At 46.7% G+C, this 60750-nt stretch overlaps 3 protein-coding genes across 4 annotated transcripts in view; 1 reads left to right on the top strand and 2 right to left on the bottom strand.

Annotated features, from left to right (window-relative positions):
- Nucleotides 1-22530: 22530 nt before the first annotated feature.
- On the bottom strand, nt 22531-29325 carry Trim72 (tripartite motif containing 72). The gene is given in 8 exon segments (XM_051145377.1): nt 22531-23187; nt 23938-24056; nt 24611-24633; nt 25060-25290; nt 25377-25472; nt 28365-28571; nt 28573-28762; nt 29122-29325. Coding segments are annotated over 7 exon segments (1434 nt in total). The 5' UTR covers nt 28756-28762; nt 29122-29325; the 3' UTR covers nt 22531-22612.
- Nucleotides 29326-41231: 11906 nt separating this feature from the next.
- Nucleotides 41232-42483, top strand: LOC127188964 (apoptosis-associated speck-like protein containing a CARD). Of its 2 annotated transcripts, XM_051145375.1 has the most exons (3): nt 41232-41592; nt 41789-41848; nt 42058-42483. In XM_051145375.1, the coding sequence occupies exons 1-3, from the start codon at nt 41319-41321 to the stop codon at nt 42309-42311; spliced, it is 588 nt and encodes a 195-aa protein (XP_051001332.1). In that variant the 5' UTR covers nt 41232-41318; the 3' UTR covers nt 42312-42483. The 2 variants fall into 2 exon arrangements, with proteins under 2 accessions (XP_051001332.1, XP_051001333.1); XM_051145376.1 differs by lacking the exon at nt 41789-41848.
- Nucleotides 42484-53903: 11420 nt separating this feature from the next.
- The window catches only part of Fus (FUS RNA binding protein), a 15623-nt gene continuing 8776 nt past the window's right edge, over nt 53904-60750 (bottom strand). The window contains exons 8-15 of the mRNA XM_051145373.1: nt 60160-60192; nt 59136-59239; nt 57036-57165; nt 56019-56120; nt 55776-55899; nt 54489-54589; nt 54249-54393; nt 53904-54046 (exon numbers count right to left, since the gene is read on the bottom strand). Coding sequence (XP_051001330.1) covers nt 54007-54046; nt 54249-54393; nt 54489-54589; nt 55776-55899; nt 56019-56120; nt 57036-57165; nt 59136-59239; nt 60160-60192 — 779 coding nt within the window. The 3' untranslated portion in view covers nt 53904-54006. The remainder of the gene's footprint in view (nt 54047-54248; nt 54394-54488; nt 54590-55775; nt 55900-56018; nt 56121-57035; nt 57166-59135; nt 59240-60159; nt 60193-60750) is intronic.

The raw sequence follows: 60750 nt of genomic DNA, 5'->3' as shown, positions 1-60750 counted from the left end.
AAATAAATAAAAGAACTTACAAAATGAATGTACACACACATATATCCATAGACATTCATTCTATAGGTTCTATATATTCATTCTTCGTTCTATAGGGTCTGTTCTGTAAATATAAATAATTCTGTATATATCCCACATATGTATATGGAATTTATTAAAATAATGGGCTCTGATCCAGCTAATCCAGCAATGACTAACAGTAAAACTTTTAGGTATTTTATCAAGATCCTTCCTCAGGAGCGCCAGGCCTTCCCTTCCCTTCATTCAAGGGGTTCTGGGTCTGCAAACCGGCTGAAGTCAAGAAACTGGTTCACAGGCCAAGATTGCCCTATGCCATGATCCAATGTAGCCTTTCCTTTATTTGTTTGCAAATGTTTCCACTTATACAAAGTAAACAAAATTTCAGTAGGCTTATCTATTTTTTTCTTTTTTCTTTTTGGTTTTCACAAGATATTATATTGAGTAGTGACATTGCACCTCTTAGTTTGAATTCATGCAAAACATTACGAGGTAACTTTGCAAGGAAGTCTCATGAATCATTAAGTGGGATGTGACTTTCCTATCCCATTTTACACAGGGGCCGTCAGAATCTGCAGGTTTCGGTACCTGCAGCAAAGACGTTTTATAAACAGATCTTCTGGAAGTTCAACGTGGTGCCTTTCTTTAAGTAAGTCAAAATGTTACGCTCTTAGTTTGCATCCTGAAGGACACAAGGAAGGTGAAAATACATTGGGTGGCTTGGTCAAGAGTTGCACTTCATGGCTTTTAACAAGTGAAATGACTGCAACGGCCTCCGTCAATGATCTTTTGAGCTAGGCGATATACAGGATGCCTTACATGCTTTGTATTAGGCTCCTACTACATTGGCATATGTGTTACCTTGATTTATCCTTTTTTTAATTTTATTTTTTACATATACATTTATATTATTCCACATATATACAATAAACGACCTATAGCAAGAATAACCATGACACAATCAGGAACTATATCATGCCTGGAAACACCATAGTTAGCCAGTACTGAAGGGCTGTACGAGTCATGCCACAATGAAATTCACTTTGGCTGTGCTGACCATCACGAGTCAGGCCATTTGAACATCGTCCATGCTGCCCATTACGACAACTAGAACCCACCTTTGCCTTTGGTGACCAGAACTTTGTCAACGCCCCTGCTATCTCAAGGCCCAATTAACAGCACTGCACTCGCCTCGTCTGCTGAGCAGCAGCAGCTCCAGCCCTGAGGCACAAGGAAAAGGGCGACAAAGCTCTTCAGATGGGCTGGTGCCCCCTCACCATTTTTTGTCTTATAAGATTAGGGACAGGCATGTTTTCTGGGCCATCGTGGAGGACTAGGTATTACTAAGTATAAATTTCCCCGGGCCTTAAGATCTCTTTACCAGGGCTGGAGAGATGGCTTAGCCGTTAAAGGCTAGGCTCGCAACCATAAATATAAGAGTTCGGTTCCCAGCACCCCCGGCTGTCTCTCCAGCCACCTTTAAAAAAAAAAAAAAAAAATCTCTTCACCAACACTAAGTCAAGGGATCTCAGGCATCTCTAACTCCTTTTCAGAGGCCATCTTTTGACAAATGAGTCAGCCAACCATTCAAACAAACAAACAAAAAAATGTTTTAATCTCTTTTTTTAACTGTAGAGGCTTCCATATTAAACCTAGACCTCCATTCAGTAGGCCCATATCAATAAACTCAGCCTGATCCGATTCTGTGTTCCTCCCACCACTGTCCCACACCCTTAAAATCCATCACCCCAGACTTCTCCTTGAGTGCATTAGCAAACTCTTTTTTTTTTTTTAAGATGTATTTATTACGTATACAGTATGCATCAGATCACATTATAGATGGTTGTGAGCCACCATGTGGTTGCTTGGAATTGAACTCAGGACCTCTGGAAGAGCAGGCAGTGCTCTTAACCGCTGAGCCATCTCTCCAGGCCCCAGCAAACTCTTTAATAGTACAGCTCAATTCCTCACGGACTATCCATTCTATCTCCCCATCTAGGCGTCTAATTAGACTTAAGTCCTATTAGAGGCCTAGAAGCAACTATTGGTGGGCCTGAGGGACATCAATATTGTCTCGCCTGGCATCTCCTTCAGAGAAAGTCACTGCTGGTTTAGCAAACAATGAAGGAATAATTTCAGGGGATGAAGAGGCAATATTTCAGGGGATGGGGATGTGAGTACATCTTCTGCTGAGGGTGAAGAGGCCACTCCCTCGGGTGAGATAAGCCCTGGAGAATCTGGGGGCTCAAAGTTCTCAGCTTCAATAGGGCTCTCGCACACATCTCCATCCCAAGTCACAGGAGCCATTCTTCAGCATTCAACACCACCCTTGCTTAACTGCCTGTACCTTCTGAAATTGGGAATGGAATTTTCACTGTAATTCAGCCAACCTTACAATGAGGGCTTCAGTTTGATTTTCCACAGCTCGAGCTCCGTGGCTACTGGAGATTCTCCCCCAGGGCACACAAACGTTTAAACCGTTTGTGCACATCTGGAACTGTTCTTCACTGCCTTCTGAGATGCTAGATACTGGTTAATTTTATCACAGATGTAACTCATTCTTCTCCATTGTCAATTTATTCAGAGGTGCTAAGAGCAACTGACCAGCATCACCATTTTTCTTATTTTTCCAAAAACTGTCAAAAGTTTTATATGCATAGTCACCAAATCCATTGCTGCTCACAATTACTGAATCGGTAGCTGTTCAGTCCATGAGGCTGCGTGTCTCAACTGGTCTTTAGAACTCACTGGAATCCCAATGAAGTAGGTGTGGACTCTGCTGGATAAGCTTGAGGTCTGACTTGTCTGAATAGCCATTTCCTGCTCAATCTATGAAGGCGACTCCCTTTTCTTAGTGGGGTTCTCACTCCACCTGATGTGCTAACCACAGATTTTGTAAGGAGCATCACATAGCCCTCAGGGAAGATTACAAGCCTGACCCTTTCCTCATAAGCAATTTGATCAGCAAGCACAGAGAATTCCTGAAAGTACCCCCCACCTTATGCTGAGCAGATCCTAGCCTCCAGCAAAGGACATTTAATTGTACCTAGAAGTCATCCCCTCACACATAGGATAATTAAGTACTGTTTTCTCCTTCTTGCCATAACGCGCGCGCGCGCGCGCGCGCACACACACACACACACACACACACACACACACACACACACACACATTTTACTACATGTAAATGAGCTCTGTACCACTGTATGTAGATGAAGTATCCTAGCACCCTTAGCCCTAGCAAATCAGACACATTCACCCTCAAAACCCCTCCCCACTGCCCAAGGTTTATAAATAAAGGCTGCCTGACTTTGGGGGACTCAAGATAGTGCTCTCTTGCTCACCATTCCTCCATGACCATCTGAGATGCCACTTATTCTGGTGGAGGGGGGTAGGAAAATACCACTGGACACCCCATGGCCAGGCAGCAATGGTGGAACTGCCTTTGCAGCCCTTGGGACTTGCTCTGTCATCACCACTGGCTCGGTGCTGGCCTCCAGTGAAACACTGCCAGGCCTGCACCTCACCAGACCTACCTACCAACAGTTTCAAACATCTGTCTGATTCCTCTGCTGTGAGCCGGGAACTTGGCCTAGTGCCCAAGCTATGAGCCTCACCCTAAAGCGTTCTAGCCACCCCTGAGCAAGAAATGGGACCTTTGATCTCGAAGTCCATCCATTCTTGTCTGGAAGCAAGCAGCGCCTGGACCGACCCACAGGACCCAGGCCCACCTGCCAGACTTGGAACTACAAGTAAGGTCTAATGCCGGTGAAATGGTTAGCAAGGCAACAGCAAGCAGGCAAAGAGCAAGCTTTCTTCTTCCCCACCTTTATATAGGCTGCCAGCAGCAGGTGTGGCCCAGATTAGAGGTGGATTTTCCCAGATCAAAAGATCCGGATTAAAACATCCAAATTAGAAGTGGATCTTCCACTTCAAATCAAGAAAAATAAATCCCTCATGGGTGTGGTGTGGCCCTCTATTTTGGGGTTTTAGTCCATTCCAGATGCAATAAAGTTGACAACCAAGGAGAGTCAGCACAGTTGGAGGCTAGCCTGAGCTACATGAAATCGTATCTCAAAAGCAAAACAAAACAAACAAAAAGAGCAAAGAAGAGACTCTTTTGCGGTATTTGCTTACAGAGTTTTGTGATGGTTTAAAGGAAAAACTAAAGTGTTTATACAATGAGAGTTCTTCCTGTCCATTCACCCAGTGGGAGAGAATGTGCCTGTTATGCACAAGGCCCCTGAGTTCGTCCCCAGAACCAGCACACACACACACACACACACACACACACACACACAAGGCCTATCTGTCCCTGAGGTCTTAGACAAATGAACATGTGGGTGTATACTGACTCACAAGTTCCCTCTTAAGAAACTCACCTCCACCCTAGCCTTGCAAAATTCTATGTTCAAGTCCAGGAATAATAATTACTTGAGAGGAAGAGGCCGTGAGATATCTGTGAGCTCCAGGCCAGCCTGGTCTCTATAGTGAGACCCTGTCTTTAAAAAAAAAAAAAAAAAAAAAAAAATTAAGCCAGGCGTGGTGGCCCATGCCTTTAATCCCAGCACTCGGGAGGCAGAGGCAGGCGGATTGATGTGAGTTCAAGGCCAGCCTGGTCTGCAAAGTGAGTCCAGGACAGCCAAGGATACACAGAGAAACTGTGTCTCGGAAAAAAAAAAATGATAATAGGAAAATTTTTCAGCTAAACGTGATGGCGCATGTTTATAATCCTAGCACTTAGCAGGTAGAGGTCAAAAGAATCCAGAGTTGTCAGGCATCTTCAGCTACATAGCAAGTTTTGTATGGGTTCAGGAATTACCACACATTAACCACTCAAACACCAGACTCAGATTGATGGAAGCTTATTGAACACTGAGCAAAAACTGACTAGTCAGGGCCACAGTCTGGATTCCGGGACCAGACTGACACTGGTCTCTTTCTAAGGCAGGCTTTTTAGATGAAAAACTGTAACCAGGTAACCAGGTGTTGGAAGCAAGGGGGTGGGGGTGGGGGGAAGGATTCTATCATTTTGACTAGCTAAACGTAATCCATTTTGTTCTAAGCACAAAGTATCAAGAATAGACAAAGCATTTTAATCTGATTGGCTAGGATATAGGCTTGGGGACTTTCCAGCTCCCCAATATTCTGGGAGAAGAGAACAGAGCAGGATGTTGCTGTCTTGACTCTATTAGAACACACATGTATCTTTAACTCAAGAAGAACATGCACTTATTATCTACTGTTTTATTCTTTTGTTTGTTCGTTTGTTTTTGTTTTTGTTTTTTGAGACAGGGTTTCATTGTGTAGCCTTAGCTGTCCTGGACTCATTTTGTAGACCAGGACAGATGTTCTACAGCTGAGATCACAGCAATCCACCAGCTTCTGCCTCTTGAGTGCTGGGATTAAAGGCATGCGCTACCATGCCCAGCCCTACTGTTTTATTCTAACCAGCAAGCATTGAACTATGCAGATCTCAAGCACATAAGGCCAGAGAATTTGAACTTAATTTCACCTTATGATCAAAATGGAGATTTGGGGGCGCTGGAGAGATGGCTCAGAGGTTAAGAGCACTGACGGCTCTTCCAGAGGTCCTGAGTCCAATTCCCAGCAACCACATGGTGGCTCACAACCATCTATAATGTGATCTGATGTGCACTGTATACATAATAAATAAACAAATCTTTTTTTTAAATGGAGATTTGAAGGCAAAATGGCTTCTCATATGCTAAAGGTGACAGCAGACATTAACAGAGGAGCCACAGTTGTGCTAAGAACTAAAGTAGGTCTCAGCGGAGGGGCTATAGAGTTTAAGCAGGTTAAACAGGTTAAGACCATTTGAGGCCAGCCTAGGCTACATAAGAACCTGTCTCAAAAGGAAGCAAGGAAAGGTGGGATAGAGAGATGACTCAGTGATTAAGAGTGCTGGCTGCTCTTGCAAAGGACCCAGGTTCAGTTCCCAAAACCTACATGGTAACTCACAATCATCTATAAAGCCAGTCCCATGAGATCACCATGCCTTCTTCTGACCTCTGTGGGCACCAGACACATGATACACAGACATACATGCAGGCAAACCCTTATACACATAAAAGAAAACAAACCAATCTATAAATGGGTAGGGGACTAATTTTTAGAAACAACAAATTTTCCATATGAGTAGAGTGACAGCTGATACAAGTTTCAAATGCTCAGGACTCAGGGGTCCTGTCCCAGTAGCAAGAGTTTACTATGCAAAGAACAGTAATGTGTCATGCTGTTGCTGGAATCCATAGATTTGTTTTTAAATGAAAACCGCAATACTGAGTGTGGGACACCTCCCTCCCAGTAGGCCAGGACAATCTCAGGGGCTCCCCAACAATGATAGAACCTATTGCTGTTGCTCTTGGTGACCAGACAAGACTAGATGGTAAGATCCTATAGCTAAAGATGCCACATACTTCGTATCCAGGACACAGAGGAATCAGGCTAGTAGACCTGAGCTGGAGCTTCCTCCAAGGTGGCTGGATTTCATGGTTCTGTATGAAGGCTGCTGAGAGAGAAAAGTCATCAGTGATCATAGAAGCATGCCTGTTCCTATGGCAACCAATCACACTCTGGTTAGATCTGAGGTCTTCTCCCTGGAAGGGAATACATGCCTGGTACTATAAATCTGCTCAGAAGCTTACGGATGGGGAAGTCACACACCGAAGCAGGGAAGTGACTACTTGTGTTTTGCTTAATAAACACTTAAGTCAAATATCTTGCTAAGTGTTTACTTTTGTGCCCGTAGCTTGTTGGTAAGAGAAGCTTCTTTTTTGCAGAGGAAGATAGCTAATGCAGAGACTGATGCCTGATCAAGGTGTTGAGAATAAGGGAGTTTTGAGTCCACACTCCTAAATGGGGCATCATCGATAACACTAGAAAGCACACGGATGACGGAGGCCCGGGAGGACAGCTGTAAACCTTTGCCATCTGGGCATGCCCTGGATGGTGCGATGGCTGTTCTTGGTTGTCAACTTGACTACATCTGGAATGAGCTACAATCCAGAAGTGGAGGGCACACCTGTGAGAGATTATTTTTGCTTGGGCGAATGCACTTCTAGTCCAGACCTTTGAGGTATGAAGACGCAAGCCTGTGATCTGGAGCACAGCTTTCATCTGGGCCCCGCCTTCTGCAGGAAGTCTATAAAAGGACAAGGAAGAAGGGAGCTTTTGCTCTTTGCCTGTTTCCAGCACCTGGATAGCAAGTCCGTTCCTTCTCTGGCACTGAAAGCCTACTTCTTCAGGACTTCAGCATATACTGAAGACCAGCTGAGACACTCAGCCTGTGGACTGAACAGCTACTAGATTTTTGGACTCTCTATTCACAGTCAGTCATCGTTGGACTAGCTGGACTGCAGCCTGTAAGTAAGTCATCCCAATAAATTATATATATATATATATATATATATATATATATATATATATATATATGCATATATGTATATATAGAGAGATTGATTCTATAGGCTCTGTTACTTTAGAGAACTCTGACTATATCACAGCTATTACTATGTAAAAGAGACATGAAAGTGGCCAGAGAGATGGTTGAGAGGAAGGAACCCAATGGGAATGGGGGAGCGCGGTGAATAGGGAGTGAATTTGATCACAATATGTATACACATGTATAAAACACACCAAAAGAAAGGAAAACCAAGAGTAGGAGCTATGGTGTCCCTCCATGGTCATGTGTTGCCCTAACATATGCAAAGCTCCACCCAGCACTTCAAAGCAGGCATTAAGACAGGCCCCTGCATCACTTTCAACCACCCCACCCAGCTAGACTTCCACGTCTTTCTTTAGGATCTGACCAGGTGAGCCTCCCTGGCCTCCCCGTCCAATCCCTCCAGAACTTATACCACCACATTGCACACCCTAATCATTGCCTGTTACATACATGTCTTATATTTTCTCCTACTTTAACAGCTTGCCTTAGGTTACGAATTCTTGTGGATTAAGAAACTTTGAAACGCGTTAGCCTAAGTGTCATCTTTATGAAGGGGTATTTGTTCTCTCAAAATGCAAGCTTGAGTGATGGCATGCACTTTTCTGATTTTGTTATTGTTGTATGTACGCACAGGATGAGTGTCTATGTGGGTGCATGGGCCACAGCATGTATGCACAGGTCAGAGAACAACTTCGTGGAGCCAGTTGTTTTACTGAGAGGTGACATCATTACTCAGTTGGTGTGTAACTCCAGGTAGCAAAGCAAAGCAGCCTCAGCAGGGAGTAACGAGGCGGGCAGGAAGACATAAAAAAGTGCAGCCTTTCTTTTTCCTAGATCTCTTGGCCACTCTCAGAATGAAAAGACAACTCAGCTAGAGGTTAACTTTATTTAGCACAAGTAGGGCAGCCATAATGATGTCACTTGAGCATGTGGGTTCTGTCTCCTGCCCCCACTATCATAGCCAGGAGAACCATTTTGTTTTTGCTTTGAAGAATTCTTGTTTTTCTTTTCCTTTTTTTCTTTTCTTTTATTTGTTTAGATTACATCTCAATTATTGTCCCCTCACTCGCATCCTCCCATTCCTCCCTCCCTCCCGCTTTCACCCCATTCTCCTCCCCTAGGTCTAAGACTGAGGGAGACCTCTTCCTCTCTGATACGGTCACAGCCTATCAAGTCTCATCCTGATAGCCTGATTATCCTTTCTCTGAGTGCTACCAGGTCTCCCCACCAAGGGGAGGTGGTCAAATATGGAGCACCAGAGTTCATGTCAGAGTCAGTCTCTACTCTCCACGCAACTGTGGAGAATGTCCTGTCCATTGGCTAGATCTGAATATGGGTTCAATGTTTACTGCACGTATTGTCCTTGGTTGGTGCAGTAGGTTAAGTAGACCCCCCTATTTTTTATTTTCATTAGCATAGTTTGGGTCTCTTTTCAACTCTCTGCTACTTTCTGAATTTATCAAGGAGCTCAGCCAAAGGTAGAATACAACTTTGTTGCCATACATGCTTTTGTGCTGTCCCCAAGCCCATTATAAACTATACTCAAACCACTGGAATGCCCTGAATGCATGTCTCTGCTCTTCTCCTCATCCACGGTGTGATGTAACCATGCTGCGGGATCTGGCTGTGTCTCTTCCCCAGCCAGCGCATCTTCCAGGAGGAGGCTCCTGCACTAAGTGAACTTCTCTCCCACTGGACAGATGGTCCAGGGAGCACTTAGCTCTAAAGCTACACTTCCTTGTAATAATTATCTCTCATTGTGTTTTTGGATTGTGAGCCTCTGTTTAAGCTTTGGTATTTTTTTATGTAAACCCACAGTATGTTATATGCTTTACAAAGTTTTGTGATGATTTAAAGAAAAAACTGAACTGTTTATACAATGAGAGCTGTTCCCAGTGGGAGAGAATGTGCCTGTTCACACACACACACACACACACACACACACACACACACACACACACACACACACAAGGCCTATCCATCCCTGAGGTCTTCGGCAACTGAACATGTGGGTGTCTACTGACTCACAAGTTCCCTCTTAAGAAACTCACCTCCACCCTAGCCTTGCAAGCCCAGGAACAATGGTGTGTGCCTTTAATTTCTTGAGAGGAAGAGGCAGTTGGATATTTGTGAGCTCCAGGCCAGCCTGGTCTCCACAGTCATGGCACATGCCTATAGTCCTAGCACTTAGCAGGTAGATGCCAAAAGAATCCAGAGTTCTCAGCCATCTTCAGCCACTATGCTTCCTACCTTGACAACAGTAGACTAAATCTCTGAGCCTCTAAGCGGGCCTCAATTAAATGCTCCATTTATAAGAGTTGCTATGGCCATGGTGTCTCTTCACAGCAATGAAAACCCTAATAAGCCACCCTCAACCAGTGAAAGTCGCCCAGGGTCTGGTTGGTCCATCCTACGCGTCAGGTGTTGCATTAAGCTTTTCCTACACATCATTTAACTAGACTCCTCAAAAGCTTTGCTATAAAAGCAACAAAACTGCAAGTGCTGGCACAAATCTATACCCTCAGCTCTAAGGAGGCCAAGGGAAGAGAGCCAGAAGTTCAAAGTCATCCTTGGCTACCTACTGACTTGAAGACAATCTGAGCTACATGAGACTTTGACTCAAATAAACAAACAAACAAACAAACAACAAAACCAGGCAAACCAAAAACCCAACCCACCACCACCACCTGAAGCAGAGTCTGGTAAAATAAGTTTTAAAAATGATGCTGGGACACATTTGTGCTAACTCATTGTTTGGCAGAACTATAATACAAGAATTAGATCTGCCCCATGGCATCAAGTTGGTTTTATCCTATCTGAGCCTGAGAGTGGCCTGGAGTGGCTGTAGAAAAGCTGAAACGGCCAAGCTTGGTGGCACACGCCTTTGATCCCAGTACTCCGGAGGCAGAGGCAGGGGGATTTTTGTGAGTGTGAGGTCAGTCTGTGGTACGTAGTGAGCCAGAGTTACACAGTAAAGGCCCATCTCCATAAACAAACAGACAAACAAATCGCTGAGATAGTTTGCTGATGTTCCATGTGTTGTTTCTCTTATTTCTTTATGGATGTCATAGTACTGCACAGACAGTCGAGAGGATACTATGATCCAGCAGCCCCTTAGACCTGGCTTGACCTCTTAGGAACAGAAGGGTCAGGTTCGGCAGACATCCTGCTCCATTCTCCTCAAGTGACTTGTTTGGTGGAGTTGGGTGACACTTGACCCTTGACATGTGCATCCATTTCTCTTATGAACACACAGAAAGTCTGTGGTTTCTCCATCCTCAGCGAGGGAACTTCCTTCCAGTCATTGAAAGTCGTCAGTTTCTCCCTGTCTTTCAGGTCAGAGCCTGGGCTGCTTCTGCTTTCAAGGGTGAGAGGCAGCAGCAGGCATCTTAGGAATGGTAAAAAAAAAAAAAAAAGAAAAAAAAAGGTGGTTCCTGCCCCAAACTAACCTCTAGCCAAGTGTGTTTGCTGTGTGACTTTAAGGGTCCCTGGGACCTGCGGGGACTGTTTCTGCAACATAACTGACATCTGTCTCCCTGCTTAGAGAAGTGAGGAAGTAGGTGGGACAGTCCAGAATGAGCAACAGACGACTTTCACCTACCCCACTGTGGCAAGTTGCTAAACCCTGTCTATACAGGAGACCTCCACTCACATTGTATTGCGGTGGTCTCTGTATATTCGGTTGTTAATTGCTGAACCAGCAGGGATGCTAACAGATTCTCATATTGTCACTGCTATTGAGGACTCTCCTCTTACAATGTTGTGTAAAAATTACTCCCCAGTTATCTCTGATTGGTTAATAAAGAAGCTGAAGAGCCTATGACTGGGCAGAGGAGACAATAGGTGGGACTTCCATTCCCAGTCTGGGAGCTGGGGGGTTGGAGGGCTGGGGGAAGAAGGTCTCTGGGAGCGATAGGCAGAGAGAGAGAGAGAGAGAAAGAGGGGGGGAGAGGGAGAGACAGAGACAGAGAGATGGGCCAGAGCAGGAGGACTGGGGTGAGAGTAGGTGACAAGGAACATGGGGCACATGGCTGGGAAGTGCCCAGGATAGCGCAGGTGGGTTAGAATAGATCACTGTCTGCCAGCTGTAGCTCTATAGCTTATTAATAAGCATAACAGGTCTCATCTTGTTATTTGGGAGCTAGAGCAGGCTCAGAAATAACCATTAATTACACCTGCCTGTGGACGTGAGGGCTAGAAAAGGGTGGGAAAGCTGGTGTGCTGAGGTGGTGTATGGGCTGCTTTTCTTTCCTTTGCCTTGCTTTTTATAACTCATTTTTATTAGTTAGTTAATCTATGGACACTGCTGAAAATTATAAAATGAACAAATCATCTACCAGTCCTCTACACAGAGTGTCACCTTTCTCAGCACCTCCCCAGCCTCTGTACATATTTATACAGATTATACAGGTTCTCTGTCCTCCAAACCCTCCCATAACTGTCTTAGCTCTCTGTCCATTTCACGACCTCTTCTTTTATCATTGCTGTTACATGTGTATATGTGTATATACATGTATTCTTACATATAACCTGCTCAGTCTACATGAAGTTGCTTGTATGTGTATTTTTCAGAGCTGGCCATTTGGTGTTGGACAAGCTAGTGGTGCGTTCTTACCCAGGAAAGACTCCTCCTCCCACTTTCAACACTCATTAGTTGCCTTAGACTCTGTGTAGGGTTGAGGCCTCATGTGCTTTGCACTGTCCCCTTCTGCACACCTCTTGTCCTTGTTCAGCCCTTGAGTAGGCAGTCAGTCGTGTCGGTGAGACTTGCATTAGAGACTCAACCTCACAGCAACCTCCCTGGCCCTCTGGCTCTTACAATCTTTCTGTCCCTTCTTTCTCAGTGTTCCCTGATCCTTAGGTGTGGGAGTTGTTTCGTAGACGCGTCTGTTGGGACTGGGGTCCTTAACTCTGCACTCTGATTGGTTGTGGTTTCTGTAGTGGTCTCCATATGTTGCAGAGAAAAATGTCCTTGATGAGGGTGAGGACTACACTTCTGTGTGAGCGTTAGGACAAATGTGCAGATTGTTGTTAGGGATTGTGCTGGTTTCATAAAGTGGTTTCCAGTACCAGGCATGGTCTCCCTTCTGTTGAGTGGGTCTTAAATCCAGTTAGAGAGCTGTTGGTTACCGCCAAGGTGCGTGCCACTACTCCATAGAGAGCTGTTGGCTACCGCCAAGGCATGTGTGCCACTGCTGCACCCTCGGTGTTGTGTCTCGCCATGCTGGTCGTTTTTGTAGTTCATGGGCATTGTAGCTGAGTGGGACTGTTGTCTGCCTCCCTCCTTTGGAAGCTTGCATGGTGCCTTCTAGTACCATAAAAGCTCGTCCCCTGGGAGGGGAGGGGAGGGGATGTTCAGATCAGCTTCTGCTCAGGGGTCTCTGGGAGGTACCTGAGCTGGTCAGCTCACCAACTCTCCTGTACTTGTGCCACTAGGGCAAGCTCTTCAGCACTGCCCCAGCTCCTTCACCCAATGGCACAGCTGGCAAGGAACAGAGCCAGCTCTCTCACTCTCATGCCCTTTGGGCCAACTCACCCTTGCCCTAGCAAGGCCCACTCTCCTGAGTGCTGCAGCAGGCAAGGGGCTAGGCCATCTCTGGTGCCCTCACACCCTGTGGGCTAGCTCACCTACAACTTCCCACATCCAGGGCACAACAGGCTATCTGAGAGGAGTCCCTGGGGTAAGCCTGTATTGATAGAATAGCAGGAGCCAAAGGCCCTGAGCCACACCAATGAACATGCAGGTAAAGAAGTGTGGACAGAAGATATACTGTGAGACACACTGTGACACACTACAGCGTCCACAATCAGATTCTTTTTTTTTTTTTCTTTTAGGGGAGAGGTTGTAAGGGTGGAGGGCAGGTATGAAGGAATGGGGACATTAGTGGGTTGAGGTGCATGATATGAAATTCATAAAGAATCCATTAAAAAGTTAAAGGAAAAAAAAACACACACCAGCCTTACGTGCTCAGGGCCCCATGTAATCCACGTTTACAACCTAAGATGATGCATCGCTATCATCTTAAATTATGTCCTCTGAATAATGAGAACTGTGGGTGTGCATCGCTTACTGAGAACAGGAAAATAGAGGTTGAAAGCAATCTTATAAAATGAAATATCGAACACAACATTCATGAGCAGTATCAAACACAATACTTAAGAATATTGCTTGTTAAACAATGATGTTTGTATATCTGGTCGTTTGGGGTCAGCTGGAGTCTGTGACCTAATGCCTTGTAGAACTGTTAATGATGTCTGGACAGGGTCCTTCACGCCGCCCCCTTCATGTGCTTTCTGTCGTGTTCAATAAAAGCAGAGCAAAGCCTTTGTGAGGGTCAGACACACAGACACAAACACAGGGACAGAGTCACAAGACAGCCTTCATTCGGGCACAAAGTCAGACTCACACTGCACACAGCGGGATGAAAGACACAGAACGAAACAAAGAATTCAAATCCGGGCTCACTCTGAGCTGAGTGACACCCAGGGCAAGGCCTTTGATGTCCTCCTGTGACGCCAACACACTATTGGTGGCTCAGAGGCTATTATGAATGTGTTCAAACTCACCACATTTTAGAGCCCCAGGGATCTTTAATGTGTTAAATCCACACAGAAATACTAGATGTGTCCCATTGATGTGTACAACTATTATATGTTAATTAAAAAAATGAAAAACAGCTGCGTGGTGGTGGTGCACAGGTTTAATCCCAGCACTCCAGAGGCAGAGGCAGGCAGATCTCTGAGTTTGAGAACAGCCTGGTCTACAGAGAGGGCGTTCCAGGACAGCCAGGGCTACACAGAGAAATTCTGTCTCAAAAAGAAAAGAAAAGAAAGAAAGAAATGCCTGCTTGGGGCTTGGGGTAGTGCTCAAAGGTAGAGAACTTGCTTTGCATGAGGAAGGCCCTGGGGTTTGACCTCAGCACCACAGCAAACAGATAACACGTTACACATGTGAGTAATAAAAAACAGTGACCAGGTGGTATGTGTGTGTGTGTGTGTGTGTGTGTGTGTACATATATATTCACTCATATGTAACAACAGTTAATGAAAAACAGGTCATGAATTTGGAAGAGCAAGGAGGGTACATGGAAGGGTTTAGAGAGAGGAAAGGGAAGGGGGAGAGAGGTTGTAATTATAATCTAAAGAAATAAAAGTAATAAAAATTGAAACAATGTACCACCCATTTCTTTCCATCATGTTTACAAAAAGAAAGAAATGTTTGAGCTTGATAGTTTGATCGTTGAAGAAGATCCAGGAAACTTTCTTGCTCACACGATGCTGTTGGGCTCTATTCCAAGCACCAAGAAGGCCCAAAGCTAAAGGACAAAATGAGATTTGTCAAAGTCCGTCCTGGGTGACCTTTTCCTGAGAAACTATAAACATCCTCTCTTTAACAACAGGCCAAAGAAATGATGAACAAATGAGTGTCACTGGAGTGATGGGTGACTTACAGGAGCATGAGCAGCCTAGACACAACTACTAAAGAAAAGGTCTCTTCCTCCCACCCACCATTAATGTCTATGCATCCTTGGGGGTGAGTCCTTCCTTCTAGCAAGGGAGAAGCCAGCCTCCTGAGCCCCTCCCCCACGCCATGGTGGAGAAAGTTAATAGGCTCAACTTTATACAGTCCTCCTTCCAGGAAACCGAGTTCAAAAAGGCAGTGGCTTAGTAGTGCTCAGAGAACAGCGTTTCACAACAGTCTAGCATCCTGAATAGGGTTGTAAATACAGCCTTCAGGATTTCCTAGTGACAAGGGCAGAGCCAGTGCTGCACTTTCCACTGCCCTCAGCCATGTCATTTGTCCTCCTGCCACAACAGACTCCCGAACCTCAGGACAAATGAACTCTCCTGTAACAGGGCCCCAGACCTTAGCACAACTGACTCCATGATGGAAGTACCATTCAGGCCATAGATAGTACCCACCAGCCAAAACTAAAATAAAGGCCTAATCCATTAAAGTCTCTAAATGTTACTAGCTTGGAAAGGTTACAAGCAAAGGAAACTTGTTTTTTGGCTGCAGTAATTCTGGCCACCTGTAGGCTTAGATTTTTCACAAATCTACTTTATTTAGGATTCTTAAATGCCTTTACCTCCCTTCCAACACCCCAACCCTATGTAGGAGCGAAAGAACGTTAGAAGGAGGAAAACAGGGGACACAGACCTCTTTACTCCTTCCTGCTGGGTAGGGTCATCAGGTGCTTTTTGGGGCAAAATCAAGCTCAGACAGATGTCAGGAGCTAATGCAGCAGGCAGCCCTCCTCCATCAGTCTCCTCCAAACCCCCCACTGCTCTCCCTTCGGGCTCTCTTCCTTATCCTAAGTCTGTCAACCCAGACCATGGTTTCTCACCCTGAGAAAGGCCCAGGGTTACACTGGGATCCGAAACACCCAGTGCAGTCACCGCCTGGCTACTAAAGCCAACAGACTTCGGCTTAAACCCACGCCCGAGCAGTCTTCTCTGGGGGCTAGCCCACAACACCCCTATGGAGACCAGAGGCTCTCTTTTTCTAGAGTGCAGGAGTTAGAGTCTAGATGAAGCCTGGGGAGAGCCTGGTGCTTGTCACCGGGATTTAGAGATCTTCATGAGGTTGGCTTCCAAGCGGGAGCATCCTAAGAGGCCAGACAGAGGCGGCTAGGAGCAGCTGAGATATCCACATGGGAAAAGTGGTAAGACAGTGTCCTTTAGACAGGTAAGTAACATGGGATGCCCTAGACCAAGTGAATCTGGGGAGAAAGCAGAAGGATTTTCCTCTGCCTTGGCAAAAAGACCAGATGGTGTTGCAGGATCTTTGATGCCACTGTGGTCCCTAAGACTGTGAACTGTAAAAACCTGTCTTCTGTTTAGCATAGCTGAGCTCCAACACACACCGTTAATCCAAGAACTTTCGGTTTATTGTGGACAGGTGATTATGGTGTGGTTCAGCCAACTCTAGCACACGTTTAATCCAAGAGCTATCTGTACACAGGATTTAATAAGGTTAACCCTAGGTCAAGAGGTGGAGCAAAAACCAGCTGACAGGGATTAAAGAGTAGGAGGGACTTTGAGTTGAGGGGCATTTAAGACAATGTGTAGAAATAGAGGGAGCTCTTGGGCTCTTGGGATTTTAGCTTTTAGCTCTTCAGCTCTTCAGCTCCTTAGCCTTAGTTTTTCTGGACTTTACAATAGCAAGCCTTTGGCTGGGTCCTCTGACATCAGGGAGTAATCAAGAGATGCCTTCGCAGACTTGCCTACTGACCAGTATGATGGTGGTATTTTCTCTACTGAGGGTCTTTCTTCCCAAATGACACTGACTTAGGTCAAGTTGAGAAAGGGGTGGAGGTGGAAATTAGCTAGAACAGCTGGTTTTAGTGACTTTAGTGAACTTGACTAGCTCATGGTTTCAGAAGGATCTGCCCGTGGTTGCCTGGCCTCCTGTGCTTGGGCGGAGCAACACAGTGGAGGGAGCATGTGGCAAATGAGTTTCTTTACTTCATGTTGGGCAGAAAGCAGAACTTGAAGAAAGGATAAGGGGCCAGGTGTAACTTTCAAAGGCATGCCCCTAGTGATCTTCCTCCACCTAGGCCCATCTTCCTCATTTATTTTTTTTATTTTTATTTTGTTTTTTTTTTTTGGTGTTGTTGTTGTTATTGTTGTTTATTTGGTTGGTTTTGGTTTTAGGTTTTGTTTTGGGTTTGGGTTTGGTTTGGTTTGGTTTTTCACAACAGGGTTTCTCTGTGTAGCCTTGGCTGTCCTAGAACTCTCTTTGTAGACCAGGCTGGTGTGAACTCACAGAGATCTGCCTGCCTCTGCCTCCCGAGTGCTGAGATTAAAGGCCTGTGTCACCATGCCTGGCTTTGGTTTTGGTTTTTTGAGACAGGGTTTCTCTATATGTAGCCCTGGCTATTTTGGAACTCACTCCATAGGCCAGGCTGGCCTCAAATTCACAGAGATCTGCCTGCCTCTGCATCCCTGACTGCTAGGATTACAGGCTTGCACCGCCACCACCAAACCCCCTCCACCAGCACCCTAATCCCCCACCCCAACCCCGGCCTCATCCTCTTCTTAAAGTTTCCAAAACTTCCCAAAATAATGTCACCAGCTGGGGACCAAGTATTTAACACATGCATTCAAAACATAAAACCACCAATGAGAGCACATGGCCCTCTAAGTAATGTAAAGTGAAGAGGTGAAACAAGCAAGGGCAAGGGCATAGTGCCGTGAGAGAGCACTTATCTAGCAGTCAAGAGAACCTGGGCTTGATCTCTGGCATAAAACACACACACACACACACACACACACACACACACACACACACACACACACACGAGAAGAGAGAGAGAGAGGGAGAGAGAGGAGAGGAGAGAGCGGAGAGAGAGAGAGAGGAGGGAGGGGGAGAGAGAGGAGGAGAGAGAGAGAGAGAGAGGAGAAAGAGAGGAGAGAGTGTCTCCCTTCTCCACTTGAGGTCACTATAAATTAGATGTGCTGAATTGTGCTAGATTTACTTGTTTATTTGTTTGTTTATGTTGGGAGAACATGCACATGCCCCAGCACACATATGTAGGTCAGAGGACAACTTGTGGGAGTTAACTCTTTCCATAGATAAGACTCCCTCTACCAGGGAATGACCTTGAGCTTCTGTCTCCATCTCTCTCCCCTCCCAAGCGCTGGGATTACAGGTGTATACCAACAAGCCCAGGGCTTTGTGCAAACCCAACTGAGCTAAACTGCCAGCCCCAGGCTAGTGTTATGAACCTTGTTCCCCAGCTGGTGGTGTGATTTTAGCGGAAAAGTAGGATAACACAAATACAAAAAAACAAATCTGTTATGTTCTCTCTCATAGGTAGACTCTAACTTTTATTGTGTGTGTGTGTGTGTGTGTGTGTGTGTGTAAAGGTCATAAAACTAGAAAGCCAAACATGAAAAGAGAAAAAAAAAATGAAAGGAATTCCAGAATATGTAACATGAAGGTAGAAAGGAGACAACAAGAAACAGAAAGAAGGAAGAAAAGGAAGGGGAGACATGAGGTAAACCTTTCCTCCCTCAAATCGCTTCTGTTAGATGTTCTAGGCACACCAACACAAAGTTAACTAATGTACCCACGCTCCTGTGAGCTCCTTTCAGGGGCTGGAGAGCTGGCTCGGCACATACTGCTCTTGCTGACAACCTGGAGTCTGGACCCACATTGGACAGCTGTAACTCCTGCTCCAGGAGATCCAACACCCTGCTCTGGCCTCCACAGGCACTGCACTCATGTGTACAAATGTGGCTCTCTCTCCTTCCTGGAGCCCTTGCTCGACCCGACCCCCGCCCCACCTCAGGAGCAAGGGAGCAGAAGCTATGGACTGGGGGTTCAGGTGGCCCACAAGTACAAGGGTGTGACCTCCGGGAACCACTTCAGCAGGATATCGCAATTTTACTCCTATTGGGGTGAACAAAGGCTGCATAGTTCTTGGGGAGTGGGTGGGGTTCACAGGATAGGCATGCACAGCTGGCTGAGGCTAGAGATTCCAGACACACTTTAACTTGCCGTTGGCAGCGCGCTCCTATCATACCCATACCCATTTCATATTACGGTCCTGTGAGCAGCAGGAGAAAGCGCTAGCGGGGAGCTGTGCCAAAGGTCATATTCCAGACGTGGTTAGAGGCGCGTCTATGCCTAAAGAGTCCAGAGGAGGCCAGGCAGAGAGTGCAAGGCCTTGCTGGGGAGAGGGAGTCTGCCATCTAGCAAAGGCTATCCGGACCTGGAGGACTGCAACCTCAAACAGCAGGGTCCTCCAACGTACACACACACACACACACACACACACACACACACACACAGAGAGAGAGAGAGAGAGAGAGAGAGAGAGAGGAGAGAAGAGAAGAAGAGGTAAAACTTTCTTTTTTTTTTTTTTTTTTTTTCTTTTTTTGGTTTTTCGAGACAGGGTTTCTCTATGTAGCTGTGGCTGTCCTGAACTCGCTTTGTAGACCAGGCTGGCCTCGAATTCACAGAGGTCTACCTGCTTCTGCCTCCCGAGTGCCGGAATTAAAGGCATGCACCACCATGCCCGGCTCAACTAAAAAATTTTTTAAGTTAACATCATTTCATTTACACCTACAGGGTTCTAGGACTGCAGCATAAGACGCCACAGAGCCTGGTAGAACTTTAATTGTGGTGAGGTCCAGTGAAAATAAATTAGGCATTAAATACAAAAATAGTGGGCTGGCGAGATGGCTTAGTGGCTAAGAGCAATAGCTGATCTTCCAAAGGTTCTAAGTTCAATTCCCAGCATCTACACAGTGGCTCACAGCTATTTATAACTGTAGTCCCATGGGATTCAATGCCTTCTTCTGATGTGCAGATGTACATGCAGACAAAGCATTTATGTACATAAACTATGTTAAATTTTAAAAAGCGAAAGTATCGACACATTACAAGCTCCTAACAAGTGCTTTTGTTTTCCAGATTAAATGTGGCAGGTGCAGGTTTATTGGTGTGCTATGAGAAGGCATCAGAAGGCACGAGGAATGTCTCAGCAGCCAGTTATTCTGGGTCCGCAGCTTCCCCATTGTCTGCTGCCATAACAAGTTAGCCAAATCTTGGCAATGCATAAAGAGGTAAGTTTCCATAACTCACAGGTCTAGAGGTCCAGGACACGAGGCCGGCATCACTCAGCTTCTGGTGATGGCGACATGCTGCTGCATGCTTGGAAGAAGCGTGGGTGGAAATCAACCCACTGCTCTTTTGCCCGATTTGAGGTAGAAATCAGGAAAGGACAAATTGTCTGTGCAGGTGCCTGAGCCTTGTTGGAGCCCAAGGGGCAGAGCTCCCAGTCAGGTTTGCTCCCCCGTGGTGAGGAGAATTTGTAGCCTGAGGTGCTCAGTATTGCGACCCAAGATAAAGCTGCAGCCTGGCATTCTGTGCAAAAAGAAGCAAGTGTTATAAGTGGGCCATCCTAGGGTAACGTCCTGCAAGGCTTTCTTCTTGTTAGAGAACGCAACATATGCCACTCGTGGGGGGCCCAAGTCCTTCTGATCGAGGCCCTCCCCAAAAAAGAGAGCCAAGGAGAGGCTCAGAGGTCAAAGTAGTTGCTGTGCAAACACAAGGAGCATGTTCAGAAGTGCAGAATCCCCGGAAATGCCAGGCGGCAGGGCAGTCTGCTATAATTCAGCAGTCTGGAGGAGAGACAGGCATCCGGAAGTAAACTGGCCAGCTAGACTAGACAAACTGGCAAGCTCTGGCTCTGAGTTCAACAAGAGCCTCCCTGGATACCTAAAGTGAAGAAGAATCAAAGCAGGCATTCAACATCTTCTTCTTCTTCTTCTTCTTCTTTCTTTCTTTCTTTCTTTTTTTTTTTTTGTTGTTGTTGTTGTTGTTGTTTTTTGTTTCTTGTTTTTCAAGATAGGGTTTCTCTGTGTAGCCTTGGCTGTCCTGGACTCACTTTGTAGACCAGGCTGGCCTCGAACTCACAATGATCCGCCTGTCTCTGCCTCCCGAGTGCTGGGATTAAAGGCGTGCGCCACCACTGCCCGGCTCAACATCAATTTCTATCCTCCACAAATACTCACACACTCATGAGCGTGTACGTGTACACATACACACACACACACACACACACACACACGCACACAAACACACAAAAAAAACTAAAAACAACATATATTTTTTTAATCCAAGAAAGTAACCAGATGGTGGTAGTATATTCCTTTAATCCCAGTACTTGAGAGGCAGAAGCAGGCAGATCTCTGAGTTCAAGGCCAGCCTGGGCCACAGAGCAACTGTCAGGACAGCCAGGGCTACACAGAGAAACCCTGTCTCAAAAAAAAAAAAAAAAGTAGAAGAAAGTATGAACCAACAGGAAGGCAGGAAGGAGCCCTAGGGGCCCCAGAGAAAGCCTTCTAAGCTGCCAAGGCCCACAGGAAGACAGTACCAGGCTCTTTCTCTTGGTGAGAAACATGCTACTGTTTCCTCAGTGTCCAAACAGTAGCATGTTCCAGAGGTAAGGGGAACGTCCTGTGAGCTCTACTTCCTTCCCTCCTGCCTCTCTCGGTCAGGCAAATGTTAAGGGTTAGTTGAGCCAGGAAATGTGTATAGACTTAATGTCTCTCTACACCTACAGCTGACAGCCAGGGTATGCTGGCAGTGACATCCCAGGTGACCAGCAGCCTCAGGATCACTTAGAATTTTGTTGGAAGCAACCGTCTTTGCTGGGCATGATGGCATACACCGGGAACTCGAACACTGTAGAGGCTAAAGGGAGAATCAAGAATAGGAAGCCAAGCCAAGGCTACACAGAGAAACCCTGTTTCAAAAAATCAAAAAAAAAAAAAAAGACTAGGAAGCCAACTTGCTGAATCCTAGTCAGCTTGAGCTACATTGCAAGATCTTTCTCCAAAGACAAACAAAACCAGAAATAGAGAGGCAATCGTTTTTATTTTTTAACATGTATGTGTGTTTTGCCTGCACATATGTCTGTGCACCACAAGTGCCCACAGACACCGGATCAGATGCACTGTGATTGGAGTGTTGTGAGCCAGTTTGGGTTCTGGGAACTGCACCTCGATGCTCTGGAAGATGGCAAGTGCTCTTAACCACTGAGCCGTTCTCTCCAGCTTCAGAAAGCCCTCTTTTACCTCCCCCAGACCTACTACACCGGAAACACATTTGTTTGTGACAGAGTCCTTCTGGCTTTCAATTTGCTGTCCTCCTGCCTCGGCCTCCTGAGTGCTGAGATTACAGTCACACATCAGCACTCTCTCAGGATTGTTGGGGGTTTTCAAAAGACACTTAGAGGTAGGCACTCACTGCAAACCTGTCAGGTTCGGGGAATCTGCAGCCTTCAGGAGCGCATTGCTGGGCTGATAGGACCATTGTTCCACAGGGTTCCCAAGATCCTCCACTACATCCTTCCCGAATTCCACCCTTTTCCCAGCTCCTTCCTGGAACTCTAGATCGAAACTCAGATTTCCTCAACGCCCTAATTTGTCTCCTTCTTCACAGACCTCTATCCCTCACCGTCAGCACCCACTGCACCCCAACCTATGGACTTCCCTGAACTCTGTGAGACCAACGCCCCCTCCCTGCCCACCCCTCAAACCTGCTCCTCAGCCCTAGAGACCCGCCCCCCAATCCGACCCATGCAGGCCTCCTCCCCACCGGCCAGGAACTCAGGCCTGCTCGCTGTCAGGCCCCACGAGCAGCAGTGGCTGAGTGTTTTTGCCCTTGTCATGCCAGCACACGTCAAAGAAGGGGTACACAGGCCCAGGCAGGCGCTCGTGGAAGGAAAAGAGCGGCGCAAGCGCGTCGGCGTCGCTCGCATCATAGAAAGCCAGGACACCGTCAGCGAAGCTTAGGTAGAGGCCGATGCGAGCCGGCGGCCTCTCGGGGGTGCGCAACGCCCGCGGCTCCTTGGCCTCCACGTGCGCCTCCAGGATCTTGCCTTCGCGCAAACCGAGCAGCCACAGACCCTGTGAGGGCACGGCGTGCAGCCGGCCACGGCGGGGAGCGTCAGCCGCTATCACGCCCACAGCCCAGCGGGGCTTATCGCCCACCTCCACCTCCCAGTAGTGCTCGCCCTGTGACAGTAGCTGCTGCGCCACCACCGCTACCGCTTTGTCGAACTGGCGAGTGTCTTCTCCCGCTGGCGGTGCCTTCTGCTCCGAGCACTCCACCCGGCGACCAGAGGGGGACACCACCAGGCTCGGGTGCGCAGAGCTGGGGTCCAAAGTCAGTTCTTCCAACTCTGCCAAACAGGCAATGGTCAGGCTGGCACCGTAGAGCCTTCCTTCTCTCAACCAATCTAAGGACCTTAGACTCCTCTCACCCTCCCACATGCACCCGCGTTTGCTCAGCTGCACAGTGAGGCAGGCGGTGGGCAGCACGAGAGGAGAGGCGGGGCGGATATGAGTGATGTGTTCTGAGCCCCACAAAAAGCCCAAAGTCCAGAACAGGAGCCAAGAAACCCAGCTCTGTCTGCCTTGATGTAGTCTCTGGGCCTTAAAAGTTTTCTCTTGAATAAACTAGCGTTCCTTTCTTTCCCACCCGACCCTGACCAGAGGCAGTAAAAGCTAAACAGCTGTATGTGTGTCCCGTGGGCACCCAGAAATGTTAGCTCCTGGAATGGGAAGGCTGTGCCCTTGGCTCCCAGTCACATGCTCCCAGAGGCAGTGTCGGATGCAGTTTTACTATGCAGAAGCTCAGCCCCCAGCCAGCATGGGCAGAGAGAGAGACAAGAATGGTCCAAGGATCACACAGTCAGGGGCCACAGGAGCGATCCGTATCATTCGCCCATCGTAAACCCCAGGCCCTCAAAGGCCCTTCTCCAAGCACAGGTTAGAGGGCTTCAGGGAAGAACCCCAGAAGCACGGAGTATCTTTTTCCATGGCTTTCTGAGGTGGGGCTAAGGAGGCCTTTCCCTGTGTCTTGCCGCCCCCCCCCCCAGCCCGCGCACAACCCCACCGTTATACAAACCAACAGCTACCCGTCTCAGTACCTGGCATCAGAGCACGGAACATCTTCCTCCACACCTGGAATTTGAAATCATCTGAGATGACCGGCAGCTGGATATCCAGCCTTGCAGGTGGTGGGGACTCTGACAGGATCTTCTGCAGCCTGGGAGGGGTGGAGAGGTGGAGATGGAGGGGGGGGGTCTCAGGACTTCACCACACCACACCCCTGCCTTAAACTCATGTGGGAATATGGGAAAGCTCTGGAAATGCATGGAGATGACAGTTGTACAGCGTGATTGGATAGAAATGTACCCTTTAAAATGCTTGAGCCAGGCCTGGTGGTGCAGGCCAATAATTGTAGCATTTGAAAGGCCGAGCCGGGAAGACCATCAGTCCCGGGCCTGTTGAGACACTGGGAGCTCAAGGCCAGTCTGCACTTACAGTGTGTTTCCCAGGCCGGCCGCTGGGCATTCTTCCAGGATCCAATCCCGATGTCTGTTCTGCAGAATCCCCTTTGGCTTTCCTGCCCCCTCCTGTACCTGTGACCTGTCCCACATCTGTGGCACCATGGCATCAGTGTATGGGGTCTCGGGGTAAGGACCTAGGCTGTTTCATCTCTGCGCTCAACACACGGTGCACAGAAATGGCTGTGAGCAGAGGGCATCCCTGGAAGACTAGGGAAAGCGAGTTCAGCAAAAGAAAGAGCCGTTCTCTCACCTGCTGGTCACCAGGCAGTATTTCTGAAGGGAGAGAAAATGAGAGCGGAGATAAAGCAGGGAGGCGGGACTCTCGGGAGTTCTAATGACGAAGCAGACAGCCAGGGATGATAAGTGTGAGGTCAGAAAGATCAGACAAGCTAAAAGAGACGCAGGATGCAAAGCCCACCCTTGTGAACGGAAATGGGTGCCCTTCCTTATCCCAGAGGTGTATAATCACCGGTTAGAAGACTGCCCTAACAGACAACACAACCGGCAACCTGAATGGGCCCACTTAAACACTTTGTCTAATCTGAACAGCAGTTCAGAGACCCAACCCTGCTATGAAGTCCTAACTCAGCCCTTCACTGCTATGGGCCTCAGGATCCCCACGTTTCAATGGGATGAGGTCTCTGGCGCCTGAGCCATGCATGGCCAGGAGACAGGGAGGGGATGCCCTTCAGTGCTCACCATAAGGAACTCTGTCTGCGGCTTGTCAGCCACCTCCTCCAGCACCCTCTCCATCTGCCGCAGTTGCTCCAGGTAAGAGTTCAGGCTGGACAGCTCCCGCTGCAAGGCAACCCCAGCCTCGCCCCGAACCCTTTCGGCTTCGCGGTCCAAAGAACTTTCTAGAGCAGCCAGGAACACCCGCATCTTCCCCAGCTGCTCCCCAACAGCTCCCCGGAAATGACGCACTGTCTCCTGAGATGGGGACAAGAAGATTCTCGCCTAGCGATCCTCAGCCTGGACCCTCAGTCCCAGAGCTCTGCCGGCCACAGCCCCCTCACCTCCACCTCCACCAGCTGATGCTCCAAGACAGCCACGCTCTTCTCCTTGCGCATGCATGCCTCCTGCAGCTGCAGCTTCTGTTGTGGAAGCTGTGTCTACAGGACAAGATAAGAGATGACAGCACTGCCACTCCCCTGCCATCTGTGCTTACCCCCCACCCACCCCCACAATGTTAGCTCCTTCTCCAGCCCTCTGCTTAGTCCCCAATCCATTTGCCTGCCTCTGGGCCTGACCACACCTCTCCCTAGTACCTTTGCCTGCCATGGTCTATTCTCTTAACCCCCTTCTAGCCTTTCCCCAGCCTCCCCCGCATGCAGGTAAGGCCAGTACAGGTCCTTGCAAAGATCAGAAACACAAGGTCACCACTGGACTGGATAGCATAGCATGTGGCACACACAAGGCTTCCAGAAACAAATGAAGGGTGTATGAGGGGAAAAAAAAAGAAGAAGAAGAAGGAGCCAAGCTGGGCATGATAGCGCATGTCTGTAACCCCAGCACTCAAGAGAATCACAAATTTGAGGCCAGCCTGAGCTGCACAATAATACCTTGTCTCAGAGTAGAAGATGTAAAGAAGAAAGGGAAAGAGGATGAAGGTGGAAAAGAAGAAAAAGAAGGGGAGGAGCAAGAAAATGGAAGAGAAGGAGAAAGAGGATTTTCCCTCCCTGGGTTTCTCCCTTCCTTAACATTCAGTCACAGTCAGCCTGGTGCCCTAGTCAGCCCCTTTCCATGCCTATGGGCTTTGAGGACAGAACATCTAATGTGCACCTCGACTTTGGATCCCATCTATGAGCTGACTAGGGATCCCGGAAGTACAAGCACGGAAGAGCTTCTAAGGTTCCCGCCATAGTCACCTCTGCCTTCCTACCACCGTTACTCCCATCAGTTTCCCCCTATGCAGAATAGGGACAGTCACACACCCACTTCAACCAGTTGACACCTCCTGCTCCCCTGGGGAAATTGCAGGCACAAGGTGGTGTTTGTGGAAGCATGCTTGCCCGGAAGGCTGAACCAAGAACTCCTAGCTAGCTGCCAGATCAGTCTCTTCCTCAGATGTCCCCTCTGGAAGCATCACCACCTATTGTCAGCAAGGCCAGCCTGGTTGCTCTAGGTGCCAGTGGTCAGCGGTACAGAGGTCGAAAGGCTGAGCCATGGCAAACGAGCACCATCAGAGGTGCCGGAGAGCCTGACAGCTGACTGACTCAAGAAGTTCACGCTTGAAGCCAGTGACACACTCGAGGGCTTTCGACACATCCTGGGAGGTAAGGGGAACTTGGTCCACTGGATGCTATCAACCTCACCAACAGGCTGGTTGCCTTTTACTCCGAGGACAACAGCACCAAATTCACAGCAACCATGCTGTAGGACATGGGGGTGCAGGACCAGGCAGCATAGCGCAAAAGCAGTATGAGCCCCCCCCCCCCAGTGCTCAGGGACCATTCAACCATTCTGCATCTGGTAAGTGGGTACCTGACCCAACCCCTCTAAGCTCCGGGCATCAAGTCATGCTCCAGAGCCTTCCTGCTGCTCCCCCTGCTCCCTTCCTCCTTCGGGCTCTGTCTTAGGGTCTCCTTCTTCTCCCTCCTAAGGCTTAGGTCTAAGCTGATGCCGATCTCTGAGACTGGCGCTCCACATCTGCCCCTTAAGTTTCCAGAAGCCTGAAACACTTCTTCTTTTTTTTTTTTTTTTTTTTTTTTTTTGCTTGGCAGGTTTGGTTTGTTTGTTTGTTTTTGAGACAAGGTTTCTCTATGTAGCCTTAGCTGTCCTGGACTTGCTTTGTAGACCAGGCTGGCCTCGAACTCACAGAGATCCACCTGTCTCTGCCTCCCAAGTGCTGGGTTAAAGGTGTGCGCCACCATGCCAAGCTCTGTTACACCTCTATTTCATAGGCTCTAGTCTCTCTTCACAGGTAAAGAGGAGCAAGGTTTAGAGTTCTAGGGTCAGCAAGGAGGGCACGTGACAATAGACTTACAGCCAGGACTGAGCTGGACTGAGTAAGGCAAGAGCAAGAAGGAGGGCTGTGAGGTGAGGCCCTAGGAAGTTTGTAAACCACTACCAAAGGACAGCGAAGACTAGGTGCTGAGAAAAGCAGTGCCTGCAAGGCAGCAAAAGACAATAGCAACAGCTTCACTGGGCTGAAGGACCGCTCCTTGCCTCCAAACCCCCCTAATTCCCCCAGCCTCTGTGTCTGCTGTTTGTTTTTTCCACAGCCTAAATAAATACTGGGCTAACTGAGTATGTATCTGCCAGTATCTGCATGCCTGTGATTTGTGATATGCATGACTTGTAGGAGCGTGTGTGCCTGGTGTATATCAGTCGACGATAATTAGATAATTTTCCTGGTGCAGCTCCAGTAGATCACGACTGCCTACATGCTGTATTTTAGCTATAATATTTATAATTATAACATAAAATTTAACTATAATAGTTGCCTAGACTAGAATCTTGGTGCTATCTACCCACCGTGACCCTTGGCCACGAGTTCCTTGCTCTTCTCACTTCCCTCACGAGCTTCAGGCTCGCACAAGTTTAGCAGTTTCAGGAATGAGTGGCCCTCTGCCATGCATCGTTGCACAACTGGACAGCTAGGCTCCAGGACTCCTGGCCACACCTTTAAGTTCCCATCTGCCCGACTTACCGGGCCTCTTCCACCACACAAACATGCCAGTCTATCAGGCCCACCCAGTTTCACCCAAGAATGCGTGGGCTCCCGGTCTGCTAGGGCACACCACAGTTTTGTCAGACATTTTCATGCTTGCTGGAGGACTGGAGCCAAGCCATTCTGCACTCGCTGTTCTGAATGCTGCTTCCAGTGGGTTCCAGTAGGCTTGCTCAGCCAGAGCCTTTTGATGCCCTCTCTTAGCCTCGCTCAACCTCCTTACCAACCTGGCACCTAGTCTCTGAAGTTGATGATGCAAATCAATGCAGCCTCTTCCCAAGGTCAGACCCTACTCTCTTCAGCCATCCCCCACCCCCACACGGTCCTGAACCTTGAGGCGTGCGTGGGCCTCGGCAGCAGGCAGAAGACGGTGGCCACGGTGCGAACCGAGGGAGGCACACACACCACACACTAGTGTGCGGTCCTGCTCGCAGTAGATGCTCAGTGGATCCAGGTGTTCCTCGCAGTGGCCTTGAGGCACTTGCGCCAGACCCTCCACAAGCCGTGCCAACTGCAGGTTAGTGCTCAGGGCCTGCGGCCCGCGTGGGTGCTTGACAACTGGGGCAGGGAACCGTGCCGTCAGCGGCAGGCTCCCCCGCCATGCGGCCCAGGCAGGCACGGCAGAAACTGTGGCCACACTCAGCGGTCACTGGCGCATCGAACAGCTGCAAGCACAGCGGGCAGGACAGTTCCTGGCGCAGAAGGCCCGGTGCAGCTGACATGGTGAGCCTGGGAAAAGGAGTGCAGCTCAGTCTCCCCCTTGGTCTGCGGCCCCGCAGTCAGATCCCCAATCTGTAACTTCCTCACATCCCATACTGGAAGAGACTCTGGTTATGGCCAACAGGTAAAAAAAGGATTTGGTGTCCTCCCAAAGTGACTGTCAACCCCAGTTTCTAAACATGACCAGGTTCCAGTCTCACCCACTTCTTGACCCTGGTTTAGCTCAGGCTCCAGACTCTGAGCTAGGTCTGGGCCTCCACTCCTCTGGAATTATCTAGAATCCCCTCCCCAGCTGTGGTCTGACTAACTTCTCTCCCATGCATACCCAGCCCTCTCCTCCCCCACACCTCCAAGCCCACAGGACTCACAGGTCTGATGGGGGAACTTAGGCCAAAAAAGATTCCCAGGAGGACCGGCCAGGAACAGGCCTACCAGCAGGGTGACCAGAGCTGTGTCCCCGAGACAAGCAAGAAGCAAGCGGCAGGCTGAATGCAAGGGCAGGGATTCGTGGCCAGATGGCAGTGAGTGGACACAACAGGTGACTGCACATAGTGAACAGCGGGCAGACCCCCCCACCCCCACAGCAGATAGCTCAATGGCCCAAGAACTATATTTAGCTGCCCTGCCCACCCCTCCTCCGCCTTCTGGAAAGTGTTCTAAAAGTGAAGCATGAATAGGCGACAGGCAGACATCTCGTGTCCCGGCCACCTGTCCTGGGTTGTCCTGTCCTCTTCTCAGGCCAGCCTAGGGGGGAAACAGAGCCTTCTATACCACAGAGAGGACAACTGCCAAGGGCCACCGCCCCTTCGCTCTTCCACACTCTGGCTTCCTTCCTCTGTCTGCACTTAGTTAACATTTTCACTTCCCAAGCTGAGCGCTCAGCAGGCCACAGCACTAACCGCACCTGGGGGCAGGCAGGACTTCCCAAGCCCTAAGAGGTTGTCTTCCTCCATAGCTAATGTGAAGGCATTTTCTCCCTATTTTCTAGGACAAGCCCTGGAACAAAGTACCCCCCCCCCAAGATGCTTGGCGAATGAATAGTGGGCACAGTGGCGCATGCCTGTGATCCCAGCACTTGGGAGGCAGAGGCAGGTGGATCGCTGTGAGTTTGAGGCCAGCCTGGTCTACAAAGTGAGTCCAGGACAGCCAGGGCTACAAAGACAGACCCTGTATTTGGGGGCAGGGAGGCTAGGAAAATGAATGATTCCAGAGTCTGAAGCTTGGAGCTGGCACTTGCCCCGGCAGTTCTCAGGCTTTCTTACATGTTTGTCTTTCCATTGCCAGTGTAAATTTCAACCAGAATAGAAACCAAAGTCTTCCTTATGGCCTACAATTCATATCCTATCTGGCCCCATTTATAGATTATGCTGTGACCTGTGAGACTCACCCCTTTCCCCCTGCTGTTCCTCAAGGACTTTGCTCTTGCCACCTTTCTGCCTAGAATGTTCTTTCAATCCCAGATAGTGCATGGCTCTTTTCCTTCTCTTCTCAATGTCAAGCTCTCAGTGATGCCTTTTCAAACGCTGAGACTTTTTTTTTTTTAATCCCGAGTGTCAGGATTGTACTGCTCTCAATAGCAAGATATACAATGTTTTCTCTCACTGTCTAAATTTAAAGTACCAAGCTAAAGAGATGGCTCAATGGCTGCGAGCATTGTCTACCCCTTCCGGAGGACCTGAGTTCCGTCCCCAGCACCCACACAGTGACTCACAGTCATCTAGAACTCCAGTTCCAGGCAGCCTGACATCCTCTTCTCACCTCTGTGGGTACCAGGCACACAAGTGGTACCTAAACATACATGCAGGCAAAGCACCCATACACATTAAATATAATAAAGTTATTTTAAACCAGTTTTAAAAATAATTAAAGCAAGAGGCTGAAGTGAAGTGACTTATGCCTGAGAAGCTTAGGCAAGAGAATCCAACCCCAACGCCAGTCTGGGCTACATGAGAACCTGAGGGAAAAAGTGGAAAATGTGTATATTAAAGAGAGTCAGTGGGGAGAGGATGCGCACCTTTTATCCCATCACTCCAGAGGCAGAGGCAGGCAGGGCTCTGAGTTCAAAGCCAGCCTGGTCCACAAAGTGAATTCCAGGACAGCCAGGACTACACAGAGAAACTCTGTCCCCCCCCACAAAAAAATTTATATATATATAGATATATAGATATATATAATCAAACTATATGTATGTATAAATACATATACATATGAAAAGCCAGCTCTGGGGTCATTTGTAATCTTGCAAGCAGGAACACAAGCTCCTGGACATTGGGGCTACAGCAAGCCCCTGTGTATAAATAAGCAAATGAAGTAAAGCAAGGTTATTTGGGGTTTTTTATTTTGTATTTTAGCTTTTAGTTCTGGTTTCTTTTTGTTGTGTTTTGTTTAGCTCTTTGAGACAATGTGTCATGCATCCCAAGCTGGCCTCAAACTCACTATATATGAGAGACTGACCTTGAACTCCTGATCCTCCTGCCTCTACTACCTAAGTGCTAGGATCACATGTATGCACTACCATGCCCAGACTTAAAGCAAGTATGTTCCTCTTATGGATACACAGAAGTGTATCCAAAGACCTTCGAGGTTTGTGTGCTCTGACTGGAATAGAGACACGCCTTTAATCAAAGAGACAGAGGCAAGCAGATGTCTGGGTTCAAGGCCAGCCTGGTATACAGCAAGTTTCGGGTAAAGAAAAGCTTAGGTCCAGGTGTGGTGGTGCACACCTGTAATCCCAGCACTCAGGAGACAGAGGCATGCAGATCTCTGAGTTCTAGTCAGCGCTGTTCAGGCAGCTCGGTTGAGTCTGTGAGTTGAGAGGCAGTGCAGTGGAGTTTAAAGGCAGTTTTTACAGGAGAGAACAAGCTAGGCACAGGTGAAGACAGAGCAAGCCAGAGAAGGAGAAGGAGCCAGAAGATTAGAACAGACTGCTGGAGTTAGCTTGAGGCCAGGCAGAATAAGTCAGTGAGAGGCTGAAAGAGAAGCCAGATTGAGTCAGTCAGCTTGGAGAGGAGTTTGAGCCAGAACAGCTGACTTGAACCACCCAGCAAGAGTTTAGAAAGAACAAGAAGGGGTGAGCTTATTAGGCAGTAAGTCTAAGAGGCTGAAAATATTCTAGGCCTAGGTTAGATTGCACAGGGGCCAGAAGCTTCCAGGACTAGGCCTAGGTTAGCAGAAGAAGGCAGTTAGCCCCCAAGACAACAATTGAGCCAGGAAAATAAAAGTTACTTTTACACAGGAAAATTTTCATTCATGTGACATACACTAACCTCTGCTGGAGAGATGGCTCAGAGGTTAAGAGCACTTGTTGCTCTTTCAGTGGAGCCAAGTTTGGTTCCCAGCCAACCGCACAATGGCTCCCAACCATCCCTAGGTTCAGTTTCATGTAAGCCAACACATTTTTCTGACCTCCAAAGGCAGGCACACACATGGGACACATACATATGTGCAGGCAAGACATTCATACACACCAGGATGAGACCTGATAGGCTGTGATCATATAGTGGGGTAGGAGGTCCCCTTCTGTCGCAGGCCTAGGGGAGGGCAATAGGGTGAAAGAGGGAGGGAGGGGGGAATGGGAAGATACAAGTGAGGGGATAAAAATTTAGATGTAATCTGAATAAATTATTTAAATTTAAAAAATGTAAAGACATTCATACACATAAACACTAAATAAATATAAAATAGAAAAAGAATAGCCCTCTGGGTCCTCAATTCCAGCATGACACACAAAAAAGAATGAACAGCAATCTTGTCAAAAAAGGGCCACAACATCAGGCTAGAGAGATGGGCAAGCAGCTAGAGCATTCGCTCTTCAAGAGGACCCGAGTTCAACTCCTAGGAACCCACATCCAGTGGCTCACAGCTGCCTACAACTCCAGCTCCAGGGAAATTTGATACCTTCTTCTTGCCTCTTATGGGCACCTACATGCACACGCATGTGCACACAGAGAGAGACAGAGACAAAAAGAAAACCTTTTGAGTATTGATAAGAGATAGCTCAGTGGTTAAGAGCACTAGCTGCTCTCCCAGAGGACCCAGGTTCAATTCCAGCACCCGCATGGCAGCCCACAACTGTTGGTAACTCTAGCTGGAGGTAATCCAACAGCCTCACACAGACATACATGTAGGCAAAATACAAATTCACATTAAATAAAAAAAGAGATTTAAAAAACACTTTAAAAAAGGAAACCTTTTAAGAAGGGAAGGTAATACACCGGCTATGCTCTCTGTCTGCTGTATAAATTGTGCCCTGTTTGTGCACAAGGAGCTTGTCATTCAGAACACACCGCGGCTGATGGGCATCATAAGCATTTCCAAGGGGAGGGTTTCAGTACTTCTGTGCTTCCCACACTATATAAAGCTACGGGAGATGTGTCACGCACTGCAAGGTAGTCAGGAATTGGTCTTGTGAAGCCCATGACCTCCACCACAGCCTATGCAAAGAACTGATTTCTGGAGCAGGGGGAGAGGGGACCCAAATAGAATTTTTAAAACTGTAAAACTGTAAGGCGCGGCCGCACCCAATAATGGCGGCAACCGTTACCACTCCCGCGCATGTGCAGACATAAGCCCTCTCAATGCACCCCTCCCGAACAGGGGCATGCTAATGAAGCACTCAGATGCGGTCCTCTCAACTGCAGGTATGCTAATGAGGCATCCGGATACAGCCTATGAGACTTTGACACGCCACATACCAACCGTACTTAAATGATGTGCTTGCGGGTATTCGGGGTCTTTGGCTTCAGCTTCAAGGGCGCTTCCAATAAAGTGCGATTGAGAAGAATCCTGGTGTCTGCGTCGTTCCTGCCGGCGGGAGGGCGCAACAAGTGGTGCCGAAACCCGGGACCTCGAAAACAGCGCTTGGACCACTAGACACTTGCGAGGACCCTCGGGATCAAGAGACCCCAGGAGGATTCAGAACTCATCGCGGGGAGCGGCGGTACCGGTAAGTCTCCCTTTAAGGGCATGCCCCCATTTGGCATAGACCCCCTTCTGGCTGCAGGGCTAAACAGAAGGAATAAACAAGAAAAGGGAGAAGAATAGCAAGAAAAAGGATAAACAAAATAAAAGAGCAGCTCAAACAAAAGAGGAAGAAAAGAATATTAGTAAAAAGTTGTACCCGGTACTCGATGAGTTCGCTAATTTGCATCTCAGTAGTTCTAGCGAATCAGGGTCCGAGAGCCATAGTGAAGAGGAAGAATTAAGTACTGAAGAGGAACAGGACGTAGAGGAGGCAGCCGCTCATTATGAGCAGGAGAGATATGGGCCATACAGAATAACACCGTCACCAGAGAATGGATTTATTACAAGAACAAATAGTAGAGTTATATGAGTTGGTTCAGACCAGCTGTGTTTCCCATTATAAACATGTATGTGTTACCCCAGTGCAATACAACTTTAATGCTTCTTTTAATCAAAGTAAATTGCTATCAGAATACCTTGCAGGAAACTGGACGCTGGAGGCTGAAGAGCTATCCCGACAGCTCCTGGACCAAATTGCTCACCTGAATGGCACTCGATTGAAACCTCTGACCCTAGGGGAATTCACCTCTTGGCTGCATTCTGCCTTTTCCTACTTTAAGGAGTGGGTGGGGGTGGGAATTTTTGGAGCCATCACAATCTGTGGCCTCATGTTCTGTCTCTGGGTATTATGTCAGATGAAGAGAAATCACACCCGTGATAAGACGCTTATGATCCAAGCTTTACTAGCGGTTGAGCAAGGCGCCTCTCCTCAACTATGGCTAGCAAGCCTAAGAAAATGAGCTTCCCTCTACCTTTCTCTTGCGTGGCCTTTGCACCCAACTGAGCTTTGTTGCCACCGCACGTCGGAAGGCGCGCATTCTTTCCAGTGCTCAATGGCCATTGCACTCCGCGGGGACTCTGCCCATTGCATGCGGGATGGCATTGAGTGTTACCCCCATATTGGTCCTCGATCGGATGGGCCATAATAATGGTCCAGCCTTGATCGGACTGATTTCCCTTCGCTCATTTCTTATAAAATAAAAAAGGGGGAGATGTAAGGCGCGGCCGCACCCAATAATGGCGGCAACTGTTACCACTCCTGCGCATGTGCAGACATAAGCCCTCTCAATGCACCCCTCCCGAACAGGGGCATGCTAATGAAGCACTCAGGTGCAGCCCTCTCAACTGCGGGTATGCTAATGAGGCATCCGGATACAGCCTATGAGACTTTGACACGCCACATACCAACCGTACTTAAACGATGTGCTTTCGCTTCAGCTTCAAGGGCGCTCCCAATAAAATGCGATTGAGAAGAATCCTGGTGTCTGCGTCGTTCCTGCCGGCGGGAGGGCGCAACATAAAACTTCAAGCCAAAAGGGAAAAGTCTTACTCTTCATATTTTTGTGTATGTGTCCATATGTAATTTATGTGATACATGAAGAAGTCTAGTTTCCCACAAGCCATGTGCTTCTATCAGAAATATTTGATATATATATAATTTTAAACTTTTTTAGGTTTATTTTTATATGTATGAGTGTTTTGCCTGCATATATGTATTGTACCATGTGTGTGCCTGGTACCCACTGAAGTCAGAAGGCATCAGATCCCCCTGGAACAGAAGTTACAGATGGCTGGGTGCTGGGACCTGAACTGGGATCCTCCGCAAGAGCAGCCAGTGTACTTAACCCCTGAGCTAGCACCACAGCTCCTCTATAACTAATACACCTAGATGGTTTTTCTCATCTGTTCTTTTGCTTTGTTCTTATTTTTGAGTCAAGATCTCAACATGTAGCAAAGGACTAATCAATCCCCATCTCAGCCCTGGAGTGCTAGGATTATAGCTATATGCCATGAGACCTGGCTAGTTATATGGCATGCCCTTTATTTTTAAACTGGCTCTCATATTTTTAGACTGGCCTCACATTTGCTAGGCAGCCAAGGTTGGCCTTGAACTCCTGATCCTTCTTGCCCCTAATTTCCTAGTGCTGAGATTACAAGCATATAGCACAAAGCCCCATCTGTGGAATTTCACTGAAACCAAACTGAGCCCTGTAAGCTCCTGTGGCACTTCTGCCAGTGGGCTAAGCCATTGCTGTAATCGCTCAGATCATAGCTGCTGCATCAGGAACACAAGGTCTGCCAACCTCTAAGGAATAGTTTTACACAGTTTAACTTGTTTTCCCTTTTGTGGCGCTGCATGCTAGACTCTCAGTGTGCAGCCAAGGCTAGCCTGAAGCTCAGGATCCTTCTGTCTCCACATTGCAAGTGCTGGGATTATGACCATGACTGGTTTGTCTGTTTTGAGATATCAGTATACGCTGCCAAGGCTAGCTTTGAAGTCATCATCCTGCGTCTGCCCCCTGCCCATGGCTATGACTACAGATGGGCCACAGCCAAGCCTCACATCTCCCCCAGATCTCCCTTCTCTGCTTCCTTCTGCATAACAGCTATCACCATTTAACATGTAGCACGTTTGGCTTATTAGTTTAGTGTCTTCTGCTAGAATGTAAATTCTCTTCCATGCTTGTCTCTGGCTTAGAATACAGTGTTGGGCACACTATCGTGATCAACTACTATTCAAAAAACAAATAAACACAGAGACTAACTCTTTCACATTTGGCCTCTTGGATTCAACCCGATTTGGTCAGCCTTGAGCTAGCTTTACTCATTCCACACTCAGCCGTTATCTCCCTCAGTCCAGAATTTCTGTTTGAAAGTATCAGTCGCCTCCTTTGAGGCTCTCTGTCTTCTCCTGCATCGGTCAGGTTGGTATTTCTGGCATAACCCTACTCCTTTGAAGCTAGTGTTCTCTACCAGGAAACTGAACCCAACCAGGAGAGTTTTGTTCCTCCCTACTCTTCATTATCTCTGAGTCTCCACCTATTTCACTGATATTTTGGACAGACCACAGTTGGCCTGATGTTTCTAACAGGAAGGGTGTGGGGCAAATCTATATTTGGAGCTGGTCACCAAAGCCACAAGCAGTTTCATTTAGGTTCAAAAACATCCAAAAGGGTTGTCTCATCTAGAATTTCCATCGTTGTCAAGTTGAAGCTAAAGACTTGACTCATGCATAAGAGTGGGTACCCAGGGCCAAAGGTGATGGGTGGATCAGGACCCATGAAAGACATTGTCTCCTGTAGGTTACAGTGCAAGACAGAGCAAGAAGTCATGTCTGAGAGAGGAGGCGAAGGGAACCAGTGTTCCTGCTCCGGAAACCAAACTCTTACAAAGTCCCTGGGCTAAGAGAAGAGCTCTCAGTTTGTATCAAGGGAAAGCCCCCAAACATCCAGAGTGACGAGTCCCATGGATGACCTCGCCCAGTGCCTCACGCCTGTGGCCCTAGCCCTCAGGAAGCTTAGGCAGAAAGACAGCTACAAGTTTGAAAGCTTAGAAAGTAAGACACCACCCAAGAGTGCTAGCACATACCTTTAATCCCAGCACTTGGGAGGCCAAGTTCAAGGTCAGCCTGATCTATAGAGCTAGCTCCAGGAGAGCCAGGGCTATGCAGAAAAACCCTGTATCATTTGACTTCCCAAGAAATCTAACACCCACATACCTACCTCCCAAGTAGAAACTACCCCAGCCATCTCCAGGAATCAGCTGACTTCATCTCTTCCTCCCTGGGGACAACGGGCAAGACACTGACTTTCTCAGAGCACTGACTGCGAGGTCCACCCGGAAGGATCAGTAGTTCAAAGTCAGTTTCAAGTACAAATTTGAGACCCTATTTCATAAAATCTAAATAAATAGTGTGATTTACCACACAAGCCTGAAACGAGTTCAATCTATGGAATCCATGGTAAAAGAGCACTAACTTGCAAATGCTATTCTATCACAGGGCATTTTATCACATCATGAATCCTGAGATTGCGTTATTTACTGGAAAGACCTCTTTCTAGTTGTAGTGTGGCTCAACACTAGCACACAAGTTTGATCCAAGAGCTTTCTGTTTGAATATTGTAAGCAGGATTGAAATAAAGTCAACCATATGTCAAGAGGTAGAGCAGCAACCAGTTGATAGGAAGTGAGCACAGGATTATTAAGAAAAAAACCACAGAGATAAGAGGAAGTCAGGAGGACGAATAGAGAGCCGCACAGAAAGTAGAAGGGAGGGACATTAAGTTTGAAAGAGGCTGTTTGAGGTGACATGGGGGAGGGGGATTCCTTCTGGGACATCTGGCTCCTAAGCCTTTACTAGTAAAATCAAACAATTGAGATTTTGTTTTTTGTTTTTATTTGATTTGATTTTTCGAGGCAGGGTTTCTCTGTGTAGCCTTGGCTGTCCTGGACTTGCTTTGTAGACCAGGCTGGCCTTGAACTCACAGCGATCCTCTTACCTCTGCTGGGATTAAAGGAGTATAGCACTACACCCAGTGAGATTTTGTTAAAAAAACAACACTATTCTCTGGCTTCTACACACACCAACCCAAAAGCGTGCACGCGCACGCACACACACACACATGCATGCATACAATAAAATTTAAAATATACACACATGTATAATTTTATAATTCTAGCATCAAGACTCTTTGGCCATTCTATAAAAGCTTCTCAAGGCTAAGACAGTGCAAAGCCCAATGCTGGGTATTGGCCAAAGAGTGCAGATCTGGTTTCTGCTCTCCAGTCCTCAGACTTTAGAAAAAGCAAACAGTCACATCATAGCATAAACACTGTGGTAGAGATATGAAGGGACATCCTGGGGAGAAACAAAGGGAAATCTGTTTTTCCCACAGAGAAGAAAAATAGCAAGGAAAGGCAGGATGAGAATAGAAACTAAACAAATGCACGAGGCCCTAGGTTCTGTTTTAAAAGACAGACGCTAAAGTGGTGAGCTATCAAGCCCTATGCACAGTGCTCCTGACCATTCCACACAAGTCCATCTTCCCTTGTGTACGTGGGCCACTCTTCCCCTTATAGGGACTGTTGAAAAGCATAGAAGTGACACATATGGAGGATCACAGCTTAAAGAATTGACATTACAGATGAGCGGTAGTGGTACACACCTTTAATCCCAGCACTCTGGGAGGCAGAGGCAGGCAGATCACTGTGAGTTCAAGGCCAGCCTGGTCTACAAAGTGAGCGCAGGACAGCCAAGGCTACACAGAGAAACCTTGTCTCAAAAAAAACCAAAGAAGAAGAAGAAGAATTGGCATTACTTAGAAAAGGTGGCATATTATGTGCATTGGTGGGTTTGCCTGCTTGTATGTCTGTGTGAGAGTGGTGGATCCCCCTAAGACTGGTGTTACAGTTGTGAGCTGCCATGTGGGTGCTGGGAATTGAACCCAGGTCCTCTGGGAGAGCTGCAAATGCAGTTAACTGCCAAGCCATTTCTCCAGCACAAAAGGGTGACTTCACAGGTCAAAGGACAGGCTATGCAAGTGGGACCAACAGAAGAGAACCAAGCAGAGAAAGTGCTGCTTTATAATCCAAAAGCCAGAGGTAGAAAGCACAGCTAAAGAATTAACAAGAGCAGGGGCTGGAGAGATAGCTCAGTGGTTAAGAGTGCTGGCTGCGCTTCCAGAGGTCCTGAGTTCGATTCTCAGCAACCACATGGTGGCTCACAACCATCTATAATGTGATCTGATGCATACTGTATACATAATAAATGTATCTTTAAAAAAAAATTAACAAGAGCTTTCAAAGGTCAAGCCAAGGAGATTGCACTTGATTCTGAGGAGTCTAGCGAATTATCAGAATAGAAAAGGGACAGGGTCCTTTGTGTGGCTATAATGAGCTGCAAATTCTGGATCAATGAGGAGCCATAATAAGCCATGAGCCAAGGAGCACTGGCTATCTCACCACAATTGCTTCTGGGGTACCATGCCTCAAGGATGGAGACACCCTGTGTCCCTGGAAACTTAATCCACCATTTAACAGACCTTGCCAGTCCTGATGGTTTACACCTTGATCCAAGTACTTGGGATGCAGGGGCAGGTGGATCTCTGAGTTTGAGGCCAGCCAGGGCTATGTAATGGCATCCCGTCTGGGTAAGGGTGGCACCTTTAGCCAGGTGTGGTAGAATATACCTCCTATTCCAAGTCCAGCTGTCAAGAGGCTGAGCAAAAGGATCAGGAGTTCAAGACTAGCCTAGGTTACACAGAATGACCTTATCATTAAGTGATTAGGTAGAGTGCCCTGGGTACTGTAACAACTGACCCCTCCCCAAAAAATCACAAGAGCTACAAATAAATAGCAATGTTAACTAGTGGTAATTAGTATGGCCTAGATGGAGAAGGACCCTGATCTCTCAAGGAAATGACATCTAACCTGATGCCTGGAGACTCCAGCATTTGTCAGACAATGAGGGAAGAGATTTCAAGGCTTAGGGAAGAGAGTGTGCAACGACTTGAAAAGGCAACTGAGACCGACAGAGGCCAGTGTGGCTGGATAGGTAGGATGGTAAAAGAAGACTGGAACAGACCAGTAGAACCTTCCCAGGCATGTTTAAAGCAGGTTAGGAATTCTGGGTACAAAGCAGGCTCCAAGGTCATCCCAAGCAGCCCAAGTATGAGGTAGTTAGCTGTTCACTCAGGTCTTCCTACACTTTAGTGTTTTCTTATCTCATGGCTGATGTCATCACACCAGTGGCAAAATATTTAACTACTGGGACATTTGGTAGGGCTTCAAGAGGCCGTAGCCCTTCCAACCCTCCTCCAGCAGATGTAAGGCTGAGAAACACAATGATAGAGGTATTTAATAAATGTGACTGAAACTAAGGGGAAGACATAGTCACTCTCTTTTACTCTTCATTTCATTCAAATCTGTACAATTTAGGGGGCTTAGTGTTCTAGCTGTTACAATTTTTTGTGTTCCTTCTTTTTTATGTATATTTTATTTATTATAAATATAATTTTATAGTTTTATAGTTTATTCACATTACATCCCAATTGTTATCCCCCTCATTCTTATCCTCCCTCCCTCCCTCCCTCTTCTGCCTTATTCCCCTCCCCTAGACCTCTGATGCGGGGGTGGCGGTGGGGGGTTCCTCCTACCCCACGGTCTGGCCACAACCTATTAGGTCTCATCAGGATAGCCTGCATCCCATTCCTCTTACCAAAGAGCAGTGACCAAATCGTGTGCACCAGAGTGCGTGTCAAAGGCTCAGCAGCAGTCTCTCCCCTATCACCCCGCCTTCTGATGTAGCCGATGGACATACAATTCTAATATCCTATGACATGTGAGGGGATCTGGGGACATGAGATTTTGGGTTTCTAGATTTCCAAGATTCTAAGCTTCTATGCTCCAATAAGCTCCGAACAGGAACAGGCCGCTGTTCAGCACTAGCTGCTTTACAAGCAAGCTCTACTTAGCTTCTGCGGAACTGCTGGAGAAAATCAACTTAGCTCTACCCTCCCCCTCCCCGCCGCCTTCCTTCAAACCACCTCCATCTCCCTCCGCCGCCTAGCCAAAAAGCTAAGTCTGAAAGTCTTAGGGGTGGAAACCAAAACTAGCTCGCTGGAGAAAGAACTGTAAGTGGAAGAGGGTGGAGGAATCCGGGCCCGCCCTTCAGCTGACTTCCTGGTCTTGGTGAGCTGGCAGCAGGGAGGCGGCAGCAAGAGTTGAGAAGCAACGGTGGCTGCTGGCTGCGAACCCCTGAGCCATGGGGCGGGCGCGGGATGCGATCCTGGACGCTCTTGAAAATTTGACATCGGAGGAGCTCAAAAAGTTCAAGATGAAGTTGCTGTCAGTGCCACTGAGCGAGGGCTATGGACGCATCCCACGGGGGACTCTGCTGCAGATGGACGCCATAGACCTCACTGACAAGCTTGTCAGCTACTATCTGGAGACTTATGCCACGGAGCTCACAATGACCGTGCTTAGAGACATGGGGATGCAGGAGCTGGCTAAGGAGCTGCAAACGGTCGTTTTGAGAGGTGAGTGTGGCTGACCCCTCGTTGAAGTCTACCCTCAACTTCCTGCATCCAACTAGAGGCTCAACTTTCCGTTCCTCCTATCTTACCAAAAAATCTTCCCTTTGTAGCCTTGAACTTAGAACCCTGGGTGGAGAGGGGAGGCCACCCCAGAAAGACTACTGATAAGGGAAAAGAACCACATGACATTTCTTTACAGAGTCTGAAGCTGTGGCCACTGCAAGCAGTGCCCCTGCTCAGAAGGCAGCAGGCAGAACAGGTGAGGCCTCCCCCACCCTACCACACCCTTGCACAGCCAATCTATTGTCCCAAGGCCAGGGCTAGACTGGACTAAACCTGTTTACCTACTACCCACACATTTTGAGGAGGTGGTCATGGAGGGTGGCCTTCCTTGATTCCCCACCCCCTAAAACCACACTTAGTAAACTTTGAAGCAGTGTTAAACATTGCTCTCCCTTCTGCCCCCAGCACACTTTGTGGACCAGCATAGGCAAGCACTCATTGCCAGGGTCACGGACATTGATGGGGTCCTGGATACTCTGCACGGCAGAGTGCTGAGTGAAGACCAGTACCAGGCAGTTCGTGCAGAGACCACCAATCCAAACAAGATGAGGAAGCTCTTCAGTTTTGTTCCAGCCTGGGACCTGACCTGCAAGAACTTGCTCCTCAACGCCCTGAGGGAAAAACAGCCCTACCTGGTGGCAGACCTGGAGCAGAGCTGAGGTACCTTCCCCAGCTACAGTCCCTACACACCTAGCTCCTGACTTTATATACACAATTTTTGAAAAAAAAGTTTGCATTTGTGCTTTCTCAACTTTCTTGGATGCTTGTGCTGAGCTAATCTATATATCCAAAAGCCACATGGGCTAAGAGGGGAGTGGCTCAGTGGTAGACCTCAAGGCTTTCCAGGGTTGCAATCCAAGTGTGCAGGGTCAGGTGTGAGCAAATAGTGGGAGAGTGTGTGAGAGAAGATGGGGCTTAAGGACCAGACACAAACCTATGGGTTCAACCTCCAACACCAAAATTCCACTGTTCTAATGCAAAAGATTTCTCAAATGATTCCTGGTTCCCCATTTGGGAGCTTTTCCCATAATATCCCAAGAGACTACACTTAAGAGTCGGGCGTGGTGGCGCATGCCTTTAATCCCAGCACTCGGGTGGCAGACAGGCGGATGGCCTGTGAGTTCGAGGCCAGCCTGGTCTACAAAACGAGTCCAGGACAGCCAAGGCTAACAGAGAGAGACCCTGTCTCGAAAAACCAAAAAAAAAAAAAAAAACACACACACACACACACACTTAACATACCTATCCAGGTCAAGTTAAAAAACAGGACAGGGAATGGCAGCCAGGTGATGGCAGCACACACCCTCAATGCCAGCACTCTGAAGGCAGAGATCACTGTAAGGTTGAGGCCAGGCTGGTCTAGAGTTCCAGGACAGTCAAGGATACACAGAAAAACCCTGTCTTGAAAAACCAAAACAGGAAACAGGGTTTGGAACTGAGAGGGGGCAGCTCTGCCAATTAAACAAACCAGTCCATTTAAGATTATTGGGGGCGGGGGGCTAAAGACAGTGTTCCACTGTGTAGTCCTGGCAGTCTAGATCAGGCTGGCCTTGAACTCGAGATCTGCCCACCTCTGCCTGCTGAGTGCTGAGAGTAGAGGCATTGTGCCACCACATCCCACCCATTTAAAGTTCTGTGTTCTACTTTTTCCATAATTATACTATTTTCACAGGAGAGGGAGAGGCAGAGGTACCAGCAGGTTACCAAGGAGGCCCAGAATATCAAACACCTACCAACCTCACTCCCTCTGCCTCTGAGCTGTAACAGGTCTCTGGTCCTCCCTGCGTCTAGCCCACCTCTAACAGCCTAAGTAACCAAAACTGGTCATAGGAACAGACAGTCTCACCTGAACTTGCAGCCTGGTCCTTAAGCCCCAACTTCTCTCACACACTGTGTCCCACTATTTGCTCACACCTGACCCTGCACACTTGGATTGCAACTCTGGAAAGCCTTGAGGTCTAGTGGCATCAGCGTGTTCAAAGGCACACCTACTGGCTCAGAGAAAACTTATTCCCCAGTGTCTCTAAGACAAAGTCCACCACTGCCACAGCAAAGTTTCACAAAAGACTTTTCCCTGGACCTATCAATAAAAGACAAACACTTTTTCCCCTCCCCCATTCCTACTTTTTAAATTTTTCACATGCCTTTGATCCCAGCCCTACCCAAGCCAGGATATAGGAACAATGAGACCATGACTCTAAAAACTTAAGCTCCATGTGAACCTAATGGCTATCAACAGATAGGACACAAATAACACTTTTTGCAAGAGTAGCTATTGGGCTGGAATGGATCTCAATTATAGTCCCATCTACCATGTCTGAAACTGGCTTTGTCGCACCCCTACCCCACTGATAGGAACATTTGTCAATCCAGACTGCAGAGAGAGACCTGAGTACAAATGAGAGAGACAGAATGACCCTGAAGCTCAGTCCAGCTAGCTAGTAGCTAGTATGCAGCACAGCAGTGGGAAGAATAGACTCCCTGCCTCAACAAAGTGTAAAAAAAAAAAAATTTTTGACTTCCAAGTTCAAGTCCCTGCATCCACATGGAGGCTCAGTCTGTACCTCTTGTTCCAAGGAATCTGATGCCCTCTTTTGGCTCTGGTAGGCACTACATGAACATAGTGCACAGACATACAAGCAGGCAAAAACATCCAATACATATAAGACAAGCTTGGGCTATGTGTGGTAGTGCATGTCTTTAATCCCAGCAATTTCGAGGCAGAAGCAAGCAGATCTCTATAGATTAGAGGCCATCCTAGTCTACAGAGAGAGTTGCAGGGCTGTCTTGGGGGAAAAAAGTTTGGGAGGCATAGACAGTCAGATCTCTTTGTTCAATGCCAGCCACTCCAGCCAGATTTACATGTGTGACTCTGGCTAAAAGATTTTTAAAAGACACGCCCTTAAAAAATAAATTAAAAAGTCCCGGGCCGTAGTGACACACATCTTTAATCTCAGCACTCAGGAGGCAGAGGCAGGCAGATTGCTGTGAGTTCAAGGCCAGCCTGGTCTACATAGTTAGTCCAGGACAGCCAAGGCTACACAAAGAAACCCTGTCTTGAAAAACAAAACAAAACAACAACAACAACAAAAAAGTCCCACCTGGGTGGGGTGGTGCACACCTGTAACCTCAGCACACAGGGATATAGGCAGGTGGGTCCAGGTCACCCTGGTCTGCAAAGCAAGTCCAGTAAACAGAAAAACCCTCTCAGAAAGTGGAACTATTTTTTTTTTTTAAGTTCCAATTTTTTTTTTTTTTCAAAATTTTCTTTCTGTATGGTTGTTTTGGGAGTATTTGTGTTTGGCAGGGTCTCTCTATATGTAGCCTTGGCTGTTCTAGAATTTACTATGTAGACCCATCTTCAACTCATAGAGACCCACTTGTCTTTTCCGAAGCACTCAGATTATAAAAGCGTGTGCCACCACACCCAGCCTGAAGCAGTACAGTTCTAACAGCTTCTCCAAGGGCTGAGATGGCTGGGGGGTGGGAGGGAAGGTGACAGAGCAAAGCACTTACTACAAATGTAAGGACCTGTGTTCAGATGCCAGAACCTATATAAAAGCTGGAAACATACTAAAATCTTTGGCAAAATGGGAAGCAGACACAGGAGAATCCTGGCAAGTTCCCAGACCGAGTCACAGAACAGAGATCCTAATTCACACATGGTAGAAAGCAAGGTCCAACACCCAAGGCTGTCCTTTGACCTCCACATGCACCGGTATGCATGCTACACACACACACACACACACACAAACTTGAGGACTCCCTTTTCCCTTTATATTTTTTCCTGGAAGGAGGGAAGGATTTGGTTCTAAGTCTTAGATATCTGTCATTAAACAGCTGTTTAAGGGTAGAAAATCTAAAGGATGAAAATTCAAACCCCAGCTCCTAGTCTTAATAGCTATGATGAAAACTGTCCCTCAGCATCCCTCCACAAAGTGAGGCTAACAAGGCCTAGCTCATCATTAACAGCATTGAGAAGTGCACATTAGTGTCGGCCACTCTTCCCAGTAGGGCATTCAACTGCATCTGGGCATGTGTGCTGCCACCATGCACCTGCTACATGAAAGACCATCTAAAAGTTCTCTCCAGTCCTGGTGGCAGCTCAAGCTGACCACATCCCAAAGCTGGGCACCTGGAAACACTACAATAATTAGATGTCCACTCATCAGATCAGACAGTTCTGCCTAGACCCACAGCAGCTTTTGTAGGCAGTGGCAGTCCCAACCCCTACAGGAGTCACACAGAAACTCCATCACCATAGCTTAAGCCAAGCTCCTCATGATGCTCCGGATCTCCTAAGAAAAATTAAGTTACAAAGCTGACACCGGACATGGTGACCGCACGCCTTTAATCCCAGCAGGCAGGTCAGATCACTGTGAGTTCGAGGCCACCCTGATCTACAAAGCTAGTCCAGGATAGCCAAGGCTACACAGAAAGACCCTGTCTTGAAAAAAACCAAGTGGGAAAAAAAAGCTGAAACTTTGAGGGGAAAGGGAGATTTTGAGGCAGGGTCTTACTATACAAACCAGACTGGCCTCTACCTCAGAGACCTGCCTACTTCTGCCCTAGTGCTGAGATTAGAGGTATGTGCCCCCATGACAGGCTCAAGGTTTTGTTGTTCTTGTTGCTGTTGTTTTAAAGGTTTATTGATTCTTTAAAGATTTATTATGTATACAGTATTCTGCCTGCACATCGGAAGAGGGCACCAGATCTCATAGATGGTGATGAGCCACCATGTGCTTGCTGGGAATTGAACTCAGGGCCTTTGGAAAAGCAGCCAGTGCTCTTAACCTGAGCCATCTCTCCAGTCACAACAGGCTCAAGTTTTTAAAGACTCACTGCATACTTGACTCATATCCCCCACCCAAGTGCTGGGACTATAGATGGGTGCCATGCACAACTTCAAAATGATAAACTTTCCTTCTCAAATCTTCTATTCAACCTTAATTAAGTCTTTGAACAAGAATAAAAGCCAAACCAAGCTAGGCTTGTGCTAGTTATGAAAACCCATATACACACCGGGCATGGTAGCATATGCCTTAATCCCAACAATCAGGAAGCAGAGAGGCCTGGTCTACAGCATCGCAGGAGCAGAGCTCCAGAGTGGCAGGCAGGCTTCAACAAGGGGGTTGGAGGTGGCTCAGCAATTAGGAGCATTTCTATTCTTGTAAAGGATCGATTCCATTCCCAGCCCCAACATACTGGCTCACAGCCACTCATAGGTACATGAGAGAAAGCGCGCAAACACACACACACACACACACACACACACACACACACACACAAAGGCAAAACACTCATGGGACACAAAATATGTAAATCTATTTTTTTTTTAAAGCTGTGTTGGCAAAGGGACGACATAGTGAGAAAATGCAGGAAGTACAACCTGAGGCAAGGATGGTGACAGTGCGGGGGCTTTGGGTCTATCATAAGAAATCAGATGTGCGGGAGTCGGGGCTGGGGGGAGGGAGTGGAGAGATGGCTCAGAGGTTACTGCTTGCTCTTCCAAAGGTCCTGAGTTCAATTCCTAGCAACCACATGGTGGCTCACAACCATCTATGAGATTTGGTGCCCTCTTCTGGTGTGCAGGAGACCATGCAGGCAAACACTGTGTATTTAATCTTATTAAAAAAAAAAAAAGTTGGGCAGTGGTGGTGCATGCCTTTAATCCCAGCACTCGGGAGGCAGAGGCAGGCGGATCACTGTGAGTTCGAGCCAGCCTGGTCTACAAAGTGAGTACTGAACTTGCAGGCTAGGGTTAGGTCCCTTGCACCTACATCAAGCAGCTCAAAACCACCAGTAACTCCAGCTCCACCATGACCATGGCCACACACACGTACACAGCATCCCAACCGACCCCCTCCCTCCCGACACACAGGAGTATACACGTCATTCATAATAGTAAAGACAACTCTTGGGAGGAAGCCGTGCAGACAATGCACTCCTGGGCCGCCTCTCCTTCTGGGCTAACTGGTACCCTGGTTAGGCTTCTGTTCAAAAGTGACCTGAGGAGGAAAAGCTTTATTTGGTAGCCACATGCTGCTCACAGCCGGTCATGATGAGCAGCCAGGGCAGAAGCCTGGAAGTGGGAACCAAAGCAGTGCTCAAGGTCATCCTCTGCAGCTGCAGCTGGGGCCAGCCTGGGACAACATTAACTCTGAATCTCATTTAAAAAAAAAAAAACCAACTTCTAGTCAGTAGCGCATGCCTGTAGTCCTAGTACTCAACTAACAGGAGATCACAAGTTCAAAGCCATGCTGTGTTAACCCTAGGAAAGAATCCGCTTCTAAGTCAAATCTTGACCTCACCTTGGCAGGTCACCAAAACACAAGCACACTTTGAATGCATGAAGTTATCTTCAAGCGAAGATGTGTTTCTAACAAGTGAACTCATGTTTTTTTAGCCCCAAGATACATTAAATATCAATACCCTAAAACGTAAAAATACCTGAAACCCCCAGTGCTTCTGGTTTTTGGTTACTAAATTATCTATCTTACTAATAGGTGATCCGTATTAAATTTAGAAAGTATTTACAAGTTCAGGTTTTCCCAAAAGGCCCCCAATTGGTAGAAGTGTTTGAGAAGGATTAGGAGTTGTGGTCTGGAGGAAGTGGGCTTTTAGGCCACGCCCGTGTGCTCTCTGCCTCTTGCTGGCATCTTCAGCTGTTCACAAACTCTAACCCTCTGTAAACACAACTAAAACATCAAGTTGCATTGGTCACGGTGTCTTATCACAGCAACACAAGAACTAAGTCTGCCACAGTAAACAAAACTGACTAGACTTACCTCAAACTTCCTGTCTTCCTGCTCTGGCTTCTGAATGCCAAGATGATGGGCATCTGCCATCACACCTTGTCTCCAAAGCTCAATAAATGTATTAAAACTAAGTATCATGGCAGTATCACTTCTGGGCACATACAAAATGTCAAGCAGCTGTTTTTGCTGTACTCACAAAGCTAAGCCATATATGTATGTAAATAAGGATATTCCATGGTTGATGCTCATGCCAGTTTGCATGGGGGCAAATATGAGCACAGCTGTTTATCAAAGAACTTTTTTTAGTATTTATTCATATTACATTCCAACTCTTATCCCATCCCTTGTATCCTCCCATTTCTCCCTCCCTCCCACTTTGCCTCTACTCCCCACCCCCCATGTCTGTGACTGAGGGGGACCTCCACCCCTGTATATGCTCATAGGGTAGCAAGTCTCTGCTATCCTCTGAGTGCCACCAGGCCTCCCCACCCAGAGTTCCTGTGAAAGTCAGACCCCACTCTCCACTTAACAGTGGAGAATGTCCTGTCCATCAGCTAGATCTGGGTAGGGGTTTGAAGTTTACTTCCCATATTGTCCTTGGCTGGTGCTATAGTTTGAGCAGGACCCCTAGGCCCAGATGGGCCCATCATAAAGTTCTTCTTGTAGGTTTCTAGGACCATCTGGATCCTTCTATTTCCCCCATTCTCCCATGCTTCTCTCACCTAGTCCCAATAGGATGTCCTCCCCTCTGTCCCACTTTCCTGGTAAGTGAAGACTATCATGGGACACACCCCTTGGGCTAGTGTCCAGATATAAGTGAGTATATACCATTTGACTCTTTCTGCTTCTGGATGAACTCACTCATTATGACCATTTTTACTTCAATCCATTTGTCCACAAATTTCGGGAATTCCTTGTTTTTAATAGCTGAGTAGTATTCCATAGTGTAAATGTACCACAAATATGTCTTGAGAAAATGTAGAGTATGTGAGCCTGCATGTCTTTAACCAAAAAGACTTGATACCCTATGAGCATATACAGGGGGAGGAGGTCCCCCTCAGTCACAGTCATAGGGGAGGGGAATAAGGGGAAAATGGGAGGGAGGGAGGAATGGGAGGATACAAGGGATGGGATAACAATTGAGATGTAATGTGAATAAATTAATGATATACTTTTTTTAAAAAAAGATGAGTGAGTCGGACAAAGGCAGCTTAGGGTTCTTGCTATCAAACTTGATGCCCAGTTTCAACTGCTAGAGCCTGTAAGGTCAACTGAGATAACACACACAAATGTCTCCTTTCATATCCACATAACCAACTGCACATGTACACCAGCATACACAAAGCAGATAGACTAGATCAATGAGTGGATAAAACAGTCCCTCACTACATAGGCCTTGCTGGCCTACAACTATGTAAACCAGGCTAGCTTTGAACTCAGTGATCCATCCACCTGCTTCTGCCCCAATGCTACAATTAGGTGTGTACAAGCCACATCCCATTAAAAAAGGAAAAGAAAAAAGTATGCATGCATACAAATTTGTTAAACACAGCATTCATAGGTCGGTGTTAAATTACAGGCACCTATAACAAAAAGACAAATTGTTTCCAGTAATTGTGTAACATTAAAATGTCTAAAACTTTTCTGACTTGCAATCCCAGCCACTCCAAAGAGCTGAGGCAGGTCCAGGACACCAGCCTGCACTACTCAGTCCCTGTCCAAAATATGTAGACATTGGGAGCTCTTGTCTAGCCAAGATTCCCTATGTTCAACCTATACAACTGAAGGGGAAAAAACACCCAAAGAACTAAGTCTAATATTCCTCAGTTAAGAAAAAGGCCATTACTTGCCTGGCTATTACTAAAGATCTGCTAAGAGCAAGGCAGAGGTTTAAACACACACACACACACACACACACACACACACACACACACACACACACACACACAAGAGCTGGACACTTGTAATCCCAGGATTCAGGGAGGCAGAGGCATGCAGATCTCAGGGAGTTCAAGGCCAGCCTGGTCTACAAAGCGGGTCCAAAACAGGCAAGGATACAGAGAAACCTGGTCTCAAAACAAAAAACAAAACACTGGGTATCTCAACTTTGGCACCAGAACCAGTTGTCTTCATCCATTTATTTCCTCATCTATCCACATACCATGCTGGACCTAGTTACTGCAAACTACTGGGCACTAATTACCTAGCCAAACAAACAAACAACCAAAACAAAACAAAACCAAAAAAAAAAAAACAAAAAACCCTTCAACTCGGAGCTGGAGAGATGGCTCCAAGGTCAAGAGTACATACTGAGCAAATTCCAGGACAGTCAGTGCTATACAGAGACCAGAACAAAAAGCACCTACTAGTCCTGCAGAGGAACTGGGTTTAGTTCTCAGTGCCCACGTGTGGCTAACAAGGCCTGCAACAGCTACCTCCAGGGACCTCCCTTTTAGTCTCTACACACACCCACACCTAACACATGCAGATCATACACACACATGAGTCTTTTAAATTAGAAACAAACTTTTAAAAGCTGTAATCCTCATTACTATGGAAACAACCTAATACATTACCACCCTAGTAGGTAAAGCAACGGAACATCCACTGGGCTTCTCAAACCAAATTAATAGAGCTAACAGTCTATGAAATTAGCAAGACTTGCAGGCATGGTGGCACACACCTTTAATCCCTGCACTCGGGAGGCAGAGGCAGGTGGATTGCTGAGTTGGAGGCCAGCCTGGTCTACAAAGTGACCCCAGGACAGCCAAGGCTACACAGAGAAACCCTGTCTCGGGGGGGAAAAAAAAAGAGAACTCCTGTCTTTAAAAAAAAAAAAATGCAGGCTCAGGGGACATAAAACACTGCAAGAGCATTCAAGGCATTCAACTTTAGAGCATGCCATCCTTTAACAAAGCCATGCATGCTTCCTGCCTCACTACATCTCAAGATGAAGTTAACTCCTCTCTAAAGGATACTTTTTTTTTTTTTTAAAGGATACTTTTGACTGGCAATGGTGACACAAGCCTTGGGAAACAAAAGCAAATGGATTTCCCAAGCTCAAGGTCAGCCTGGTCGACAGAGCAAGTTCCATGACAGGGGTGGGGATACACTTCTGCATAAGCTTCTACCTAGGACTTTGCTGGGCATGGTGGTGCACGCCTTTACTCCCAGCACTCAGGAGGCAGAGGCAGAGGCAGGCGGATTACAGCTAGTTCAAGCCCAGCCTGGTCTACAAAACAAGTCCAGGACAGCCACAGCTACACAGAGAAACCCTGTCTCGAAAAACCAACAAAACAACAAAAAAAACTTCTATGTAGGTCTCAAGACATGATGTCTGCTTCAGCTAACTTCATCTTCTATACAAATTGCTGATCAGGCCGACCTGATCGGTAATCCTAGCATTGAGAAACTGAAGCAGGATTCACACATGGATCCAGGTAACATACACACACACACACACACACACACACACACACACACACACACACACACACACACACACACACACATATATATATATATATATATATACATAATATATATATATAACTACATAATTCCATGTGACTATATTTTATATAGAATTACATATATATTATATATGGGGCCTGACACAGGGCTTCTTTGTGTAGCCCTAGCTGTCCTGAAACTCCCAGAAATATGCCTGAGAGCTGGGATTAAAAACATAAACGGTAGGGCTGGAGAGATGCTCAGTGGTTAAAAGGGGCACCTACTCTTCCAAAGGTTCAATTCCGAGCAACCACATGGTGGCCCACAACCATCTACAATGTGATGAGATGCCCTCTTCTGGCCTGTAGTGTACATGCAGGCAGAACACTGCATACATAAATATTTTTTAAAAATAAAATAGAAAATAAACACAAATGGCCTGGCTAGGACTCATGCATTCACCATGACCCCCCTCCCTCATTAGTCTTGGCTGTCCTGGACTCACTTCGTAGACCAGGCTGACCTCAAACTCAGATATGATCTACCTTTACCTCTGCCTCCTAGAAGTGCTGGGATTACAAGTATGCACCACTACACCCAGCTGAGAGACTGAGCTACCAGGCACACCAGGGTTAAATAGCAAGGCCTTCAGTGGAGGTACCAATCAGCAGCTCAAGACACAAAATCCACTTGGCTCTAAGCAGTTTTAACACTGTGACCTACAAACACAATGTTTATGCTCATGAACCATGTAATCGGTTCTGATGACACCGCATCTTTAATCCCAGAAAGCTGAGACTTGCGTTCTTAAAAAACACGGTATAGCTACGTGTTGGTGGTGTTCGCCTTTACACTTAGGAGGCAAAGCAGGGGGTGGGACAAGGTGAAATCTGAGTCTACAGAACAAGTTCCAGAACAGCCAGGATTACAGAGAAACTCTGTCTTAAAAAACAGGGCTGGAGAGATGGCTCAGAGGGTTAAGAGCACTGACTGCTCTTCCAGAGGTCCTGAGTTCAATTCCCAGCAACCACATAGTAGCTCACAACCATCTATAATGTGATCTGATACGCTCTCCTGGCCTGTAGTGTACATGCAGGCAGAGCACTGTATACATAATAAATCTTAAAAAAAAAAAAAAAAAAAAAAGCAAGCTTGTTACAAAAATTAAAAACCTGTTTCAGTTTGCTGTTTTGCCACATTCTGAGGTGTGCTTATCTTGCCTACCTATAAACTATTTTGTGCTGACCTGTTTGGCTGTTATTGGGGGAGTGGGGGAGAAGAGAAAACTTTATTTTTTGGCATGACTGCAGTCCATGTTGGTCTTGAACTTCTCATCTTCTTGTTTCCACACCCAAGTACCAGATTATAGGAATCCTTAACTGCCCAACTGGTTTTGGTTTGTTAGCTTTGGGACAGGGGAGAGACTACATAGTAATAAATCAAGCTGGAAATGCTGCCTCCCCAGTGTGAGGACCAATGTAAACCAACACACCTAGTTTTCAGTTCTATATGCTAATATGAATACACAACAAATGGTTACCAAATATAGACATCACTAAACTTAACAGGCTGGAGGTTTAAGTCACTGATTCCACCCTTGTCCTTGTTATCATTCAACTTTCCTTAAAAGAAGAATGTGACCAGAATGGCACACGCCTTTAATCTTAGTACCCAGGCTAGGGCTATACAATTTACTATAATACTATAATCCTAGGTGAAACAGGACTGCATTCAAAGTATCAAATTTCAAAACACAAATGACCTACAGACATCTGGATTTAGGTAAGATGTACAAGTGATCCACCTAGACCACTGTATGCATGGTCCTTTTCTTGAAGTAACATACCAGTCATTTACCACTTTCCTACCTGCTGTGCAAAATAATCTCTAGGGGGAACATTGACTCAGCTTCCAAAGAGTAAACTGGGGGGACCAGAATTTAACTAAAATGATGGTTTTTAATGGGAACCAGAGGTATGATTACAATTACGGTAGTCTGACACACACACACACACACAAACACACACACACCATAACAAAACCCAAAAAAAAAAATCCATGGGCAATCGTGAATTGAAAGTTTACAAAATAACAAGGGTAACACTGGGTAGAGAAGAGCTGTTCCAGAACTTGAGGAGCCAGGCTAATACGGCCTCTCCCTGCGATCCTGTCTGTGCTCGCCCCTAAAAAGAAGAAGGTTATCAGTTAGATCAGAGTTGCCGAGCTACCCATGCACGCCCTTCAAGTGACTTAAACAAAACTGCCTGAAAACAGGGTTCAGTTCTTCCTCTCCTCCCTTCCCAAAAATATGACCAGCTAAGCTTTCTTTTCCCACTCAGCAAAACCTTATTTCCTCATGATCTGTTTTGTTTTTACTTAACTCACCTGGAGTCCATCTTGCCAGGGCCAAAACCGCCTCTGTCCCCACCACCCCGGCCCCCTCGGAAGCCCCCTCGATCCCCGCCTCGGCCCCGGTAGCCGCCCCGATCATATCCTCCTCTGCCACGTCGATCATCTCCATAGTTTCCCCCTAGGACAAGAGAAATAAGATGTGTCTTTTAGTTACCTTCCAATCAAAAGCATAGGCTCTTTTTGACCCCAACACCAGCTCTGCTCCCCTCTTACCCATGTGGGAGCCTCCTGGTCCCCCTCCTGGGCCATCTGGCTTAGGGGCCTTACACTGGTTGCATTCATTTCTCCAAGAGAAGTTCATGTTCTCACATGTACTAAAGAAATAAAAAGTAATTCATTTATAAAAATGCAATCCAGAACACTGAATTCACGAGACTTCAAAAGCTGCTTTCTCAGGGCTGGAGAGAGGGCTCAGAAGTTAAAAGCAATGGTTGCTCTTCCAAAGGTCCTGAGTTCAACTCCCATCAACTACATAGTGGCTCACAGCCATCTATAATGAGACCTGGTGCCCTCTTCTGGCCTGATGGCTCACGTGCAAGCAGTACACTATAAATAATTACTAAATAAATCTTTTAAAAAACAAAAACAAAAGCTGGTTTCTCACCAAGAGCCAGCAAAAATAGTATTAAATAAACCTAGACTACTACCTTTCAGCCTTTCCCATGGTTTCAATCTGCCACAGCTCAGCTTTAAACACGTAATTTCAGTGATAGGTGTTTGAAATCTGTCGTCTTCACCGCGTCTACACATGAACCATCCATTCATCTTTCTATGAGCACATCCATGCTTCCTACACTATCCTACCCACTTAGAACCTCAGTCTCCGGTACTTGTCAAATGCCTCCCTGTGGTGGTTTGAGTGAGATAGCCTCCTTAGGCTCCCCAGTTGTGAAGAATTAGGAAATGGGGCAGATACTGATTTTGAGATTTCAAAAGCCCAGTTCTTTCTGCCCCCGTTGTTGACTTAAGACAGGCACTCTCAACAACTAGTACACTCCATGCCTGCCTGCCAGCTCCATGTCCCCACCATGATGGTCATAAGGTCTAATCTTCTGGAACCATGAGCCTGTGAGTCCCAAATCAAATGCACTATATTTTATAAGTCGCCTTGGCCAGTGTTTTGTCATGGCAATAAGAAAGTAACTAAAATCTGGATGGCGATGACACAGGCCTTTACTCCCAACACTTGGGAGGCAAGTTCAAGGCCAGCTTAAGTCTGCATAGTAAGCTCTAGAACAGACAGGACTACAAAGAAATCCTGTCTCAAAAAAAAAAAAAAAAGGGTTCTGTACTTTCCAAAATTCTAGGCATTCACTCAACTTGGAAACATAGCGTGCCCCCAAAACTGTAAACAAACCTTCCCCCTAAATAAACTATTAACTCAATCTTCCGTTGACAGTGTGACCTTGACAGTTTTAAAAACAAAAACCTTCCTACTCCTAACATAGTGTCAAGAATCACACCCATGAGAACTTGTTTTAAAAGGCCAAATTCACTCACGGATTAGGACACTTCCAGTCCCCGGCTCGTTGCTGTCCTCCACCTCCTCCACCTCCACTGGGGAATCCTCCCCGGCCACCACCACCACTGCCACCTCCTCCATAGCCTCCGCGGCCCATGGGTCCTAGTACAGATGGAATCAATCGACTTCCTTAGTTTGGTTAGCCTACCTTTTCCATGAAACTCATTTTCACCATCTTCTGCGTTGTGCTCCACTTTAAGCCAGGAAAAAAAGCGACTCACCTCCTCGGCCTCGGCCTCCACGACCATTCCCACCACCCCGATTGAAGTCAGCTCGGCGGGTAGCAAATGAAACTTTGATAGGATTCCCAGAGAATTCCTTACCTAAAGGTGGGTGAATTAACCAAAATGAAATATAAATGAAAACCCTCTATGGAAACCTACATGTTAAGGTTTGTGTAGTCCTGGCTATATTAGAGCTTACTACATAGACCATTCTGTCCTCAAACGTAAAAAATGCACCTGCCTCTGCTTCCCAAGTGCTGGGATTAAAGGTGTACATCACCATGCCCAGCTGGCTTTTCTGTAATTTTTACGAGTCAGCATATTTTTTTTTAAGTAGATACAAAGATTTTGGGGCTTGTCAGTGGTGATGCACGCCTTTAATCCCAGTACTTGGGAGGCAGATCTCTGGGTTTGAGCCAGCCAGGACTATAGAGAAACCCTGTCTTTAAGAAAAAAGAAAAGGGAAAGTGGGAGAGGCTGGAAATGCAGTGTTGTGTGGAAGGGTGTGGTTTAGATGCTCAGCACACACACAGACTGAGAGCAAGAAGGCTGGGTGGGTCACAGTGCTCGTCATCAAGCCTGATGACCTATATTCAATCCCATGAGCCCACATGATGGAAGGAATTAACCCCAGTTTGTTCGCTGACCTTCATATCTATGTCATGGCATGTACATATATACTCAGCAATGTACACAATAAAATGTTGAGACCTACAGACCCAAAACACTAGGCCTCCCTTGAGATTTATAAACTAATGGGACATGAACAAAAATGAGACCACACTGAAATTCCAGATAAGTAAGTCCCAAAGGAATACAAGATGGCTCAGCAGGTAATGGTATTTGCTGCCAAGCCTAACAACCCAAGTTCCATCCCCATTAGCCATGTAAGAACTGTCCCTGCAAGGCAGTCTGAACACCATATGTACCTCCATAAACAATAATAACTAGGTGCCACAGACTCCTATTTCCCTAGCCCCAGCCACCGACCTCCTCCGTCCCTCCCACACATACCATCAAACCAGTCAATAGCCGCTTTAGCAGAAGGCGGGTCATCAAATGAGACTGTTGCCTCACCCTTCAGCTTGCCAGTTTCCCTGTCAGTATACAAATTAATCATAGGCTGTCCAGTTTTCTTGTTTGTCTGAAGAAAACAAAATGAATTACCAAATTTTTAGAAGATACATGCAGGTATTTGTATATAACCTATACACAATCATAGGCTAAGGGTATACTCAGCAGATACAGTACTTTCCTAGCAACCACAATACCACAGGGCTCAATCTGCAGCAAGGCAGCAAACCCCACATTACTTACAATACCTAAACAGCAATGTTTTTTTTAATATACATATACTTGTTTTGTTACACTGTTTTAGTCTGGACAAGTTCAAAATAAACATCTGATCTAACCGGTTCTGTCTACTAACACAGAACCTGTACAAATGAAACCTCCATCTTTTCTTTTCTTCAAACTTATTTCCAAACTTTGGCTTCCCTCTTCCCAATTCACGCCACCTTTCGTGTAACTGAAGTTCAAGCCCAGTCTGCACCGCGCCGTTGGGCACATCCCTTATCAGATCTCTTTGTGGTTTCCTCTTAGCAAAGAGCAACAGATAAATTTCCTCTGCTCAATCAATAAATTAAGGTAGCAACAACCATTTAGACTGGTTTCCTAGATATAAGAGGTATATACTTGCTATTCCAACATTCCACTACATTTTGGTTTTTAGTTTTTTCAAGATAAGATTTCTCTGTGTAGCCTTGGCTGTCCTGGACTCACTTTGTAGACCAGGGTGGCCTTGAACTCACAGCGATCCATCTTGGATTAAAGGCCTATGCCACCATGCCCATCTTAAATTTTATTTTTAAAGATTTGTTTAGGCAGGACGTGGTGGCGCACGCCTTTAATCCCAGCACTCGGGAGGTAGAGGCAGGCTGATCGTTGTGATTTCAAGGCCAGCCTGGTCTACAAATGAGAAGGCTACACAGAGAAAAAACCCTGTCTGGAAAGAAAAAACAAACAACAACAACAAAAAGATGTGTTTATTATTTATACAGTATTCTCCCTGCATGTATGCCTAGATGCCAGAAGAGGGCACCAGATCTCATTATAGATGGTTGTGAGCCACACGTGGTTGCTGGGAATTGAACTCAGGACCTTTGGAAGAACAGCCAGCGCTCTTAACCTCTGAGCCATCTCTCCAGGCCTTAAATTTTATTTTTTTGAGGCATGGTCTCTACATATGATCCTTGCTGTCCTAGATCTCATTATGTATATCGGTCTGGGCAAAAAATCAGATATCACGTGTCTCTGCACGAATACAGTGTATGCCACCAAGGCTTCACTGAAATTCAACAGTTTAAGAAAACAAAAACAAGGGCTGGAGAGAGATGGCTCAGAGGTTAAGAGCACTGACTGCTCTTCCAGAGGTCCTGAGTTCAATTCCAAGCAACCACACGGAGGCTCACAGCCATCTATAAAGAGATCTGATGCCCTTTTCTGGCACGCAGGTCATGCAGTCAGAGCACTGTATACATAATAATAAATAAATCTTTAAAAAACAAAACAAAGCCGGGCGTGGTGGCGCACGCCTTTAATCCCAGCCCTCGGGAGGCAGAGGCAGGCGGATCGCTGTGAGTTCGAGGCCAGCCTGGTCTACAAAGTGAGTCCAGGATGGCCAAGGCTACACAGAGAAGCCCTGTCTCGAAAAACCAAAAATAAATAAATAAATAAAAATAAAAAATAAAAAACAAAACATACCAAAGTCAATGCCAGTCTGAGCTACAGAACACTCTAATGTCAAAAAAAAAAAAAAAAGAAAAGAAAAGAAAAAATGCCACCAAGGCTGGGCGTAGTAGTGGCGCACGCTTTTAATCCCAGCACTCGGGAGGGAGAGGCAGGCAGATCGCTATGAGTTCGAGGCCAGCCTGGTCTACAAAGCTAGCCCAGGACAGCCAAGGTTACACAGAGAAATTCTGTCTTGAGAGGAAGAAAAAAAAAAGCCACCAAGAGTGCTTTTACTACTGACAGTCACCAAGACTTGTTTTAATAACGTGATATCTAAAGGCCTGTACTACAGGAAAGAGGAAGCACCCGCTGTTTCACAAGTACCTTAATAATTCCAATCTGCTTGAAGTAATCAGCCACAGACTCAATCGTAACATTCTCACCCAGGCCTTGCACAAAGATGGTGTTGTTGTCTGAATTATCCTGTTCTGCTTTTTCAACACCAGATAAAAGGATTTGAAGAGCACAAGAAAGACAAAAGTTAGAGTCAGGTATATTAACAGTATTTAAGTAGTTGATATTAAAAAGCTTTCAAGGGAAAAGCTCTGAATTCTTACCAGTCACACAATTAATATCGTATTAAAATAGACAACCCAAAAAAACCACTTATTCTAGTCTTTGAATAGTCATCCACCTTTTTCTTTTCCCTCCAACAGCGTTTCTTTATACACCTTTGCGTGTCTTGCAGCTACTCTGTACATCAGGCTGGCCTCCAACTCAAGACATCTACCTGGCTCTGCCTCCCAAGCGCTGGGATTGCAGGTGTGCACCACCATAATCCCCCCCCCTTTTTTTTCTTTTTCCATATTTATTTTTGGTTTCTGGGGACAGCGTTTCTCTGTGTAGCCCTGGCTGTCCTAGAACTCACTCTGTAGACTAGGCTGGCCTTCAACTTAGTGATACACCTGCCTCTACCATCAAAGTGCTGGAAATTAAAGGCATGTGCCGCCACCACCTGGTTTGTTTTAGTTTTTAAGACAGTTTCTCTCTGTATATAGCACTGGTTGTCCTAGAACTAACTAGCTGTGTAACCAGGCTGGCCTCAACCTCAACTCAAGCGATCAGCGTACTAGGAAGAAAGGTGTACAACACTAGGCCTGGGTTAGTCATGTGCACACTTAAAAACACCAACTTGCAATGAGCAGCTCTCAAACAGGGCCTGTTGCAGCCCAAGCATCACCTGAGACTTAGCAGAAGGATATCAATACCAGAATCACCCTAGACCTCTCCGCATCCAGTATTGCTGCTGTTTATAAACACTCTCCCTTCTCTCTGCATTTTTTCGGTGTTTTTTTCTTTTCTTTCAAAGAAAACAGAAATGAATACTGTATGAAAACCACGAACTTACCAGAATCATGACGTGATCCTTGATCCCGAGGGCCTTAGTTACATGAAAAAAAAGAAAACAAAAACAAGGAAAAGGAGCCATTAGCTAACAGGAAAGGTCAGGTAAGGCAACAAATTAACATCATATTCAAATCCTTGCAATGTATCAGATAACTGCTTCCAGTCTCTTCAAACCCTATCCTGGGGCCTGCCCAGTGGAGACAAAGGCCCTTTTCTTAAGATCTTTGAGTCCCAACAGAGTTAATGCCACATTTCAAGAAAATGCTGTCTTCCCCCAGCTAGGGCTGGGAAATGTCCTCAGCACAGATGGCGTGGGGACATTAGTAACTCATTTAAATTAACCAACCAACTCATACGTAACTTAGCCCTGTTCTCTCACCAGAGAGACATAAGCTCAACACCAGCAATGTGATGTGCATCCATCCAGTTTCTCCGAACTTTTACACCAAAGACAACCCTTGTAGAACAATTTTTAATTTCATGTTGAAAACCATTCTTAACCATGTTGTTTCCCCCACAGCAACATGAAAATAAATATACATAGTAGCTATTGCATTTTAAAAGCATGTCCCAGGGAACAGACCAGAAATCT

This window comes from Acomys russatus, chromosome 5 (assembly GCF_903995435.1).
Source record: "Acomys russatus chromosome 5, mAcoRus1.1, whole genome shotgun sequence".
In the NCBI taxonomy this organism is placed as follows: Eukaryota; Metazoa; Chordata; class Mammalia; order Rodentia; family Muridae; genus Acomys; species Acomys russatus.
This window is presented reverse-complemented; position numbering and strand designations above follow the sequence as displayed.

Excerpts from the sequence above, each read along its gene's own strand:
- LOC127188964 (XM_051145375.1), top strand. The coding sequence starts at position 41,319 with ATGGGGCGGGCGCGGGATGCGATCCTGGACGCTCTTGAAAATTTGACA. Across the intron at positions 41,593-41,788 it reads GCAAACGGTCGTTTTGAGAG|AGTCTGAAGCTGTGGCCACT; the intron begins GTGAGTGTGGCT and ends ATTTCTTTACAG. Across the intron at positions 41,849-42,057 it reads GAAGGCAGCAGGCAGAACAG|CACACTTTGTGGACCAGCAT; the intron begins GTGAGGCCTCCC and ends TTCTGCCCCCAG.